Here is a 72,089-nt window from a genome sequence, read left to right on the forward strand (position 1 = left end):
TGCAACCAAGTGTTGACGAACACTGCTCAAGAACAAAGCAATGATTTAGAACCTTTTACGAAACTTTTTTTTTCTTATAATATTTTTTTATTATGTTATGTTAGTCACCATACAGTACATCCCCGGTTTTTGATGTTAAGTTCGATGATTCATTAGTTGCATATAACACCCAGTGCACCATGCAATACGTGCCCTCCTTACTACCCATCACCAGCCTATCCCATTCCCCCACCCCCCTCCCCTCTGAAGCCTCAGTTTGTTTCTCAGAGTCCATAGTCTCTCATGCTTCATTCCCCCTTCTGATTACCCCCCCTTTCTTTTTCCCTTTCTTCCCCTACCGATCTTCCTAGTTCTTATGTTCCATAGATGAGATAAACCATATGATAATTGTCTTTCTCTGCTTGACTTATTTCACTTAGCATTATCTCCTCCAGTGCCGTCCATGTTGCTGCAAATGTTGTGTAATCGTTCTTTCTGATAGCTGAGTAATATTCCATTGTATATGTGGACCACAACTTCTTAATCCAGTCATCTGTTATAGGACATCTCGGCTCCTTCCACGATTTAGCTATTGTGGACAATGCTGCTATGAACATTGGGGTGCATATGGCCCTTCTCTTCACTACGTCTGTATCTTTGGGGTAAATACCCAGTAGTGCAATGGCTCGATCATAGGGTAGCTCAATTTTTAACTTTTTAAGGGACCTCCACACTGTTTTCCAGAGTGGCTGTACCAACTTGCATTCCCACCAACAATGTAGGAGGGATCCGCTTTCTCCACATCCTCTCCAGCAATTGTTGTTTCTTGCCTTGTCAATTTTTGCCATTCTAACTGGTGTAAGGTGGTATCTTAGTGTGGTTTTGATTTGAATTTCCCTGATGGCTAATGATTTTGAACATTTTTTCATGTGTCAGCCATTTGTATGTCTTCATTGGAAGGAAAAGTGTCTGTTCATATCTTCTGCCCTTTTTATGATTTGTTTATTTGTTTCTCGTGTATTGAGTTTGAGAAGTTCTTTTGTAGATCTTGGATACCAGTCTTTTATTTGTAGTATCATTTGCAAATATAGTCTCCCATTCCCTGGGCTTCCTCTTATTTTTTTGACTGTTTCCTTGGCTGTGCAGAAGCTTTTTATCTTGATGAAGTCCCACAAGTTCATTTTATCTTTTGTTTCTCTTGCCTTTGGAGATGTGTCATGAAAAAGGTTGCTGTGGCCAATGTCGTAGAGGTTGCTGCCTATGTTTTCCTCTAGGATTTTGATGGATTCCTGTCTCACATCGAGGTCTTTCATCCTTTTAGAGTTTATCTTTGTGTACGCTGTGAGAAAGTGGTCAAGTTTCATTCTTTTGCATGTAGCTGTCCAATTTTCCCAGCACCATTTATTGAAGAGACTGTCTTTTTTCCACTGGATGTTTTTTCCTGCTTTGTCAAAGATTAGTTGCCCAAAGAGCCAAGGGTCCATTTCTGGGTTCTCTATTCTGTTCCATTGGTCTATGTGTCTGTTTTTGTGCCAGTACCATGCTGTCTCTGTGATCACAGCTTTGTAGTACAGCTTGAAATCCGGCAGTGTGATTCCCCCAGCTTTGTTTTTCCTTTTCAACACTTCCTTGGCGATTTGTGGCCTTTTCTGGTTCCACACAAATTGAAGGGCTGTTTGTTCCAGTTCTTTGAAAAATGTCATCGGTATTTTGATCGGGATAGCATTGAAAGTGTAGATTGCTCTGGGTAGCATGGACATTTTACCTATGTTAATTCTTCCGATTCATGAGCATGGAATATTTTTCCATCTTTTTGTGTCTTCTTCAATGTCTTTCAAGAGTGATTTGTAGTTTCTAGAATATAGATCCTTTACATCTCTGATTAAGTTAATTCCAAGATAACGTATGATTTTTGGTGCTATTGTAAATGGGATGGATTTCCTAAACACGACAAGGATGCCCACTCTCGCCATTATTATTCAACATAGTACTAGAAGTCCTTGCAACAGCAGTCAGACAGCAAAAAGGGATAAAACGTATCCAAATCAGCAAAGAAGAAGTCAAAATGTATCTCTTCGCAGATGACATGATACTCTATATGGAAAACCCAAAAGAATCCACTCCCAAATTACTAGAAGGTATAGAGCAATTCAGTAATGTGGCGGGATACAAAACCAATGCTCAGAAATCAGTTGCATTTCTATACACGAACAATGAGACTGAAGATAGAACCTTTTACAAAACTTCTGAGAAGTTCCGATGACTAAAATTGTAAAAGTTCATCTCCTTCAGGGTTCTTGAGGCCTGTAACTTATATAATTTTAATGGTTGCCATGCAAACAAGAATAACTCTGAAGTCCAACTATAGTCTTGAAATAAGAACACACTTTGGGAAAATAATACTTTTAATTGAGACAAATTGACCCTTAGGATCAAGTTGTTAATGGCTCATTGTCCCTTCTCTATTATTAGTAGACATTGGTGGGTGGATTAGTGTAAGAGTAGCAAATGAATACTTTGTGTGGTAATAACTGTACTAAATCTGAATATTTCTTGAAACCATTTGCACAACTTTAATGTACCTGTGATTTAGTCATCTCCTTGGAGTGCAATTTTAAACTGTTACTCCCTTGGTTTAGAAACCTGTATGTGGTTTATGACCCGGTTAGTTTAAATTGATTCTTTCCCCATGTACCCAATTAGCAATTACAGTTTTCAGAGCCCAAAGGGGGAAGATGTGTGTTGGTGGTAGGGAATCTAAGTCATTAAATACAAAAACACAAAGACAAACAAAAACAAAATAAAACCCAAACCAGCTTATTAGTTACCTCAGAAAACCTACCACACATATTGTTGGTTAAATTATTCTGTCTTTGTTTTTGTAGAGCAACTTCATCTGTTTACAACTTCTGTACTTGATGATGTCAGTTGGCAGTGAAATCCTTAATTCAGTCCTTAATCCAACTTTCTTTCCCTGTCCTATCTTTTAGCTAAGTGTTGATCCCTGTATTTCCTCCCTCTGGAAAACTGGAACTTCATCATGCTTTTTATGCCCTAAGCCCTATTTTCAGGTTAATTATAAAATTGTCACTTATAAACTATGCAATCTATAAAGTATGCCACTATAAAGTCGTTATACCTTCTCATATTATGTGAATCCAATACCTTTTAAAGTTAAGTCAAACAAGTGACTTTCAATGAGTATAAGATGAGGCATCATGAAAGACAATGGAAATCATCTGGCATAGAGTGAACTTTTAGCATTATTGATCTCATATTAATCCATACATTTCACTGAACCCTGCTGTGGTTCATAATACCAAACTAGGTTATTTGGGGGAAAACTGGCATACTACCAGTTCTGGCAAAACTCCCCACAATTCAGTTCCAGGTTTCCCCATTTTTCCCAACATAAAAACTCTGTCTCAGAGTAGCTCAAGCGGAGTCTAGAAAATGAGCACCAAGGGAAATGGGGAAACAAGGTGGTTTGCTGTGGCTTCCATAACCAAGTACCATGGACTGGCTGGCTTAAACGGACATGTATTGTCTCATGGTTCTGGAAGCTAAAGTCCAAGATCAAGGTATTGGCAGGGATGGTTCCTTCTGGGGGTTTCGAGAAAGTATCTGTTCCACGCCTCTTTCCTAGTTTCTAGTGCTTTGCCAGCAGTCATTCCTGTTCCTTGGCTTGTGGATACATTACCCAGATCTCTGTTATGATGTTCACATGGAGTTCTCCCTGTGTGTGTCTGTCTCTAATCTTCTTTTCCAAGAACGCCAGTCATTCTGGATTAGGGCCCACTCTAATGACCTCATTCTAACTTGATTACCTCTATAAAAATGCTGCTTTCAAATAAGGCCACATTCTGACATACTAGGGATTAGCACATTTCAACCCATGACACAAAGCAAACTATTTGAGGTCATCTATTCCTTGGCTAAAAATTCAGTATGACAGCCAAAGGAGACTGAGAATCACTGATTTTATTAGAACTGTAGATACCTGACTTCCACTAGCACCTTGGTCAAAAAGATAGACTATGAATTAACATTCATCAAACATTGACTGTATGGTGGGCCTTCTTCTATGTGCCCTCCATGGTCTGTTCCACACAGCTACGCGAGCAGTTCATTGTAAACAGGAGGAAACTCAGACACAGAGAAGTTAAGTTATTTGCCCAGGGTCACAGAGGAAGAGGCAGAATCAAAATTAAAATCCAGAATATCTAATCTTGGATGCCCAGATTCATAGCCACAACGGGAGACTGCCGGGCACTGATCTGCCTCCATAGGGAGGAGACTCTGTTGATTGAGCATTTAGTGATCTCAGAGGTTTCTGCTAGAGATCATGGCTCATTACTTTTGCTATGTTTAAAATAAAAATTTTCTGTGTAACAGAAACTAAATATTAAACACTAATGAAATCTTTTTAGTTTGATATACATGGTGTGGATTTTGCTTGATTTATTTAGGACCTTTAATTATAGGAATTAATTAAAGTGAAAGTAAAATGTGAAGAATTCTAGAGAAACCACTAAATTAAAAAGAAAAGTACTTAAAAGGGGGTCTTGTTGTGAATTCAGCAAAGGCATTAAAGTTGAGAAGAAAAATAAAGATATTTAATCCCTTTAGAGAACACAGGTAATTGTGAAATTAGTTAGAGGGGAATTTAAGCCACTTCCCTTTGCAGTGAGGGCAGTGGACTCAAGGCAAAAACAGAACACCTGGAAGGATCTTTGCTGGTTGTGAAGAGAATTACGCTGCGCTGACGTTTTTTTTTTTTTCTCTGCTCTCTGTAGTTCAGTTGGAATCAGTCACAGAGAGATCAGTTACAGGGGCCACTGTGCACATGGAGAAGAGTGATTTGAAGACATTTCTTCAGAGGCAGCAAAGCTCAAGACAGAATAACAGATGAGTTTCTAATGAAAGGGAGTTAGGAATTACCTAATTAGTGCCTTTCTAAAGAGGTGGGAAATGTGACGCTGGAGCCCTTTGGGAATCCAGGACAGCAAAGGAGGGAGAACATGCAGCTTCGAGTAGCAGGCCTAGTATGAAACATGAAAAACTAAAAGAGTACAAGTCGTAAAGTCATATAAGTATATGCATAGAGTAATGATAACTATTTTGTCCCAAGTCCCTCATTCTTTTTTCCTTCTCTTAAACAGCATTCACTATGAGCATTTGTGTTAATTTCTGTGTGGTGGTGGTGGTGGTGGTGGTGGTCTGTTTTTCATTTACTTGGGTCAGAGAACCTGCATTAGAACCTGCCTTTGTGGCATTCACAAATATTGGTGGGAAGAGGTTAAAAACAGTCTGGAAAAGGAAGAAAAACCTTTTAAATGGGTGAAGTATGGCAGTCAGGAAAGGAAACAGGTCAGTCTTAGGTGGATAAGCTGGTAACAAACTACACAGAGTAAAGCTCAGATTAGGCAGGAGGTCAGAAATCATGCAAGTGCGTAAGAACCATGTGTTTGAAAATTCTACAAGTAGCGAAAACAATTTTGTCAAGTATTCAGGCAAATAGGAAACTGAAGATCTGTCACCAGTAAAGGAGCCAGACAAAGCAGCAGGAGAAAACAAGAACTTATTAGCGGAGAAGGACCTTGATAAGTGAGGCAAAGGCCTGCTTTAGCCCAGAACTTGCCTCTGTTTCCTGTGGATTAGAAACTAATCTATAAGAATGGTGGGCCTAAGGCTTGTATGTGGAGAGAATTAAAGACATTACATTAGTAAGACACTTGGGGAAAAAAAAAACTGTTTGCAAATACTTTTAAACACTAAATAGAACATATTCCCTTTCATATAGTAGGCTCTCTTAAATATCCAAAAATATGGGTAGGGAAAAAAAAGACTACATAGTTTCAAAAGGCCATTTAATGGAAAGGCCATTATTTAGACATTTATTTTATTGTAACTATATCCTCAAGAATAAAATTGAAAACACTAATTTGAAAAGATATCTATCCCTATTTTTGTTGTAGCAATATTTACAATAGCCTCACAATTAAAGCAAGTGTCCATCAATAGACAAATATGTAAGGAAGGGTGTGTGTGTGTGTGTGTGTGTGTGTGTGATGGAATATTATGCATCCACAAAAAAGATGAAATCATGTCATTTGAGACAACATGGGTGGACCTAGAGGGCATTATGCTAAGTGGAATAAGTCAGACTGTGAAAGACAAATACCATATGATATCACTCATTAATGGAATCTAAAAAAAAATGAATAAACAAAAAGCAGAATCAGATCTATAGCTAGAACAGACTGCTGATTGCTAGAGGAGAAGGGGCTGGGGGTTGGGCACAATAGGTGAAGGGGGCAGGAAGAAAGCCTTCCAGTTATTGAATGAATAAGTCATGGAAATAAAAGGCACAGTATAAGGAATTTTGTCAATGATATTGTACCAGTGATATATTGGGACAGATGGTAGCCACACTCGTGGTGAACATAGCACAATGTATCAACTTGTCAAATCACTATGTACACCTGAAACCATCGATGTAACTTTATGTGTCAACTATACTCAGATAATTTTTTTTTTTATTATGAAGTAAGTCAGACTCCATCCGAAATTCCATCTTGGCTGTTTCCGCTGGTGGAACTTAGAAGCAGGATGCTACATTGGGTTGCTTTTCTCAGCCCAAACCGTACCATAGAATGCAATTTTCAGGTTTCGCCGGAACTACATTAATTTTTGTATATGCTGTCTTCAGTCAGCAAGATTTTGTCTCACTGAAGTGCAAAACAAATTCGTTGTAATAGGCTAATATTAGTGTGAATAAAAGCCTGATGGCAATTTTGTAAAGGCAAAATGCCAATGGATACTTATTCTAATAATAGAAAATTGTAAGGCGCTCAGAGGGTGGGAATATGGAGTTGAGGTTTTTCACAATCTGGTATCAACCTACCTCTCTGGTCTGATCATTGGTTATTCATTTTATTCAACAATAACCTGTGCTCTTGCAGAATCAAAACTGAGTCTTGCCCTGTTGCTATTAAGGGTGAGCATATAAATTATTTCCCACAGTTAGGAAGAAGTGGTGCTTTTTACCCTGAATTGAACAATAGCTACAACAAAATTCAGAGTCACCCTGTCTTATTCGCATTTCTCATTGGTTGCTGACTCCCTAATAAAACACATTTATCCCTGACTTTTCAAATGTTAATATCTGAAGAGAGAGAATGATCTTTGTGAATATAATAATAATGGGAGTAAATTCCTGTGTGATCAACATGAACTGAGAAGAAATGAACTGCAATATTGATGGTACTGTGTTTCTTGTCCTTTAAACAAGTACATTTTTTGAAACAAGTATATTTACAAAAAATATTTGGCAAGTCAGTTTCTTCCTGCTGGGCTCTCTTGCAATTTTTTTTTAATGAATGCTTTGTTGTTTCTCATACTGAGACATTCTTGAACATTACTCTGTTTCTCCTGGGTTCCCTGCCCATGATCTACAGTTTCTTACCTCTGCGTTTGGTTTACACTGTTAAATTTTCCTGGATTTTTTTCCTCTGCTTTTCCATGTAGAAAACTCCTTACTTCATGACCTAGAGTAAATGTTGCCACTTCTGTAAAAGTTTGTTTTTGCCTCATGCTAATTCCTCCTTCCAGTATGTTCCAGTACTATTTTGTTAGACCTACATTATCTTATTACTACTTAGGTATTATTTTTAAATATCTACTTCCCACGATTGTACCTGGAATGGCAAATCTTAGTAAATTTGATACAAACTTATCAGTGGCCATGTGAGAGAGACTTTGGAACACAATACCAAAGTTAACATTTAGATAATGATTTCTTCTGCCCCTATAAGTCTGATCTTTCTCAAATCTATATAATTCACATAAGATTATCTTTAAAGAAAAATGTACAGTTGTAAAATAGATATCTTAAATATATTAATATTGCCTTTGCTTAGCCTAAAAATATCATCTTTTAAAAATATAATATTCTAAATATCTTACCATCTTTTACTCAATTAGAGGGATCCCTGCTATTGGCTATATGCTTCAGTAATAAGAATAGTGGAGTTAAATTTGGATATAATCTGTTTTTTAAATTTTTTCACATATTTGTGGTTGTGAGAGAGAGTTGGACCAGTTTGTAGAACACTAAAAACCTGTGAAATAAATCATTTCTAATAAGAGACAAATTTGAAATAAATGTTTCATATTTATATAAAATTAAAACATTCATTCACATAAAATGAACATTTGACTAACATATATTCCATAATTTGCTTGGCGGTAAGCTCTGTGTTTCTATTTTTACAGATGAATAACACTATCCAACTCAGAATAAGAATTCAACAGTTGAATAATACTTTGTTTTGACTCAAGGAAGCTTTGAGTGGTTTAGTACAGAGTGCTAACATCAGATGTCCTGCCCAAATACCAACTTTGTTTCTTACACATTACATGACCTTAGTCAATGATTGATATTTGGTGTGCTTTACTTTTGCCATACTATTTTAGGAAGAACTTAGAGAATCATCTGACACAAAGAAAGTCCTCAGTGTTAGCTATAATTATTTCAGTCAAAAAAGAATCACATGTTCACAACAAAATGTTCACAGAAAAGTTCTGTTTTACTGATTTTGGTATTATTTATCTGTTTTCCACATTTTGAATCAAAAGCCAATGCAGAAATCTCCAGAATAGGTATGCTTTGGGACCAGATACTCCTATTTCTGAGTATTTGATTTACTGTAAATATTTCCCAGAGCTCCTTTTTACTTAGTGATTATTCAGTGCTCATGACTAAAGTTCCAATTTTGTTTCTTCTAGATAACTTTAATTTTAATTTTAATTAAAAATTTCTATAACATTAGGAAATTGAGTGATTTGGTGTCCTGAAATAGGAAATTGAATGATTTGGTGTCTGGATTTCACTGAGCAACTGTCAGTCCAGGCAACATTAGTGATTGCATCTGTAATTCAGTACAGAGAATCTCAGATTCAGTCTCCAGATCAATTGCTGTGCTCCATTTTAATCTTGGTTTAAAATACTCCTCTAATATCAGTTCACAAGGAGCTAATAAGTATGACCATTTACAATTTTTTAAACTTTATCATATAGAATATGAAATATGTTGATAACACATTATCTTCATTTGTATCTACACGGAATAGCACACACTCATCTAGAAAGTCATCAGTGACAACGCCTCAGGTTGTCAAATTCATCTTAGTTATTTGTTTTTCTTTTTTAAGAAGTTGGAAAAAAATCAGAAAAAACACAAAAATTCACACTAGTGAAATTGGTAGGAGTTTAGAACAGTAAAGTATAAGATCGTTCATTATATGGACCAAACTACCATGAAAACCAATAATGGGTAGTTTGTGCTTCTACTGATTCTGCATAGTCTTATCTAGAAACAGGACTTTGGTCATGTGTCTTAGTATCATAATTGTGAGTTGCCTGTGGCTGTATCTGTTGCCACAATGTTTCAACTGCAAAACAAACACTTGAGCACCCAAACATATACATGCACGTATGTGCGTGCGCACACACACACATTCCATAGGCAATTTCTATGGCTTCAGTTATTCTCCATACAAGATAATGGTCAAGTCATTGAACTTTTAATTTCTACTGATGGATTATAATGTCTCTTTACAAGGAAGGGTGCTATTTCCAGTTTAATTCAGTGTAGTGAAGTAGTGTTTATATGGATCTTTCTTAAGGAATATGACACCGTGGGATTCCAACTAATATGACAAGTTCAATTTACTAAATTTAAAGTGCAGTCATGGTCATTCCAGTCATGCCCAAAAGAATTTAGTGTAACAATATAAGTGTTACTTTCAAATCTGGGGTTATTCTGGGCCCAAGTACCACTTGGAGACAATCTGAAAATTTGTCTCTGGACCCAGAAAAGCAAAAGATCTTTTAAAAACATTGAAAAAATTTCCAGAGATACAAAGCTTAAAGAATAATTAATTTTAACAGAAAATGGAGTGGAAGCTAAGTCCACATTAGTGCTTTGGTATATGGAATGGGTTGGAACATTTGTTGGAATATAATATGGTCTAGGCAGTCAGTGAATTAGACTCTGGGAAAATAATGGTGATTATAAAGCATCTACTCAAGAAGCAAAACTAGACAAGAAGAGTAGTCTTTAACTTTCCTATGGTCTAAGAAAAGTATTTAGTTTGATGAGATTTTTCTTATTTTATTTATTCCCCTGTGAGCCTGCCCTTTTAGTTATTTCTACAAGCAGTGCTGGCTTAATGCAACATAGTCTAAAACTTATTTTTGAAAGTCTCAAATATGTATATTTTAAGCTGAAGTATAATCCTACTCTGGATGATATCCCCAATCTAGACAAGATTTTTCTAGAAAAAAAAATAATTTGAATACAATATTTCATTTCATGATATTGGAGTTTTATACCATGATATTGGTGTTTTAATAGTTTATTAAGATTATAAAAATCTACGCTAGAAAATGTAGAAAAACAAGGAAACAAGCATAAGATACATACAAAAAAGTTATGTCCCTCAAATACAACAAACTATGACTTAGCATGATTGTTAGCAACTGGTAAAATATTAAAAAGGAAAATAGTACAGGAATTATGATATTAGAACCCCAAATAAGTGAAGTCCTCTGTAGTGACATTTTTTAGAAGTCTTATTTTATGAAAATAGCATCATACATGTGTTTTCTGTTTCTTACAAATAAATGCATATTTAAAAATTCTTACATCGTGGTATTAAAGAAGACAAATTTTAAATTGCTAAAACTTCCACATTTTGATGTTCTGCAATATTTCATAATTTCATACATCCAACTATGTTTCTACACATGCAAATGTGTATACACATATACTTTCTCTCATACACACACACACACACACACACACCAGTACATATTGGTTCTTACTGTGGTCATCTTTTATCAATTTTTTCTTATCCTCCACCCATTTTCCCTGTCACCCTTTGCTCCAACAAGTAATCTATGTTGTGAATTTGTTATGGATCACTTTACCTTGTTTTCAATGATGATATGATTGTACATAAATTTTACATATATAGGATTTTTATTTGTCTTACAAATATAGGATCTGTAAAGTATATATTCTCTATTACCTGCTTTATCATGCTTTTTTGGTTGGAAGAGGGTTTGAAAATGAATTGTAGAAATCACTCCTTTTCAACTGACATACATTTTTTTAATTCTATCGTATAAATTCATTACTGTTTATTCAGGTTCTCTCGGTAGAAAACACCATGATTTTTCTCTCTGCTTTCTTCACATGTGAATGTTTCTGTAGGGATTTATTTACCTAATAGGAAGATCATCCCATTTAATTTCAATTTTAATAGCTATTGCTAGATTGAGTTTAAAAAAAATTTTAAACCACATTTTTATCAGCAGTATAATGAGAATATCCCTTTTCCCTGAATATCACCCAACAGTGGAGGATTTGTTTTGTTTTGTTTTCTTTTTGTAAAAAATACCTCATGTTTACTTTAAATTAACTAGGGTGAAATTAAGCATCTTTTCTTATGCTTTGGGCTGTTGTATTTCTGTTTCTTTAAATTGCCTAGTAGGCTTTTTCACTTTTTCTAATAAGTTCTTTGTCTTTTAATCTTTGAAGGAGATTTTTGAGTATTACAGATATCATTTTGATCTGTTTGCACCAAAAATGTTCTTTCTCAACTTGTCATTTTGGTGTTTTTTTTCTGTCTTTTATTTTTTCAATTAGTTTTTTATTTATATTTAATGTTTATCTTTGCCTCTATAGTTTTGGGTTTCCTCACTTGCTTTAAAACTCTCCCGGGGCGCCTGGGTGGCACAGCGGTTAAGCGTCTGCCTTCGGCTCAGGGCGTGATCCCGGCGTCATGGGATCGAGCCCCACATCAGGCTCCTCTGCTGTGAGCCTGCTTCTTCCTCTCCCACTCGCCCTGCTTGTGTTCCCTCTCTCGCTGGCTGTCTCTATCTCTGTTGAATAAATAAATAAAATCTTTAAAAAAAACAAAAAAAAACCTCTCCCAACAGCTAAGATATACTCTTTTATTATTCTTCTAAAGTATATTATTGTGTACATTTTATTGTATACATGTGTATGTATTTTATACATGTATACAAATTGTATTACTTATATATTCTAAAATGTGTAATGCATAAATGTATTGTTGTATTATTTGTTTATTCAGATGTAACTATAAATTTTCAATTTTATAATATTTAACAAAATATGAGTATCATTGACATAGATTAACTATTTATAAATATTAAGATATATTGCTAAATTCTATTTTAATCTACTGCCTACTTGCCTTTTCCTCAACCAGTATCATCTGCAGTGCATGCACACGCGTGCGCGCACACACACACACACACACACACACACACTTCTTCCTGGTACTGCATATGATTAAGGAAGCTGGCACAAGGTTGAAATACAGGCTGGGTAAATTACTACATGTGTGACATTTGATAAATCATGTAAACAAAATCTGTGCTTCGAATTCCTTATAAAGTACAATACCAACATATAATAATATATAGCATCAAACATACAATTGATTATAATAACAGTACATAGGCCTGTATGGGGATGACATGAGCTAATTTATGGACTTTATTCATTTAAAACTGTTTTTGTTCATCTGCATTTTTTCAACTTTCACTTTTTTTTTTTTTTTTTACCTTTGCCTACCTCGTAGATTTCTTATTCCCTTTTCTCTGTAGCTAGTGTAGTGGATGCTGAGCTGTTTCATGCAGGCGTTCCTGCTAGGACAGAAGCACTCGTTTCCCCACATGTTGGGCATGTTGGCATCAATGTTTCTCAGCTAAATCCCTTTGGGACTTGCCCTCAGCTGAAAAGTTACCTCACCCGAGGCCATGCTTCATCCAAGAGGCAATCTCCTTCCAGTGGCTCTTTGATGAGGAAATCTAAAACTTGGGCTTTCTTGCCCATTTCAGAATAAAAACTAAGGGTCATTCCAGTTCCACAGTTCCCCATAGAATCGGCTGAAGCCTTAAGTTCCACTTCCTCTCTTGCCCAATCCTGCTTCCTTCACTCCCTACAGTTGTCGGTATGGAACATATTCACTAATATACCTTCTGTGGGTAAATCTCCATCTCAAAACCTGCATCTCGGGGATCTCATCCTGGGATGGGTGGTGTCTCCATCATTTTACTCACATGGCTTGTGTTAGTGATAGATTCTGTCTTTCAGTATCTCAAAACATCCTTCTTCTGTCCTGACTAAAGAATGCTCTCTCTGCTACATAGCATATTTCTAATCTATAATTGTGTTTTGAGACTTTTTTTCCATTTCATTTCCAGGTTATCATTCTCTTTTTAGGTTCATGTATTAAACTTTAATTAGAAATCTCTATGTTTTCTGGAATATTTATCTTCAATTGAATCTCTCCTGTGTGCTGTCATTATTTTAAAAACTTTATTTTCTTCTGTCTACTCTGAATATTTTACTTCACTTAGAGCTGCCTGTTTTACTGGATTCCCTTAGGTAAAATTTTAGTTTTTTTCTTGTACTCATGTTTTTGGTCACTCTGGTAGTCTAAGTAGTAGAAAAACAATACCAGAGTGGTAGGAAACAGAAGTCCATTCTCCAAAAGTCAAGTGATGTTCCAGTAGTAACTGTTGAGATGCTAGAAGAAGCCTCCCTGCTCCCAGGACTTTTCTTTGTAGCCTTGGGTGTAGGGATGAACCTAGGAAATCTGTACACGTTCCCAAAGCATCTTGTAGCTCCCAGTTACCCACCGTGGCTTCTCAGATCACACACGTGGGGTTGTGGCAGAACAATGAACACCAGAAGCCAAGTGTTCCCTGAGGAGCATGTAACTTTCATCTTTACACAAGTGATCCCAGAGGCCTGTCCTGACTTTTGTCAGGATAAGAGCTTGCCAACGTCTTTGCCTCGTATCCTAGCAGAGCAGGTACCTCCACTGCGAGCTCTTCCAGGCGCCTCATCACCATCATGGCTGACTTTCTCAGAGCTCTTTTCATCAGAGGTGAGCTTGGATGGAACCTTAGAAATGCTTTCCTGGGCTGTTGTCTTGAGACCAGAAAAATATATATATATATATATATATAGTCATTTAACATGAATTCTGATATCTTATTTCCAAATTTAGGTCTAATGTATAAACAATGTACTAAAGAATGACTAAAGAGTTGCCTACCTTAGCAATATAAGAGTAGGGATTTAGCTTTCTTCCCTTTGTTTTTTTTTTAGTTGAAGTATAGTTGACATACAGTGTTATCTTAGTTTCAGGTATACAACGTAGTGATTCCACAACTCAATACATTACATTATGCTCACCATGATAAGTGTAGTATCCATTTGTCACCATGCAACGTTATTACAATATTATTGACTATAATCCCTATGCTGTAGTTTTTCATTCCTGTGATTTGTTTCTTTTGTAACTGGAAGTTTGTAGCTTTCTTTTCTAATGTGATATAGAAGGGAAGCATAGAGGTAGAGGAAATTCAGACATGTTAATTTTTTTTTAAAGATTTTATTTATTTATTTCACAGAGACAGACAGCCAGCGAGACAGGGAACACAAACAGGGGGAGCAGGAGAGGAAGAAGCAGGCTCCTAGCGGAGGAGCCTGATGTGGGGCTCGATCCCAGAACGCTGGGATCACTCCCTGAGCCGAAGGCAGACGCTTAAGGACTGCGCCACCCAGGCGCCCCATAGACATGTTAATTTTTTAATATCATAAAGCAGGAAGATTAAAGATACAGGAATAGTAGCCAGAATACAAAAAAGATATTTATGTACATTAATTCAAGTTTCGAGGACCATATATGGAAAAATTAATGACAGGACTGTTATCATTGAAAATGGAAAGTTGAGAAGAGGAGCAAGTGTACTATATTCTCATTTTCCTTAGCAAGAATTCTAAAGAGAACATCAAAAAATTTTCAAATGTCGAAATATCACGATAAATTATTATATAGTAGCAGAAGGTTTCCAAAAAAACATTAAAATTACAAGTTTTTACAAAATGGTGGCCTGTGCGTAGTGGCACAGGAGTATGGATTTGGGAACAGTTGCTTTTCTCCTTGACCCCCTCTGTACTCATTCATGTGTTAATTTGATAAAAAGAAAGTCTCATAAACATTAATGATAATTTTTAAACCAAAGAAATAAATCTCTGGAGTGGAATTTCAGAAAATGTGGCATCTACATGGTAGTGGTGGTATGCTTGTAGTAATAATTAGTTGCTGTATCTCAAATTTAATTTCAAAGTAGAAAATTCATTTGTGTAACTAAAAGAGTGATATCACCATAGGTGAGCGTGATGCTGAAGCCCTTAAAATGTACCATGTCCAAGGAAGCATTCCCATCTAATGGAGTTAGTCTCCCCTGATATGGTTATTAATATACAGGGCAGGGACTCCTGGGTGGCTCAGTTGGTTAAGCGTCTGCCTTAGGCTCAGGTCATGATTCCAGGGCCTGGGATTGAGTCTCTCATTGGTCTCCTTGCTCAGCGGGGAACCTGCTTCTCCCTCTGCCTGCAACTCCCTCTGCTTGTGCTCTCTCGCTCTCTCTTCTTTCTCTGACAAATAAATAAATGAATAAATAAATAAAATGTTTAATATGCAGGGCATTAAGTAGGCTGTGAATGGAAGCAGAGCCAGCAGAGGGAGAATCTGACCTGTGATATAGTCTCAGAGAAGGCCCCAATCCGCCTAACAATGGGCTCTGAAGCTTGGATATCTCTTTAGCATTGTATTGAGTTGAGATAAGAGACCCAGCCTTTTGTACTCATTTGTTGATTATTTATCAGATGTGGACTGCTCCCGGAAAGAGATGTGAGTTAGGCAAGGCTGATCTCTTCTGCTGTGGCTGTTCCTGAAGAGCACAGACAGCTGAGAGCACTGTTCTGAAAGGACTTCCAATGCCTAAGGCAATGTCATTATTCTTGAAGAGGGATCTGAGTGACACATCAACACAGTTTATGTCTTGTGTGGTTCATAATCCCTTGCTTCACATAGTTTATGCAATCAGCAAATTCAGGCTTCTGGTGAGCATCACTTGCAGAGAGAAATTTAAAAGAGGAAGGTTAGTGGATCCAACAACAGCTCCTACCACTAAAGCTGGTCTCAGGGATGCTAATAAAACTGTCTCTCGTATTCTTTCTAGGTTTTTCTTTCAGCTCAGTGTTACTTGGAGGCATTTCCCTGAGCCATTACCAGACCCTAATCAGGTCTGGGTTGCTGCCATTGTCTATATACTGTAGAATTTGGGAAAAGGAGTACCAGTGTGTTTCTATAGATCACCTGGGTGTTACACATATTCCTCCCAATCCCATGTGTAGTAATAGTCTTACCTCCTACTAATGATAGGGGCAGTTGCTCCTGCCAAGATAGCTTTTTTTTCTTCTTGCCTGCTGGTCTCTTGGAATGAGGGTTCTAAAATACCCCTCTGGATATTGTAGCTTCTGGTTTAATAGGACTCTTGCTGGGGCTCCTAGTGGAAGTGTTCCACTACAGGAACCAGGACCTCTAATCTGCAGGGCCGGAGTTGCAGGAACAGAAATATATATTCTCCAAGTAGGTCACTGATTGTGACGGTAAGCAGAGCCACTCTTGCTTCCACCATTTGATTCATGTTTTCTACTTACTGGAATACAGCACTAAATTAAATTCTTTAATGTGTATAGTACTGTGCCCTGAAGAATGGTGCCCCATCTTACTGACTCCTTTCAACACTTCATCAGACACTTATGGGTGATGCTATGTGTGATATAAAAGTGGATTTTATGTCTTACTCAGTGTTTTGTGGATCCCTATGGTAAACCTTCTTTAAGCCCTCTGAGGTTAGTGCTCTCTGGTGGGCATTAACTTGTGATTCAAAGATTTCACACTTTGTACCAATTCCCGTATGTCCACCCACATATAATTACCCCAGATTTTCTTACCTCAGATTTCACAATCCTTTTCCCTCCAGATTCCTGACCAAGGCAATTGCCTTGTCCATTACTGTGGTCTCTGTAGTCTAACTGTATAGACTAACTACTCAAGGTGGATCAGGATCACCTAGTAAAATGCCTCAAGTTCTACTTATGAGAAGAATTTTCCCTCACTATCCTCTTTCAAGGCCATCCCTGACTAAAGATGCAGGGCAGCTATCATCTATTTTTGGCTTATACCCACATACAGAGTCGACTGTTCTGTGAACCAGGCTGGGAGTTTCATTCTTCTCTCATCTGGTCGTATGTGATCTCCCACGAGTGGCCATAGTTGTGAGATGAGAGGAAGTCGCTGGTGCAATTGTGAAGAGAGGACATGGGGGCTGGGCTATGTGCTGACAGAACTAGCTTACTCTCTCTGATCCTCAGTCTATACAAAGACAAAAGGTCATTATTCTTTCAGGATTGGAACCAATCGACTGAGAAAGAGCTTTGTAGAGCCACTTACCTTTTAGCAAGTAAGATTCAGTTGTATTCAAAGCATTCCAAAAAATACAGCACATATGTCCTAGCTAGCATGGAGTAGACAGCAGAGAAGAGCTAGATCACAACATCGGGAACTGAGAAGTGTACAGGAAGCAAGCAAATGCTCAAATTGTTTCTCTCAGAGGCTATGTGGTCATTTGTGGATCTTATTGGAAATCTTGTCTCCTCTCATGTGTTTCCTATTCACTTAATGTTTTGTTTTAAGTTTCCTGCTCAATAACCCTCCTGCTATATAAGTCTGGATGATTTCTGGGACCAGGAGACTTTAATTTGTATTTCAGAGAAAACCTAAGCCCTTTCAAGTAGTGAAAGAGCATGAACAAACCTGTTACATGACACTTTGTTCTTCTGAGACCACTAAAGACAGATAAACAGAAGAGCACAGGTAAATTGTGTCATTATACTGATTTGCAAGAATCAGAAAAGACAGAAGAGTGTTACTGTGGAATATTCATCTCTGTTCTTTTAAAAATTTTTAGAGACGAGATACAACTTCTTTTCTTATCACAGAAAAACAGTGGGGCAATGTGACATTACTTTCCAGATTATAGAAATTGGTAAATTGTACAAGATGTTTTTGTTTATGAGAAATTAGATGAATACTGCATTGAAATGACAGTAACTATAATTTTATCATTTTAGAGATTCAGGACTGAGTGGGAAGTTGGGTATGAGTGGAGAAGTGTTGCAATTAGTTGAGAAAATTAATACAAATAATTCTTGCATTTCTAATTCAGGATGGGGCATGTTATACTAAATTTGGAAAACAGAGGAATGAAATTTGTACTAAGGGTCATTTATTGTATTGAAAGAGTCACATAGAAAACATTTAACATGTAAAGGGGTTTAAGAGTTACAAACTTCCAGTTATAAAATAAATAAGTCGTGGGATGTAATGTATGGCATAGGGAAATACAGTCAATAATATTGTAATAATTCTGTATGGTGGCAAATGTTAATTAGACCTATTGTAGTGATCATTTTGTAATGTATAAAAATATTGACTCATTCTCCTGTACACCTGGAAGTAATATAATCTATAAAAAAGTATGTCAATTCTAATTCAATAAAAAATAAGTAAAATGTTTAAAACTGAGTTTTTAATGATTAATTGACTTTACTCATATTAAGAAGAACCCTTTTTGTTATTAGAGTATAAACTTCTGAGGACCAGAATCATGTTTTTTTTTTTTACAGACTTCTGTTTCTTCTCCCTGTAATACAGTCTAACCCACAGTAATTGTTAAAAATATTGCTTCAATAAGTAAATATTAACTGTTAATAAATTAGTAAAGCTAACTGTCTTTAAATAAGGTTACAAAATTTTGAGTTAAACAAGATAAAATCAGTGTCATGACTACCATTTTTCACAGAACCCCTGTAATGCCAGTGTACGTTACATAATTCAAGGATATTTCTCATACTTGATCACATAACCTATGTCTTGCAGTGCATTTAAAGAAGAAAACAAAATTAACATTCATATTCATCAAGCTGTGTTATTGTTTGATCAATGGAAACGTTTATAATAATATTTTGTAGATATACACATTTTGTCTTTTTTGATAATTCCAAGGAGAGTAGGGCATTTTCGAGTGTGCATGTAGCATAGTTTATCTCAAAAGCGCTTACTAGTTAGACAGAGTTACAATAATCCTTAGATGCAAGGCTATCAGAGAGCTTTGTACTCACCAAGAGCCTTGCAAAATATTTTTAGAATTATCTGTGTCTTGCAGATGCTCTTAAGCCACAGAGAAAATTATTTAATGGGGAATTTATATCCCATAAAGGATTCTGCAGCTGAAAGACTGGATTGCATGACTGACCACTGATGGAGGTGAAATCCAACAAGCCAAACCACATCTGTGTGCGATCATCTGCCCGTCCCTGGAGAACAAGTGCATTTCATTCAATTCCCCATCTCTGTTGGCTGGGGTGTTCCATCTGATGGACTTATATGGGTCCCCTAAGGCTTGATCCTAAGGGGCCTGGCTGGAGGGAAAGATAAAGGAAAATGAATATTTAAGCTTTGAGAGGATTCTTGAATTGGATCTCTGGCATGTTGGATTAAATGGCTTAAGTATTGATAGAATAAAGTATTCTTCGGAAAGGTAATCCTTGTACTTTTCTCAGAGATTGCTCAAGTTATAGAAAAGAAAACAATGTAACTATTCTTATCAGGGTACATAAACAGACAACAGAAAATATTTTCCAAAACTCTACTAGATCAATGTTTTCCCAATTGTGGTCTGTAGTTATAATTAAGGAGTACAGAGTTATTCCACATGATTAAAAAATATGTTTTCATTAAAATAGTTAATATATATTTGAAGAATTAAAAACATAAAATAAACAACAAAACAAATCTTTGGTATATTTAGGTTAAGGTAATATTTGAAATTCAAACACTAGGAATTACTTTGATTTATTTTATGGTCCTGGGAAACAAGGCCACACAATGGGAGGGGAATAAAATGAAACAACACCTTAGTGTGTTTACTGTAAAATAACTTTCAAGGACTTGACAAGTTATAGTGTATGAACCATCATTTACTCATTAATTTTCCCTATAGTCATTGTTTTATGATTTTATGTAATTATCTAAAATGACGTTTTACCAGCCTTAAAGTTAACTCAAGCATAGATAAAAAATAAGCTATACAGCACATTCGAATGCTCTTATCTTTAGGCGTCAGAAACTTGTAGAAGCAAGGGGAAGGGAAGGTGAGGAATAATAGTATATAGCAAATATACAATGCAAATTGGACCTTAATCTTTGCCTAATAAATCAAATGAGCAAGACAATTTATTAAAGAGGAAAAGCTGATTTCCTTCATAAAGTGTGAACATGTTTCTGATTTTGTGCATCCCTTCTTAAACAGGTTTTGTTTCCATTTACTTCTTAGTTCCTTTGTCACACTATCTTATCTCAAATGTAAATATTTTTTGTTTCAACTTAACTTTCCATTCCATTTTCCATTAACTTGACTCGCTTATTTTCACTTATTACTAATAGTACAGATCAACTAACATTTTGTCAACATTTCTGCTACTATTCAGTACATTATTGTTGCCGGCAGAATTACGCAGTATTTCTTCCTACGCCTACCAGGGAAGATTGATCCCTGGATTAGTTCAAGTCCCAACAGAAAATAGCACACTTGAAATAGAATTATTAGATGAGAGCTTGTCAGCAAGGATCATTTACAAAGCTGTAACCTCAGATCTGAAGGGAGAGGAAGATGGTTCAGAGCAAGTAGCTTCTTGCCAGTCACTCCCCACTACGCCTGATAGGACAGAGAAGTTGGAAAGAGAAAGTGGAAAGAGAAAGACCTGTGTAGAGACGATGGATCAGATCATTCTGTTAAAGACAAGTCAACCCATAGCATCACCATGGAAAAGCAACAAGATAAATACCCTGACTTCACTCTCTCTTCAGTCTGTCTTCAGTCCTTCTTTATTTTTTTCAATTTCCTTCCTGGTCTTCCTCTTAACTTCTTAAGAAAAATTATCTAAAACTTAGAAATAAAGCAAGAGAAGACGGCAGGTCTTTTCAATGTCATACTGGGGTATTATTTAACAAGCCGTCTGAAAGTTATTTATTTCTCTAAGAGCATAGAGCAGTGTTTGACCTTGCTGTTTATTATTAATTACAGGCTAAGACTATATGAACTTGCATGTTAAGTTGCAGATTTTTGTCTGTAGAGATCAAATTTTTCTGTCTGGTAGAAAAGATAACCTATATTGTGTCACCCTGTAGGACATTCTTATTGGTTTTCACTTTAATTAATGAGTAGAAAAATATCATTGATACCTTTTCATTCTATTTTGTATGAGTTTCATTTTTAACTGAGCCTGGTTAGAAACCAGAGGACACAAGAGCCCTGTTAATGTAATCCATACAGGTCAGCCTTAGGTCAGAAAGTAAAGTGGAGAAGGATGGATCATAAATCTCAAGGAGCAAATGGAAGATATTCTACCCAATTACAATCTTTGATCTGATATAATATCTTTTTTCTTTCCCAATATGACTAGTCAGGTCATGAACACATTTTAAATTACTGTGAGTATATGGGCAGTATTTTTTTTTTAACCAATGAAGACACTTTTGTACAAATAAGTCATGGATAGAAACCACTAAAGCCATACAGGACTGATAAAAAAAAATAAGATTTATTGGGGGAAAATCTTACAAATAAATAGATCTATGTAGATATATAACATAGAGATAATAATATAATATATGCTATTAAAATATGTAATAGAATCCCTTAAACTCCCATTATCTTTGCTTAGGCTGGAAATGGACAGATGTATGCAACTTGGCTGATATTTCAGGAAAGAGGAGCCTTATCCCATAATGTTCTACATGTATATATAGGTTTAGTGGAAGGAGTGAGCCAGAAACATCTTTGTGACTACGCAAATATAAAAGTCCCTGATTAAAAGTAGAAGCTTCCAGAGTCCAATAGATGGTATCAGTCTGTTCTAATGAGCCAACTCTGACCTACTGAGCTGCATCCCTATTTAACTACTGAAAAGAAGGATGGTGATGGTAGTGAATGAACTTCCAAAGCCATCCACATTTCTCTTTTGTTAAACAAAAGTACCTCCATTATCTCTGATTGACTGCAGGTCTGGAAATGGGACATCAATAAGCTCCCACTCAATTAAGTCACTTAGAAAGACACATGTCCAATTGTGAGAAATATGCATTATGAGTCCCTTCCTAGAATACTTGCAAAAGTCTTCTTACAAAATGTCTGTCCATAACATAATACCCCTGGCCCCACCCACATCCTTGATTTGGATATGGGATCCAAATGTCTGGCTTACCTGACATAAATCAGTGTATCTCTCCTTTTCCAGCATGATGAGTTCCACAAGAATCCTATGATCACCATTTTGTAATTAGAAGCAATATCTATGGCAGAAAAGGGCAGACCTAGTGCCATCTGACATAGTCAGTATCTAAGTTCATGTCTCTTTCCATGTGTCCCCTTTCTGAACAATATGTTCATCCATCTGCTCAGGTCATATGAACTATCCATTAATAAACAGTAGTCAAAGCAGGCATTATATGAACTATTTACACATTCATGAGACCAAAGTAAGCAAGAAAAAAAGATAAATGAACTGTTACTCTTTGGAAAAAGGGGAAGATGAAAAAGTTTCTTCTTAAGTTTTTCCAACTCCGTGCCTCTTGAGTATCTAGAAGCTCACCAAGGCAGAGGTCAGTATGGCCCCGTATTTTTTTTTTTTTAATTGTTAGGTTAATAGTGGCTTCCATATGCATAAAACTAAGATTTTCATTGGTCAGCTTGATCCTTTATTGTGATGTTCTTACTATTTAGAGGCATTGAACATAGATATAGTAGGCTATAATAGAGATGATATCTGCATGGACTTGATTGGTTTTGTTAGTCTAGATGTTTTCTTTTAGATGTGCTTGCTTCAAATGAATGTATATATTAGCAACATAGCATTTAAGTTAGTGGGCCAGTTTTGTAATATTTTCCAAAGGGAAAATATGGATCCACATGGATGCATATTTATAATCCATCCATGGGTAGGTCAAAGGCCTACAGCTAGGGGTGCCTGGGTAGCGCAGTCATTGGGCGTCTGCCTTCGGCTCAGGGCGTGATCCCAGCGTTCCGGGACCGAGTCCTACATCGGGCTCCTCTGCTGGGAGCCTGCTTCTTCCTCTCCCACTCCCCCTGCTTGTGTTCCCTCTCTCGCTGGCTGTCTATCTCTGTGAAATAAATAAATAATCTTAAAAAAAAAAAAAGGCCTACAGCTAGGACATACATTTAGAACATAGTGCTAATTCATGAGTCTGTTTAAAGGTCTATTTCAAATCCTTTCCAAGCTTCAAGAAGGACCCCCATCGAGTATCCAAAGCTGTGTTTTATCAGTAACTTACAACCATCAAGATGAGTGAATATAGCATTCCACTGGATTTGTCCATCTTGGAGGCAAGCTGATTTATCAGTAAGCCATAGGTGTCAAGTTTTGTGGGTGAGGCCTCCATCATGCCACTAGTTTGGGTAAGGAAACAGATAAGGGGTGCCTGGGTGGCTCAGTCGTTAAGCATCTGCCTTCAGCTCAGGTCATGATCCCATGTAATATGTATCCTTTAAAAGTGGGAAATTCTAACGTATGCTACAACATAGATGAACCATGAGGACATTATGCTGAATGTAATAAGCCAGTCACAAAAAGAAAAATATTGTATCATTCCAATTTTATAAGGTAGTAGACAAAATCATAGGGGCAAAAAGTAAGAGGGTAGTTGCCAGGAGCTCAGGGAAATGGGGAGTTATTGATGGGCATAGAGTTGCAGTTTTAGAAAACAAAATGAGTTCTGGAGAAGAACATTTGTGATGGTAGCACATTATGAATACATTTAATACAACTGAACTGTACATTTGAAAATGGAATAGATGGTAATTTGTATTTGTGTATGTTATAATTTTTTAAAAATTGGAAAAAAATCTGGGGCGCCTGGGTGGCACAGCGGTTAATCGTCTGCCTTCGGCTCAGGACGTGATCCCGGCGTTACGGGATCGAGTCCCACATCAGGCTCTTCTGCTATGAGCCTGCTTCTTCCTCTCCCACTCCCCCTGCTTGTGTTCCCTCTCTCACTGGCTGTCTCTCTCTGTCGAATAAATAAATAAAATCTTTAAAAAAAAAAAAATTGGAAAAAAATCTTCTGAGATGAGACAAGTCCAAATCCCTGAAAAATTAAGATGGTACCTCCAATTAGTATTTCAACCCAGGTCCCCAATACAATACTTTAGCCACTCTCAAGTGTCCACCTATTAGGCAAAGAGGTAGTTTTCTCTGTTTCCTTTTTTTTTAAAGATTTTATTTATTTGACACAAAGAGAGACAGCTGGAGAGGGAACACAAACAGGGGGAGTGTGAGAGGGAGAAGCAGGCTTCCCACCAAGCAGGGAGCCCGATGCGGGGCTCAATCCCAGGATCCTGGGATCATGACCTGAGCTGACGGCAGATGCTTAACAGCTGAGCCACCCAGGCACCTCTTTCCACTTTTTTGACAGTAGCCATCCTAATGGGTGTGAGGTTGTAACTCACTGTATTTTTGATTTGTATTTTCGTAGTGATCAGTGATGAGCATCTTTTCATGTGTTTATTGGCCATTTATATATCTTCTTTGGAGAAAGTTCCATTCAAGTCCTTTGCCTTCTTCTTTAATTGAATTGTTTGTGTTTTTGTTGTTGAATTTTAGTTCTTTTCATGTTATGAATATTAACCCGGTATTAGACATACGACTTCTAAATATTTTCTTCCATTCTGTGTGTTGTCTTTTTACTCTGTTGATAATGTCTTTCAATGTACATTTTTAAAAAAAAATTTCATGAAGTCATTTGTCTGTTTTTTTGTTTTTGTTGTTGTTGCCTATTACCTTTGGCTTCATATGCAAAAAATCATCACAACATCCAAAGTTGTGAAGCTTTTGTCTTATGTTTTCTTGCAAGAGTTTTATAGTTTTAGGTCTTATATTTAAGTCTTTGATCCACTTTATGTTTTAAAATTTGTTTTATTTGATTTTTTTTATGTTCAATTAGCTAGCATATGAGTTAATTTTTATGTATGGTGTTAGGTAAGGATACAGTTTAATTCTTTTGCATATAGATAGCCACTGTTCCCAGTACCATTTGTTGAAAGGCTATCCTTTCTACCATTGAATGGTCTTAGTACCCTTATAGAGAATCATTTGACTATATATGTGAGGGTTTATTCCCAAGCTCTCTATTCCATTCCATTCCATCCCATCCCATCCCATCCCATCCCATTCTGTTCCATTGGTCTATACATCCATCATTATGCCAAAACCACACTGTTGTTAATTACTGCACTTTAGTAAGTTTTGAAATCAGGAAGTATTCGTCTTCTAGCCGTGATCTTTTTCAAGATTGTTTTGGCTGTTTGGGGTACCTTGAGATTCCATGTGAATTTTAGGAAGAGGTTTTATATTTCTGCAAAAAAAATCATTAGGATTTGGTAGAGATTTCATTGAACCCATAGACGACGTTTAGTTTACCATCAACTTCCAACAGAAGTCTTCAAGTGCAAAATTCCAGAGACCGATGATATTCTATGAAGTCTTTATCCACTGTTCCTGATCACCTGAGTCATGCCGTATACATCTGTAATTTCTTGGGCCATGAAGGAGAAAGAGTAGAGTTAGTACAAAGCTTGATTTACTATATCTGCACTACTTTGAATTCTTTTTTGCTACAAGGTCTTTCCTGTCCACTTTGGTCATCTCCAATATCAGTTGATTATAATGGCTATTGCAAAGTTCTCAGTGTATGTTCTGTTTAAAATAACCAAAAAGGCCCAATAAAATGTTGAGACTCATTTTGTGAGGTGGGTTTTTTTTTTTTTTTCTTGTGCCTCTAGGACCAGCAATCTGTTTCTGAAATTCTTCAGCTTATGGCCCAGTTTGTCAGAAAATCGTTACTTGAATGTCAGGGAAAATGTTTTTGTTTCTTTTTCTTTCATTCAGTGCTCATCTGTTCTTAGTCAGGTGTACTTGGTGGCATGCAATCAACATGAGCCATTGTAAAACAGTTATCCTTGTAACAAAATGCCTGCCTATCTACCACTCCCTCACACTGTGCTAGTTTATTGCTGGTCCAAACAATCGATAATATGTTGGTGTCATGACTTGCCAGGTGAGGGCAAATCGGTTTTGTGTTTCTTCTCAGAATTATTATAAAATCTAAAACATTAGTAATATCCAAGTCTGTAACCCAAATGCAACTATTGACAGCACTTTTAGTAATTGCTACAAAATCAGGTACTCAGAAAAAAGGCAGCTACTACATTGTTAACCTAAGCCTTCATTATCCACCCTATGATTCTAAACAATAGTGCCTTCTGTGGGGCACACAAGCTGTTCTAACTCTGTGGGAGAAAACTCAACACTTTTTATTTTCCTGATGGGAAAATTATGTCATTTACACAATTGTGATAAGTTTTGTTTGTATATAGATCCTTCCCGATCATGTTTTATGCTGACTTGCTCTAAATCACAGTGGACACTGTGATTGCATTTAATAAAAACATGATAAAAATATCTGAGACTTAGTCCTTTTGCCTGTTTATTCCATCTCCATGTTTTTCTGAAGTCCAGTCAGTCTTTTCATTGGCTTTTTCATCATCTTCGCTACCATTTTGAGCAGCTTCTACAGGTCACAAAATAGCCAACTCATTTTATCCCTTTAACTTATCAGTCCACCAGTTTTGTGGGGTTTTTTGTGAACACCCAAGAGCATGACCTCCTTTGTTTTCACTATGAGGAGTCTCACCTTTCCAGGGTCTTACATTTGTAGTTAATCTACTCTCCTAATTGTCTGTCTGTTTTAGAGAGTAGCTGGCAACTTTCCTCTTTTTCAATGACTTAATTATTTTTGTTTCTCGTGGCTGATAGACTCATAATCTGTAACCCAACTTATTCTAGGGTCGCAGGAAAAATTTTTGAAATTTTAAAATCTGTCCTCTTGGTCTTAGTTGCTCCTCATAGGCATGAGCTTGGAAGAGACACCTCAAGAATTCCTTTGTAACAGGACCCTGAGCTAGTAGACACCAAAGCCACATTGTTACTGTTTTTGTTTACGAACACTTGGCTACTGTCTTACTCATGTTCTGCTACTACCCTTAGAGTGAAGTTTCTTATTCCCATGGTAGACTAAGTAACATTGTCACTGTAGTAAAATAAAACAAAATAAAACAAGACAGCATCTTTAGCTTTATTGAAACTAATTTTCATATAATGGGTAAAGGCAAACTAACAGTGCCACATAATGAAATATAAATGAGGAATTATTAAGAGAAAACCTTATAAACAAAAAGTAGTAAAGCCCACTCATCCCCTTCTGATGTCTCTTAACTGCAGAACTTAGGCTACCAGGAGCTCTGGAAGCAAAAAAGAACAAAATGGGTAAAAATTCTAGAAAGAAAGATTACTTCACTTTTTTATTTCAGAAGGTCAACAAAATCTAAACAGGACTGATAAAAAGAAAACTACACCTAGTCACTAATAATCACACTATTGAAAACCAAAGACAAAGAAAAAAATCTTAAAACTTCTTCAAAAGGGTAAACATAAGATGATGGCTGAATTTTCAATGGTTTCTATGGAAGGCAGGAGTGAATTGCATGGCATTTTAATACAAAACTATAATTTTAAAACCACATTACATAATATTTCAACCCAATGGAAGTCACCATCAACAATGAAGATGAATAAAGAAGACTGCATAAAAGCAGAAGCTGATGGGGCGCCTGGTTGGCTCAGTCGTTAAGCGTCTGCCTTCGGCTCAGGGCATGATCCTGGCCTTCTGGGATTGAGCCCCACATCAGGCTCCTCTGCTGGAAGCCTGCTTCTTCCTCTCCCACTCCCCCTGCTTGTGTTCCATCTCTCGCTGGCTGTCTCTCTCTCTGTCAAATAAATAAATAAAATTAAAAAAAAAAGCAGAAGCTGAGAAAATTAATTTTCAATAAGCAGGCACTGTAGGAAACACTATACGGGATTTTTTTTTTTTCAGACTAAATGAAAATGCTACCAGATAGAAGCATGGAGCTACAAGAAGGAAAGGACGTTAGAATGGTTAGGAAGTGGGGAGATACAAAAGACTGTTCATTGTTTAAAAGAACATTAAAAAACATCTTGAGGGATCTAAAAATCTATGTGGAAATACCATTTTTTTTCTTTGTCCCACTGTTTTCCATTCCTTTGTTCCCCTTTCCTTTAATCTATTGATTATCAGAAATACTTTAGTATTCTAATTCATGTATTTGCTATATATATATATATATATATATATATATATATATATATATATATATCCCATACACCTCTTTTCATTATTTTTAAATTCTTACTTTAAAATTTCTGTATTCATCTTTATAATTACTCTGTGCCATTTTATCTAAAACATGGAAATCTTTCATTTACCGCTCCCATTCTTTATCCTACAGGTGTTATATGTCATCATTTTTGCTTTAAACAGTCCTGGGAATTTTAAAGAAATTAAGAGAAAAAAATAGATTTTATTTTAAACTTTACCTAGATATTTACCATTTCTGAAGCTGTTCATTCCTCTAAACATCTGAGCTTGAATCTGTTATCATTTCACTTCAGTGTGAAGGAATTCTGTTAGAATATCTTGTAACGTAGGTTTGCTGACAACAAATTATGTTAGATCATTTATTGGAAAATGGTTTGTTTTCACCTTTATTTTTGAAGGATACTTTCATAGAATAAAGGATTCTTGAGGTGCCTCGGTGGCTCAGTCGGTTAAGCATCTGAATTTGGCTCAGGTCATGACCTCAGGGTCCTGGGATGGAGAGCCCTGCCTAATGCTCCCTGCTCAGTGGGGAGTCTCCTTCTCCCTCTCCCTCTGCCCCTCTCCCCATTCATGCTCTCTCTCTCTCTCAAATAAATAAATGAAATCTTAAAAAAAAGATAAGTATTCTTTATTATTATTATTTTTCTTTCAGCATTTTAAAGATGTTATTCCACTGTCTTCCAGCCTTCATAGTTTCTGATGGGAATTCTCTAGTAATTTTAATTATTGTTCCCTTGTGTGTAAAAATTTTTCTCAGGTAACTTTTAAGTTTTTCTTTATCTTGGTTTGTAGCAAAACCAAGATTACCTTTGCAAAGTTTGCTTCACATTTACCCTGTTTGGGTCTCTGTGACCAATACAATTTTTAATTTTATATATTTCACTTTATTTGGGAAATTATCTGCCATTATCTTTTCAATTGTTTTTTCTGCCTCATTCTCTCACTTCCTTCTGGAATTTTAACTAATAATATGTGAAGCCTTTTATTATCGGGCCACATGTCACTGAATCCTGTATTTTTTTTTAATCTTTTCTCTCTCTTCAAATTGAATGGTACAGATCTATGTTCTAGATTAATTAAAAATTGACTGACTCTTTTCTCTGTCATTTATATTCTGCTACTAAACCCATTGAATAATTGCTTTGTTTCAGAAATCCTTTTTACTTTCTATTACTCTGCTAAAATTTCTTAAATAATATGTATTCATTATGAAAATGTCTTTTTTTATCTCACTGAGAGTAATTATAATAATAATTTAACATTCTTACCTAATAATCCAGCATTAAAGTCATATTGATGTTGATCTGTGTTGATTATCATGTTCTATTATTTGGATGTTGAGTCATTTGAATGTCAAGTGTCCTGCACACTGTAAATGTTATATTTGGGAAGTGAAACTGTGGATTCTGTTATATGGTTTTGAAGAGTTTTCATATATTTGTTCGGCAGGCAATTAACTTTGTTAGAATCAAATTTCAAACTCTGTTTTTTCTATGGTAGGTGGTGGCTTAAGTCCCATTTCCATTCTTTTAACCCAAAGTTCAGGCTGTTTTGAGTCTACCTCACACATGCATGGCTGAGGAGTCAGCCAGAGACTTGGAAAGACTTTTATTCAGAATTGGAGGCAGTGTTTCTCTGGGTCTCTTCTTTTTGGTATTTGCCTCTCTTTTTATCAGTGCCTATTGATGCCCAGGGCTCTGATTTTTCAAAAAGATGGTAGAGTTTATATATGAGTTTTAACTGTTCCAGGGCTAGTTATACCTATGGCTTGTTTTCAGTGTAAATTCATAGAGTATTATTCTTCTTCCCTTTTGAAGGTTATACATTCTAATTTCCGTTATCTGGGACTAACAACTAACAACTAGGTTCTGTCCATAAATACATTTCGCTTGTATTTATTTTCCTTAGTTATTTTCTTATTATTTAATGACATTTAAAAATAATCTGATTGAACAAAACAGATACGTGACAAGATCAAGACAAACACTTCATCATTATTTTATCCCCTCATCCATTTGACCTCTGTTGCCAATCTCTCCAGCTGTCACCCCCCCCCCCCATCCCAACTTTCACCAGGGATACGTCAGCTTTCTATTTCTGTAGAATTTTTTTTTCTTAGAATCTTTTCTTCTTTCCTTCCTTCCTTCCTTCCTTCCTTTCCTCTCTTTTTCTTCTTTCTTTCTTTCTTTCTTTCTTTCTTTCTTTCTTTCTTTCTTTCTTCTCTTTCATGCAAAGTATCTGGATATTGCTTTTATAAGACCACCGTATTTTTTATGAGTTAATTTATACATATTTTTATGTGTCACTCAGTTATCCTGGTTTTTTTTTTCTATTATAAGGTATTTCCTTATTTGAACTATTATTCAAAGATGGTCTTTGGTAAAGATTTTGAGTTCATGCGTGTCTTTGTACTCATTTTTTATGGACCCTTATGCAATAATTTAGGTATAAAATTCTAGGTCTAAAGCTTTTCTACTTAAGAATTTTGTCATGTTATTTATTTTATTTTTCTATTGTAGTGTCATTGATTTAAGGTCAGATTCTTAATTTTTGTAGATGGCACACAATCTCTCTCACAAAAAAATTTTTTTTAAATTTTCTTTTAGTCTTTTATCTTCTATATAAAAGGCACTATAAACTCTATAGCCCTAGAATTTTATTTTGCTACACAGTTTGTAATTCTGTTACCCTTTTAATCTGAAATCAGTCATTATTCTATTAATTACTTGTTCCTACCACTTGTCTTTTAATTTTCTCTGTTATCTAGTTATAATTTTATATTTTTACTTCTTTTTTTTTTTGTATTTCTTAATTTTTCTCTTGTATTTTTTATCACCTCATTAATTTGTAGTGGCTGTGTTCCCTAGTGAGGAAGCTGGGGTAAGCAGTTGATTGGTCCTACCTTCTGACCCTCCTCTCTGTCCCAAATTAGAAATGACTATTTTTAGCATGTGTGTCCCCTCCCAGTCATTCCTGTGGAACTCCTGATACCTTGTTATGCTAATTATGAATAAGCTCTACTCATCTCTAAGATCCAAGTGAACTATATTTTTCTTCTGATGCATCACTGAAGTGAATTAGAGCTCTAGCTTACTATCTATTCTTTAATAGTTCTTTCATTTCATTTTGACATGTATGAATGAATTCATTGGTATAGGCCATTAATTATAATATTTTCAAAATATTATATAGCACACTTATAGCCTAAAAGTAGATGGCCTCTGGGTTGTTCATAGAGGCTGAGAGACCTGTACAGTAGTGTGTCTGAGGAAGGACTCCCATTTTCCTATACATTGCAGATTTTTTCTCATAAGAAATTTGGGATAGGCACAAATTTATTTGGGTTTGTATTCCACACAAGTTGGTTTGTTTCTTCAAGTTTATTGTTAATTCTACTTTGACAGTTTACACTACTTGCTCATGTGGGTAGTATTTTGAGTCTGTTCTGCTTTCCAGACCTGTGGCCCAAGTCAGGCAGTAAAAGGAGCATGTCTTTTACTCTCGATGTATACAAGTGTCTCAAACTTCAGAATAGCATGCATCTTAAAATTTTGTTATAACCTTTGCACACAGACACACATTTACCCATCCTGAACAACTGATTAAACATTATAATATGAATAATATATTTGAATAAAATTAACCTAATAGTTCTAGATGTTTATAAATTATTTTAAGATTACAGATTTTAGTTTTATTTTGGTTTTTTTTCAGACCAAACTAGTTTTATTCAAAATAACTCCAAAGGTTTTTAGCAGTCTTTATTTTGTTACAATTAGATGTGACTTGTTATTGACCTACATGAACCACTATCTGTGGTGCCCTGGTACCTTTTTAAAATCAAGGACAATTAAAGACTATTATGTGAGCTTTACGCTGACATAGCACAATACACTATTAATCTTACACAGTGCACATGCATTGTAATCCAGTGTATTGTTAAAGGCAGTTTACTTTTTTTTTTTATGTTTTTTTATTGTATTACGTTAGTCACCATACAGTACATCCCTGGTTTCTGATGTAAATTTCGATGAATCATTAGTTGCGTATAACACCCAGTGCACCATGGAATATGTGCCCTCCTTACTACCCATCACCGGTCTGTCCCATTCCCCCACCCTCCTCCCCTCTGAAGCCCTCAGTTTGTTTCTCAGAGTCCATAGTCTCTCATGCTTCATTCCCCCTTCTGATTACCCTCCGTTTCTTTATCCCTTTCTTCCCCTACCAATCTTCCTAGTTTTTATGTTCCATAGATGAGAGAAATCATATGATAATTGTCTTTCTATGCTTGACTTATTTCACTTAGCATTATCTCTTCCAGTGCCATCCATGTTGCAGCAAATGTTGAGAAATCGTTCTTTCTGATAGCTGAGTAATATTCCATTGTATATATGGACCACAACTTCTTAATCCAGTCATCTGTTGAAGGGCATCTCGGCTCCTTCCACGATTTAGCTATTGTGGACAATGCTGCTATGAACATTGGGGTGCATATGGCCCTTCTCTTCACTACGTCTGTATCGTTGCGGTAAATACCCAGTAGTGCAATGGCTCAAGCATAGGGTAGTTCAATTTTTAACTTTTAAGGGACCTCCACACTGTTTTCCAGAGTGGCTGTACCAGCTTGCATTCCTACCAACAATGTAGGAGGGTTCCCCTTTCTCCACATCCTCTCCAACGTTTGTTGTTTCCTGCCTTGTCAATTTTTGCCTTTCTAACTGGCGTAAGGTGGTATCTTAATGTGGTTTTGATTTGAATTTCCCTGATGGCTAATGATATTGAACATTTTTTCATGTGTCTGTTAGCCATTTGTATGTCTTCATTGGAAAAGTGTCTGTTCATATCTTCTGCCCTTTTTATGATTTGTTTATTTGTTTCTCGCGTATCGAGTTTGAGAAGTTCTTTGTAGATCTTGGATACCAGTCTTTTATCTGTAGCAATATTTGCAAATATATTCTCCCATTCCATGGGCTGCCTCTTAGTTTTTTTGACTGTTTCCTTGGCTGTGCAGAAGCTTTTTATCTTGATGAAGTCCCACAAGTTCATTTTATCTTTTGTTTCTCTTGCCTTTGGTGGTGTGTCATGAAAAAGGTTGCTTTGGCCGATGTCGTAGAGGTTGCTGCCTATGTTCTCTTCTAGGATTTTGATGGATTCCTGTCTCACATCGAGGTCTTTCATCCACTTGGAGTTTATCTTTGTGTATGGTGTGAGAGAGTAGTCAAGTTTCATTCTTTTGCATGTAGCTGTCCAATTTTCCCAGCACCATTTATTGAAGAGACTGTCTTTTTTCCACCGGATGTTTTTTCCTGCTTTATCAAAGATTAGTTGCCCAAAGAGCCAAGGGTTCATTTCTGTTCTGTTCCATTGGTCTATGTGTCTGTTTTTGTGCCAGTACCATGCTGTCTTTGTGATCACAGCTTTGTAGTACAGCTTGAAATCCGGCATTGTGATTCCCCCAGCTTTGTTTTTCCTTTTCAATACTTCCTTGGCAATTTGTGGCCGTTTCTGGTTCCATACAAATTTAAGGACTATTTGTTCCAGTTCTTTGAAAAAATGTCATCGGTATTTTGATCGGGATAGCATTGAAAGCGTAGATTGCTCTGAGTAGCATGGACATTTTACCTATGTTAATTCTTCCGATCCATGAGCATGGAATATTTTTCCATCTTTTTATGTCTTCCTCAATGTCTTTCAAGAGTGATTTATAGTTTCTAGAATATAGGTCCTTTACGTCTCTGGTTAAGTTAATTCCAAGGTAACGCATGGTTTTTGGTGCTATTGTAAATGGGATGGATTCCCTAATTTCTCTTTCTTCAGTCTCATTATTCGTGTATAGAAATGCAACTGATTTCTGAGCATTGATTTTGTATCCTGCCACATTACTGAATTGCTTTATAACTTCTAATAGTTTGGGAGTGGATTCTTTTGGGTTTTCCATATAGAGTATCATGTCATCTGCGAAGAGAGACATTTTGACTTCTTCTTTGCCAATTTGGATACCTTTTATCCCTTTTTGTTGTCTGATTGCTGTTGCAAGGACTTCTAGTACTGTGTTGAATAATAGTGGCGAGAGTGGGCATACTTGTCGTGTTCCTGATCTTAAGGGAAAGGCTTCCAGCTTTTCCCCATTGAGAATGATATTTGCTGTAGGCTTTTCATAGATGGTTTTTATGAGGTTGAGGAAGGTACCTTCTATTCCTACACTCTGAAGGGTTTTAATCAGGAAAGGATGCTGTATTTTGTCAAATGCTTTTTCTGCATCTATTGAGAGAATCATATGATTTTTGAATTTTTCTTTCTGGATAAAATCTAAGACACCAATCGATTTGCGAATGTTGAACCACCATTGCATCCCAGGGATGAATCCCACTTGGTCTTAATGGATAATCCTTTTAATGTACTGTTGGATTCTAATAGCCAGGATCTTGTTGAGGATTTTGGCGTCCATATTCGTTAGGGAAATCGGTCTGTAATTCTCCTTTTTGATGGGGTCTTTGCCTGGTTTGGGGATCAAGGTAATATTGGCCTCATAGAATGAGTTTGGTAGCTTTCCTTCTGTTTCTATTTTTTTGAAATAGCTTTAGGAGAATAGGTATTATTTCTTCTTTGAATGTTTGGTAGAATTCCCCAGGAAAACCATCCGGGCCTGGAGTTTTGTTTTTTGGAAGGTTGTTTATCACTGACTCAATCTCTTCATAATTAATTAGCCTGTTTAAAAAATCAATTTCTTCCTGTTTCAGTCTTGGTAGTTTATAGGTTTCGAGGAAGGCCTCCGTCTCTTCCAGATTGCTTAATTTATTGGCATAAAGCTGTTGATAAAAGTTTCTAATAATCCTTCCAATTTCATTGGTGTTGGTCATGACCTCTCCTTTTTCATTCATAATTTTATTAATTTGGGTCCTGTCTCTATTCTTTTGGATAAGTCTTGCCAGTGGTCTGTCAATTTTATTGATTCTCTCAAAGAACCAGCTTCCAGTTCTGTTGATCTGCTCTACTGTACTCCTTGTTTCTAATTTGTTGATTTCTGCTCTAATCTTGATCAACTGCTTCCTCGTGCGTGGATTAGGTTTGTCCCTCTGTTGCTGTTCCAGCTTCCTGAGGTGAGAATATAAAAACTGCATTTTAGATTTTTCTATTCTTTTGAGTGAGGCTTGGATGGCTATGTATTTTCCCCTTAGGACTGCCTTTTCAGTGTCCCATAGGTTTTGGACCATTGTGTTTTCATTCTTGTTGGTCTCCATAAATTGTTTAAATTGATTTTTGATTTCCTGGTTTATTGAATCATTCCTGAGCAGGATGGCTCTTAGTCTCCAAGTGTTTGAGTTTCTTCCAAAGTTTTCCTTGTGGTTGAGTTCCAATTTCAAAGTGTGGTGGTCTGAGAATATGCAGGGAATAATTTCAGACTTTTGGTATTGGTTGAGACGTGTTTTGTGTCCCAGAACATGGTCTATTCTTGAGAATGTTCCATGGGCATAAGAATAGAATGAGTATTCTTTGGTTCTGGGATGTAGTGTTCTATATATATCTATGAGGTCCAACTCGTCGAGTATGGCATTCAAAGCCCTTGATTCTTTGTCGATTTTTTGCATGGGTGTTCTGTCTATTTCTGATAGTGGAATGTTGAGGTCCCCTACTATTAACGTATTTTTATCTATATGTCTTTTTATTCTGGTTAAGAGTTGGCTTGTGTGTCTTGCTGCTCGCCTGTTGGGGGCATATATATTTATAATCGTCATATCCACTTGTTGGATACACCCTTTAAGATTAATATAGTGCCCTTCTGTGCCTCTAACTATAGTCTTTAGCTTAAAATACAATCTGTCTGACATAAGAATTGCTACCCCAGCTTTCTTTTGAGGTCCATTGGCGTGAAAGATGGTATTCCATCCCTTTACTTTCAGTCTGAATGTATCCTTAGGTTCAAAATGAGTCTCTTGTAGACAGCAAATGGATGGGTCATGTCTTTTTATCCAATCTGCAACCCTTTGGCATTTATGGGAGCATTTAGGCCATTTACATTGAGACTGATTATTGAGAGATATGATTTTAGTGATGCCATGTTGCCAGTAAAGTCTTTGTTTCTATCGATTGTGACTTTCTGTTCTGTATCACTGTTGGGGCCTTTTTACCTTTGTAAAACCCCCCTTAATATCTCCTGTAGGGCTGGTTTTGTGGTTACAACATTGGTCAATTATTGGCGATTCTGGAAGGTCTTTATCTCTCCATCAATTCTGAATGACAGCCTTACTGAATAAAGGATCCTTGGCTGCATGTTTTTCTCTGAAAGAGCTTTAAAAATGCCGCCCCCCAACCATTTCTCTCATTCCAGGTCTGTGTAGACAGGTCTGACATAATTCTGATAACTTTGCCTTGGTACATGAGAAATTTCTTTGCCCTGGCCACTTTCAATACTGTATCCTTGGATCTAATATTCGCAAATTGCACTATGACGTGACATGGTGTAGGTTTGTCATGGTTGAGCTTGGGAGGGGTCCTCTCTTCCTCTTGGACACGAATGTTTGTTTCCCTTGCTTGGTTAGGGAAGTTTTCAGCTACAATTTGCTCAAATATCTCTTCTATACCTCTGTTTTTCTCCACCCACTCGGGGATGCCGATGATTCTGATATTGGAACGTTTCATTGAGTCAGTAATCTCCCGTAACCTACATTCTTGAGCATGGATTTTTTTAAGTCCAGATTCTATTTTAGCTTTGTCTTCTACTAACCCATCCTCCAATTCGCTGATACGTTCTTCTGCCTCATTCACCCTGGCCATCAGAGCCTCTAGTTTTGACTGCATTTGGCTCATAGAATTTTTAATTTCTGCCGGATTCACTCTCATTTACGCCCTTAGAGATTCTATATTCTCATTAACATTTTCATTAATACTTTTTTCAAGTCTACACATCATCTTGACCATTGTTACTCTGAATTCCATTTCTGATAATTTGGTTATATTCATATCCATCAGTTCTGTGGCAGAGGCCACAGACTCATTGTCTTTTCTTTGCTGGGGGGGATTTCTTCTTCTCGTCATTCTGATGAGTAGAGGTTGCGGGGTTGTCCAGAGCCCAAATTATTGACCAGGACCCAGGCCGTGCACCCTTGTTTTATAGGCATCTTAGGGTTGTGGGCTTCTTGATTTCTCAGCCTGCCTTCTGGGGGAGGGGCCTGCCGCGCCAATACTCAGGCAACCCTGTTTGGGTAGAGTCTCCGTGTCCCCTGCAAGGGGGGTGGGCACACTGTGAGGCAGTATTTCCAGGCTTTTGTTCTCTGGTGGCTTTCCCTGGCGGTTTGCTGTGCCTCTTCTGAGAGTCAGAGCAGCAGTGGCCAAATCTCAGCCTCTGTCTCAGAACAGAGGGATCGCAGACCGTTCTCCACTGATGTTCTGGCCACTTTTACTCTGTTTGTGTTGGTGCTGCTCAACCCTGCAGCATCCTGGGATGTGCGCCCCACACCCAGCATCCCAGCCCTCACTTCCAGGGCCGGTGTGTCTCTGTCCTTTGTGTTTCTAACACCGCCAGCCGCCCTGCGTGCGCTCCGGAAGCTCCCGGTCTCAGTCTGGATCCAGTGAGCACACCAGAGCTCCTGTTTTCAGTCTGGTTGCCTGTTCCCCGGCTCACAGTCTCAGTCTGCTCCCTTGTGGCTGCCGTCCGCGAGTCTGCCCGCTCCCCCGTGCGGGTGGCTACCGCTTCCCGGTGCCCGAATGCAGTGGCGCCCTCCCCATTCTGTTTATCTTCCGATATCTGTGCGCGGATTCATGGCTTCCCGCTTCGTACCTCAATACTCATCGCTGGAGATGTTCATTTGTAGAGATCCAGATGTATATTCTTGCATCTCAGGCTGATTCCGTGGATGTTCAGGCTGGTCTGGTACCTATCCAACTCGACTCAGGGGACCAGCTGAAAAAGGGGTCCCCTACTCCTCCACCATCTTAACTCCCTCTCCAGGGCAGTTTACTTTTAACATACTTTACACATTTGTCTAAAATACTTTGCATAAATTATATTCTATAATCAATGCCATGGGGATATTGAAAAAATAAAAGAGCCGAGACTTTAATATATTTCACATGTAAGCACTTTACTTCCATAGTTCTCTTACATTTGAAACTTTATTACATTGTACATGTAAGCATTTTACTTCCAATGGCCTTCTGTTATTTTGTGTGTACTATTTAATAATGGAGTGTAAGTATCATGCTCATCTGCATTTTGCATAGAAATACTTCTCTTCACTGCAAACATTTCATAACATTCTAAGAGTAATTACATTTTTCAATTTACCGTATGTCCAAAAACCAGTACACAGCATGTACCTCAGTTTACAAAATCTACTTCTCTTCACAGGCTGAACCTTCCTTACCCAGATTTTATAATGCATGAATTTTAGGTTACCTAACAGCCTATCATAGGATATTGGCAAATAGTTGGTACTATGGGCCCAAAACTATCTAAATATTTGGCAAGTAGGAAGGAGGTCAAAACCAGTAAGTGGTCATGCCATAAGTGATGAAGATTGTTAAGTGGCTAATAATGGCACATGTTAATTATTGATGTATATTGTAGATAAGTTTCATAGGTGACATATACTGAGATTTCCATTGTTTATAACTGAATACTGACAGGAGTAATATGTGGCTTATATAAGAAACTCTAATAAACAATACCAAAAAGAGAACAACAGACAAAGGATATAAGCATGTAGTTTATAAAAGAAGGAATACTAAATGCAAGAAAATGAATAGGTATTCATAATAATACTTAGTTATCAAAAGTGCTAAATAAAACATAAGTGTCACCTGACTGATATTAAATTATAAAATAGATTGACTAATTTCAAGTCCTGGTGGATAAGAGGTAAGATTTTAAAGATTGGAAATACTATTAAAGGTGAATTAATTTTGAAGACAACCTTAGCTAACTAGGATAGTGTTGAGGAAAAATATAATGGATATACATGAAATATTTTCCTGTACTTAGAAGTAATGGAATGAAGGTACACATAGTGATATAGGTGGATATTTAAGTATCATGTTTTATGATAGCATTAAAATGCACCAAAACTTAGGAATCTAATAAGATATGTATAAAAGCTCTACAAAGGGAACAAAAATCATTGCAGTGACTTAAATATCAGGATTAATATTCAGGTATAATCCGTATTTATGGGTTGGAAATAGAAATGAAAATTAATCTATATGTTAATTGCAATCTCCTTCAGAGTCCAGAAGTTTTAAGTTATTGTTTGTGTGTGTGTGTGTGTGTGTGTGTGTGTGTGTGTGTGTGAAAATTTATAAGCTGATTCCAAAAAGTGTGTGGAAATAAAAAGGACCAACAATAGATAAGATAATGTGTAATTATAAGCATAATTTTGAAGACATACTGTACTAGATGCAGGGTTTTAATAAAAAGTTAATAGTCTCAAAATGGACTTGTATGTATATGATATCTTTAATGTATGGTAAATTTGGCACTGCAGTATTGTGGAGAGATTTTTTTCAATACCCTTTGCTAGATCAGTTGAATAGTCATAGAATATATTAATAAATTTAACTTCCATCCTCATAACCTCACACCAAATGCAAATCATAATTCCTAAATGTGAAACGCACATATGTGTGTCCATGCACACATGCAAACAGGTGCACACATATTTTTTTTACCCCAGAAGAAAATGTAGTAATCTACCATCTGAACTTTGGTAAGAGAAAAACTTCTTAAATAGGACAGAAAATTTGCTAACCATAAAGGAGCAAATTTACATTTAATACTACACTAAAATTAAGAACACCTGCTACTCTAAAGACATAGTTAAGTCTTAGAAAAATTCAAGTCATAGAAATTGGAGAAAAATAAAATAACTGTAATTCAAACAAGAGAGATGCCTTTTGTGAATGGTAATGATGGACCATGAATGAAGAGATTGATTGACGAAACCTTCTGCACTTGAACATAAAAGAGGAAAGGAGGAGTTAGTGATATCCCTATTAAGTTCAAAGGGACCTTGGAATAAAAACTACATTAAATTATACAAATATAAGTCATCATAATCTTCACTAACAGACCTTTTTTATATGGTAAGGATTAGGATTACAGAGACACTTAATTGTTCCTGCCTCTGAAACATTTATACCAAAGAAAACTGAACAGAAGAATACTTGAGTTGTATTTAAAGAGCTGATTTGAAATAATTGAGTGATTAGTGATTTAATCTAAGAGATGGAAAGCTCTCTATTCTAGCTCCCATGACTTCAGTTTGGATATTAAAAAAATTGTGTGTGTGTGTGTGTGTGTGTGTAGGACTAATTTGAATAAAGATAAAGTAATAAAAATAAAATTCCCAGAGCTATATTCATTTATTTTTTCAGTTTTTCAGCCAACATTTATTGAACTTTTACTATAAAAACTGGGTCTTTTTGCTTTTTTAAATATTTTACATTTTCTAATTTAAATCAAATTAAATCTGAAAATATATGTTTAACATATGCTATGTAACCAGAAGTTTGGTTTGCATGGTGAATTATAAGAAGTTGAAAGACAGTCTTACAGTGAAGGAGTTTATCATATTTTTGAGAAGACTATAGGTTCGTGAAAAAAAAATAGAGAGATGATGCATATATAGAGAAAAAAAATTAGAGAGATGATGTACATAGAGAGAATTGACAAATATATATTTCTTTTTAATTGTCAGTTTGTAGAGGTTTTTTTTTTTTTTCTTTTTGAATGGGGAGAGAGGTGTTGATATATAAATGAACTGGGGGGTGTCACTCTTCATTTTCATCTGGAGACAGTACCTTGTGTGACATTGTTTTTAATGGCTCTTTTATAAACATTCAGAATTTTGCCTCTAAAAATAAAACAGTAGAATATATTACCTTCAGAAAGTGCATTATATAGGTACCTCATGCATTGTCAAGTGAATGGCACTTAACTGGCAATTTAGGTTAGAAGGAGAAAAGCAAAGCAAAATATAGGAAAGAAAAGAAGCACCAAATCCATTTACTTGAGAAGAGTGGTGTGACTGTACAGAAATAAAATAAACGCGTGTGGAGGGAGGTGGGTTGAAATTTAATGCTGTGTCATTTCAAAACTAAAATTTCAGGGATTTGTTATTTCTTTTATTCAAATAGAAGTAAATAGATATTCATGACTATAACTGTATTTTATTTGGAAGGACTGTAATTATATATATATATATATATATAGACACACATATAAATAATATGCCTGAGTATTAAATGATTGGTACAGTGAAAAAAAATAGTTGTTGGATTCTATCCCTTTAAATAGTGGTATAAGCGCAAAAAATGTTTCTACTTAATCAACAGTAAAATTAGTTTCCACCCAGAAGGTATTAAGCAAAGATGCAGCAAGCTGTTTGTCTGAGATTAAAACTCTGGTGAGCCAAATCGAGTAAATGTGAATGTAAACAGCTCACCCTTCCTTGCTAGTCCTCAAAATTCTGTCTGGTTGTTTGCTGTGCCTTTAAGACCTGCTCAGTTGCTTCTCGCTCACCCTCTTCCCACTAATGGCAATTCCACATTGTTTTTTCTTTGATTTCTGTGCTTAATTGTTGGTGCGGGTGGGGTTTATAAAATATCCACTATACACTGTAATTCAGAATTAGTTTCGATAATCACACTTTATTATTTTTTTAAAAGATTTTATTTATTTATTTGACAGAGAGGGCGAGAGAGCACAAGGAGGGGGAACAGCAGAGGGAGAGAGAGAAGCAGGCTCCCTGCCAAGCAGGGAGCCCGACACGGGGCTCGATCCCAGGACCCTGGGATCATGACCTGAGCTGAAGGCAGATGCTTAACCATCTGAGCCACCCAGGCACCCCTCAATAATCACACTTTAAGAAACAGTTTTGAACAAGCACCAAGTCATCATTCACTCCTTGATGAAGTAAATTGTTCTATACTTTAAGGTGGTGATTGGAGAGTGTCCATAGGAATAACTTCAGATTTTCTTTTTTAGTTTCTCAGGGTACACATGCTGGAGGGTTAACTGGAATTTCTGCTTTCAGGTGTGCCAAATTTTTACTGCCAAAATAACAGTGTACTTTCTCCTTTTCTTCAAGTGCTCTCATGATAATAGATCACATGACAAATGACAGTTACTTTTAAAATTACTTTCAAGCATGATATGAAAGGAAGTATATTACATTATTGTCCTACTTTTAAAAATTCGTACTTTTTAACATCTTTTTATATATATTTTTTACAGGTTCTTCTATTCCTATACTCTTTCTGACCATTCTTCTCCATTTTTTTCTGTGACTCTTTCTCAAGATTTTATTCTTACCAAATTTTTGCTTTATACTTTAGCATAAAGTATAGGCACCTTTAGTTACTGTCTCAATGGACTTATATCTCCTGTTTTTCTTCAGTACTTCTCCCCCCTGTTTTCCACCATTCTAGAGGAAATTTCTACTTCCATGCCTTGCACTCAGCCCAAGATGACCATATTCCAAAATGAAATCAATATTTCCTGTCCAAATTGTTTTTGTTCTTCAGTTATCTCCACTTAATTCATGGGAGCACACTTCTTTCTTCTTCATTATTAAAAACCACAAATCTTGGGGCGCCTGGGTGGCTCAGCCATTAAGTGTCTGCCTTCGGCTCAGGGCATGATCCCAGCGTTATGGGATCGAGCCCCACATCAGGCTCCTCCGCTGGGAGCCTGCTTCTTCCTTTCCCACTCCCCCTGCTTGTGTTCCCTCTCTCGCTGGCTGTCTCTCTCTCTGTCAAATAAATAAATAAAATCTTAAAAAAAAAATAAAATAAAAAATAAAAACCACAAATCTTGGCATTCTTTCTTCCTTTCTTTCCTTTCATCCCTCCCACATAATCTTTTGGGGGAAAGTGAAATAATGTTTTACTTTCAGCTTCTCTTGGAACTGCACCTTCCTGTCCATTCTTTCTCTTCGCCATCCTAGTTTTCATTTTCATAATTCCATCGTATTGTTAGTCTACAAGCTCCCTGATAGAAAATTCTTCGGCCAGTTTCTCTAAAACCACTTTTTTCTTAATAGCATTACCTTATCACTTCCTTTCTGAAAATATATAAACCCTGTTGTCTGACATTTATGACTCCCCAGAAATTTATTTATTGGTATTAATTAACTTTTATTCTATACTGTTTTGGAACTTCCTTATTTGAGGAGATAACTGAGCAAAACACCTCTTTTTCTCAATTCTTTCTCTGCATTCATGGGCTAGTTCCCTTTTTTTTAGGTTTAGAAGTTTTCTTTCCTTGGTAGAAACTGTTCATTCTCTAAATCCCAGATTAATCTTTAACTTCTTTATGCAATACTTCTTGCACACACTGTTCTTTTACCTTTTTGCAACCCTTAATTGCAGTAACAGTCAGTACTAAACTGTATTTCTTCATTGTTCCCCACTTCACAATATTTCATCAGATTGATGGCTACATCAAAATAGAAATGACATAATTTCTTCTTTTGGTTCCCCTATAGCGTATATTATGTGCTGTATGTAGAGACTTCTAAATGATTTTTTAGCAGATTAGTAATCTAATTATTGATCTAGACCCCACTAATTACATTAGCAATCCACGACCTGTAATGGCATCTTGGAAATTTCGGCACAGAAAGCAGTCAGCAGATATGTCAAGAGGAAAAGTTATCTTTGGTAGATTACAAGTTATGTTCTTGTTTATATAGTACATTCTCAGAAGAAATGTGTCCTTACAAGAGGAAAAATTATGGTGACTATGAGAGATCAAAATGAACGTCGATGTTCATATTTCTCTCTACCTCCTTTCAACATATTACGTCTTTAAATTATTGTAGCATTTTTGTTAAAGTAAGGATCTCCAACGAGCAACTGAGTCTTCCTAATTGTCCTCCTTGGTGTCCGTTGTATTCCGGAAGGTCAAGGATAGGGTATTTATCAGTAATCTTCAAAGGTTATGAAGAATAACAATGAGTGATTGCTTTAGAAGTGATAAATTCAGTGTATTTTTTTCCCCAAATCTTCAGTCTAGTTATTGAAAGTGGAAGGCAACCAGGTAATGGGATATATATAAGGAGAGGAAGATTTCTACCTTAACTTTCCAGGCACAAACATAATTTTGATTTAAAAATAGTCATATTTCTCAATATCACACTTTCTTCAGATAACATCCATTAATTAGTACATGGGTACAAGCAAGGCTTGAGTCACTGTAGTGGATATTCACAGGTTAATAGACATATTGGACAAAGCTGTATGCAAATAAAATTCTCCATTGGCTATTGGCACCTGACAAATTTGATGTAGTTTTTACCACATCATTTGAATTTATGAGCAGTTGTGGTAAGTTATTCTCAAATCCTCCTAAGTCTTACAGACACTACCAAGAAGACATTTTAGAAGGGAATTGTCCGTCACATCTTATTATGTGTGAACTGGTGATAGAGTTTTTGGGGTGTGTGTGTGTGTGTGTGTGTGTGTGTGTGTGTGTGTGTGAATTCTAAAGAATGCTTCTCCTTAGGCAGGTAAAAATTGAAATTCTAACAACTCAAGCAAAATTATACAAGAGGTCTTTCAGCAAAGACCTAGATCCTAGAATATCATTGCCATCCTCTCCAACCCTCCAGGCATCTTAGAAGCCACTGAATATTGTTAGGCTACAGGAGTAGTAGCTCTGTGTACTATGGACATGGCCAAAAATAGTGCTTAGGATGGAACTGCATGGCTTTCCTTACCTGCATTGCTTTAGTGTTGTGCATCCGGCACATAAGTTTGTATAAATAGAGCTATAGGATAACAAAAATATATGTATATTTTTCCTGTCTTGTTATTTTCAATGTATTTGGAAATGGAAATACATGTACACAGCTAGAAACATGATTAAATGCCATATATATGTATGTGTATATATATATATATATATATATATATATCTAGATATCTGTATCTATATCTATAGATACAGGTATAGATATCTTTAAAATATGATATTTATGACTGTCACTAAAAAGAGAACCAATGCTATTACCTTTTCTGGAAAGGAATCTTTTCATAACCAGAACTCAACAATCTGCTTAGGCAGCAACATAAACAAGCAGAGACACCTAGACTTGATAGTATTCTCAAATATAAAGCAAGAACTTCAGTGACCATATCAGACACCACTTATGTCCTAACTCACATTCCCTCAACTCACCCTTTTACTCCAGGAAGGGCTATGGAAAGCAGCTATATGCAAATAGAACCTAATTGCAACCTGCTTAGCTGAATCATGTATCTCTAGCTTTCTGCTCTGGGATTCTTGTCCACTGCCACATGGGATGCCCAAAGGAACCTGCAAGCAGCTCTGACGTATATGCAAATCTAGAATGGAGTAAGTGTTGATAGTGCATGGTAAAACCCTTGACTAATAGGTGTGGGCATCTGAAAGATTCTCCCTTCTTTTGTCCCTGTGGCAGACAATTCTGAGATGATTGTGTTCCCAATGGGAACAAACGCGATTTTCCTACAATGATGGCCAACTTGAACACATACCTTTGGGTAGTCTTTTTCTTCTTCCCGTTTCAACCTTCCCAGTCACCCACTCAAACCACCCAGTCACCCATTTCCTCAAAATCACTTTTTGAAATAGCATAGCTGCATCTAGCTCTTGCCTCCGGCTCAGTTTTTAGAGGGAAGAAAAGATATACATTACTAATAAAATGGCCCCACTGTGAAGCTACAAATGGATTTAAAATTTCATTTTAGAGAAGACAAATCTATGACTGTTTCTGGTTGTTACCTTGTGTGATAGATCATGAGAAACATTTTTTTTTTCCTTTAATGACTAAAACTAATCTCCTAAGTAGCTACCTCTAGAGAAGGAATAAATGTTTAGAACAAATTATTGATTTTCAAAAGTATATTGACCATTTTAAAATAAGAAAACCTATGCTCTTACTACACTGTGATGATGTATTTTAATGGTACAAATAATGACTGATATCATTCTTATTCCAAGGTTGATGGCTCATTCAGTTCATAATGAACTAAATGTCACTAAATTTGATCTCCTGGGCTCTAGCTCAGGAAACAGCATGTAGCAAACACTTGTTGAATCAATCAGTTACTATAAATAAACTCCAGATTATATATCAATTATAGTTAGGTTAGCCATAACAACAATAGCAGTACCAACACCTTTGGTCATCCATCTACTGAACCTGGTAATTTGGTATTCCCAAGAAAAAGAGTAGTACTGTCATTTTTTTTTTTTTTAATAAAGGAAATTTGCCATTCATTTACCAAGGGTTCTCCAGAATCCTGGTGGGAACTCCAAGAATTAATTTACCTGTTTTAGAAAAGTATGAATTATATTTGGGCTTTCAACTATCAGCTACCAAGTTTTAAAGATGCAAGTTCAAACTCAGGAGGAACACAATAATTTATTATCAGGAGGATGCAAAAGAGACCTTGAAAGACTGCCATTTCACTCTTCTAAGCAGCATAGACATGGTTAGAAGAGTTTTTTTTTTTTTTAATTAATTTTGCTGTACTTTAACAGCTTATGTTGGAAGTCACACATATGTTTGTAAATCACACATATATTTTTGAAAGTAACATTTTCCTTCATTTATTCAACAACATTTGTTTAGTGCCTAATTGTACACTGTCACTGTACCAGAAACTGTGACATAGAAATGAGTAAAATATAGTACTTGCCTTCTAGAAGCCCATTATCTAGAGAGGGATACTGTAAGTATATTTACAATAAAAGTGAAGAATTAATTTTGAATATAGTTGACACACAATTTTATGTTACTTTCAGGCGTACAACACAGTGATTCGACAAAGCTATGTTATAATATGCCTACCACAAGTGTAGCTTTGTCACCTTATAACACTATCACAGTTACCACTGGCTATATTCTCCATGCTGTACCTTGTATAAAAATGATGAATTAGTTGTATGAAGTGTACTGTTGGAGTACGGAAGAGGGATAAACATCTTGCATATAATTCTTCTTATCTTTTTCTTATTAACTTGTTATATTTAATTGACATTTGTTTTACTGTTACTATTTGGAACAGAGCTAGAATATATCCTATGAAAAATGAAATGCCGAATTAAAACCTATATATATTGTTAGCCTATTTCTTAATTTATTTGCCCTGCCCTTTACATAAATGTTTATTCTAGTTTACTTATCATCATCATCATCATTATATTTAGAATCCACTATTTTTGCTGCATGTGGTAAGCATACTGGGTTTTGTAAACTCCCAAATATAAGCATGTTATAGTAGAAAGGGCAGTATTAGAACTCAGGGAGCTCTACACTTGTGGCGAGCATAGAACAATGCATAGAGAAGCTGAATCACTATGTTATACACCTGAAAGCAATGCAACATTGTATGTCAACTATATGCAAACAAAACAAAAGAATTCAGGAAGCTCAATTTCTATTAATGATTGTGCAGCGAACCCTCAAGTCACAATCCCTCTGGGTCTAAATTTTTTTCCTCTTAAAAAAAAAAGTTTAGATTTCAATGGATTTGTCAAGATTAAAGTACAGTATTATAGAGAAATTTGACAGAGCTTGGCAAGCAGAATTTTGGCTAATTTTATTACAACATTGATAGAAATATAAAGACTTCCTTGTTCTTTGTGAAAACATTCATCTGGGTCTAAGAATAGCTTATGAGTTACGCATTTTTTTTTAATCTATAGCATAACAGTGACTGTAAACACTCATTGCTTCATTTGGGACTCTAATTCAGTCTTTCAGTAGCTTTTATATTTGCCTTTAACTTTCTTTCTGATTATACTATTTGTCTTATTTTCCTTTTGTCTTTTTTGTTCAGAGTATCTAAATATCTAAACAGAATGTGTAGATAAGGAATCAGCTATGATGTCCTTTTCACTAAAATCTTTAAGTGGATTTATTTAATAAAGTGGTATAATATCCTTAAAATAAGAATAAAAAGAACAAGAAGAGTATTGATTGGTTATGTTTCAGTTCTGTCCACTTCTGTTCAGAATATGAACCAGAATGATTCTTTTATTTTTTTTTAATATGCTTCGCAAATAACATAAAATAAGAAATTATATACTGAGAATTGTAAAGACTTCCTTTAGGATTAATACAAATTTGTTTCAATTTTCACAAGAATAATTAATTTAAAAAAATGTTATACAATATTATATCTTATTAAGTATGCAGTAAAAAAGGTAACAATTTTAGCCTTAATTTGAATTCAGACATATCTGGACGTTTGGAAAATGTGTCCTTTAAAATAAATATATGTCATTTAGGCCTATTTAGCACGCAAAATCCATTTAGATAAAAATATACCTTGTGTATTTATGATTATAATAGTAATCATATGTTCGGAATCAATTCTTATATTTTCATGAGGGAAACAATTTATAAGCTGGTTATCGTTACTTAAACACTTTGAAGATATGAGTATGTTTAATCAAATATGAAATTTAGGTGAAACACTAAGTTTAGAGAACAGAAAAAGTAATGAATTAATTTAAAAGAAACAGATTAACATAGAATGACAATAGATTCGGTGCTGTTTTGTGAAACATTTGTTTATCTATGAAATATATACACGTGTAAGTAGAGAATTATGTTTACATTAAGGAAAGTCAGGTTAATACCATATTCTAAGGTTTAGAGTAAGCAGAATAAACTGGAAAATAGTGGAAGAGGAGAGTATGTATATGCCCTGCATGGCTTACAACTACAGTGTTTTTCTGTGTCACAGATGAACCCCAAGTACCTGGAATAGTGTCTAGCACGCATGAGAAGAGGGATAATTATTTGTTTAAGAAATGAATGAAGGCAGAGTGTTGGAGGGCTTTTGGGTACATTCCAGATGATTGCGTATAGAGCTAATTGACTGCTTTGACCAGTTTACTTGTATTGATACACAACTGACATGCGTAACTCATCCCTTTAGCTGAATTATGACAGATCTCACACTGTGCTGTTAGCATCATTTTCAGCTGGGCCTGAACAAAGGCTTGGCATTTTGTGCTTTGATGATACTCCCTGAATTAAGCCCAGGTAAGCCAGGGTTCATCTTGCCTTCCAGAGGTAGATCAGGGGCTCCAGTTTTCTCGAGCCATGTTAGTGAGCTTTAATATGTATAGGTTCTGAAGAACAATGTCACCTTTACCTAATCAGACTCTTCCAATGCCTAGACTCTGGAGAAATATTAGAAATTTTGATTGTGGCTCACCATCAAGCCCAGATAGTACCAGAGTTGCTGTTTCATTTCTCTCAATCTTGCATCTTCCTTTAATTGGTTTCAAATTCAGGTTTAGATAATTATCACCATCTAAAGACAAGCAGAATGTAAATTGATTCAGTGAAATGAAAACATAAGACAGGTTTTCAATTAAAGAATCAATACTGATTATGCAACTTAATAGTTACGCTTTATATATCAACTCACAAAGTATGTTCACTTACATCTTATTTGAATCTTAAAATAAGTATGTGGTTAGATATAAATACATTTGTTATTTTAGAATTATATAGACAGGAATCCCTGTGGGATAAAACAAGGAAATGAATTTGTGAATAAATATATTCCAGAAGAGTGCAATGCGTTTTTAGTAGACAAAGAGTAAAGACATTCGTTCACTGACTGGAAAGACTTAAACTGGAATTGGACAGAGCTATTTTTAATTTTGGCTTTATATTTCACAGTTGTGTGACATGGATAATCTTCAACTTCAATCATCAACTTCATCTTCAAAGTAGGAATAAATATTTATCCCATAGGTTTTTGATTAGGATTAACTGATAAGACATATGAGATATGAAGTGCATAGCTCGTAGTAAATGTTCCACAAATAATAGTTAAAGCTGGGGCATCTGGGTGGCTCAGTTAGTTAAGCATCTGCCTTCAGCTCAGGTCATGGTCTCAGGGTCCTGGGATCAAGTCCCGCATCAGGCTCCATGCTCAGTGGGGACTCTGCTTCTCCTTCTCCCTCTGCTGCTCCCCCTGCTTGTGCTGTCTCAAATGAATAAATAAAATATTTAAAAAAATAATAGCTAACGCAATAACAAAGTAGTTTAAACTACTAGAGATCTTGGGCAAAACTGGGAAAGAAAACTCCTCTGAATCATCACAAAACTCATATATGAAATATATTTATTGTATATACAGGTATACTTTTATTTTTCATCAAAATAATTACTACACTGTAAAAAATGTTGGAAATCTAATTTGCATGTCCTTCATACCTTAATTACCTCAATATTTTATTCACTATAGCATTGAAAGTTATGCTTAACACAATCTCTTTTCTGATCCCTTCTTGTGCATAAACTTCTTTGCTGATCCTTTGAGACGCATAAGTACATTCTAAGGTCCCTTTTGTACACCTTAAAACAAGAATCTAACATAGGTTTCATTTATTTGCGTATTTCTTCATTTTCAACTCTGTATACTTTCACAGGAAGAATAACATTTTCAGTATAAAAAGTATCTTCCATAATTTTAATTATTCCAAGTGTATTTAATTTTTGAGTTTATGTGCAGAAAGCTCAGAAAACAATATCTTTGGTGCTAAGTTAACAAATTTGAGCATTTTTCTGAACCCAAAAATGAATGCTTATGGTTTTCTTGATATGGTTTTATATTCACTGAATAGAATGCTTAGTTCCTTTTTATAGCAGTAGTAAAGTTGCCTCAGCCAGTCTTTTAGAAAAAATTAAGATAATACATGAAACTAAACGATACTTTCATGTTGCTTCTAATGTAGGGGTTACTTAATGTGCCATCACTCTGACTTTGTTTATGAGAACGGATATTTCATTGGCTGAAACCAAAAGATTACTTCTTGCTATGATTATTATTTGCCTAGATTTGCCTTCCTTAACCCAAATATTTATAGATTAAAAATACAATTGAATTTTAATATAAAAACATAGCACTACATGAAAGTTAGGAGCACCATCTGATAGTTCAGGAATAGTATCCTGTGTATGCCGTTTCTTAGCTCGTCGGCATTGTATAAGATGTTTTAAATCCTTCTAATGATCATTTTCCTCAGCTTTAAAACTAGGATGATAACGATGTCTGCACCAAAATTTATATTAAAAGAACAATGCACATAATATTTTGTATACAATTATTTACTTAAAGTAAGCATACATTAGTTATATTCATATATAATATATAATGACATTTTTGGAATTCAAAACCTGGAGTTTAAATTTGGAGTATTAGAATTATTAGAAATGTCAAATCTAAGACATCTTGTAACCTGCCTCTGGAGATGAGGTGTAAAAGTGAGGCTCTAACATATTATACTTTTGTGTGAATAAAGTTTGGCATTTTGCCATACATTCTGACCAGTTCCGCATGATTCCTTGGACCTCTCCAGCACACTCCTGCACCATGGAGCTGGCAAATCTAAAAATGGACCTTTAACATTTTTCTTGTGCTTACTCATGAAACCACTTGCCTGAACTTCTTTTATACTGTTCATCCTTAATTGTTCTCCAAATTCTGAGCTTTTGTCTCTTTCATTTTTTTTTTATGTCAGTTTTGCCAACCTCACAGTCCTGACATTTAGGTTCATTTTACCACACATGACCTACTTTCCTCATGGTCTACAATTTAGAATTTTCTCTCAGTTCCCCTGACTTCAACTAGCCTGAGGATAATTTCCCCAGTCTTTGGAAGGATATACTACATTTTACCCCCATAACAGGAGATACTTCTGCTGAGCTCCCCTTAGAATTATGAACAAACCTTAGATATACTCTAATTAGCATTCAAAACCTAAAAATTAGTTTGACTCCTAAGTAGCAATCAGTAAACTACAATGACAGACAATACACTAGCAAATACTCAACTTCCAGTCTGCATGACTATACCTGGAAGGCATGACCATTTGCCCCTAATTATGTTCCCACCCATACTCTAAGCATGGTTCTAGAATCCATGAAGAGATTATATAATGATCTTTTGCTTCTAGAAATGCTGACCTAGGGGGGCGCCTGGGTAGCGCAGTCGTTAACTGTCTGCCTTCGGCTCAGGGCGTGATCCCGGCGTTCTGGGATCGAGTCCCACATCGGGCTCCTCAGCTGGGAGCCTGCTTCTTCCTCTCCCTCTCCCCTGCTATGTTCCCTCTCTTGTTGGCTGTCTCTCTGTCATATAAATAAACAAAATCTTAAAAAAAAAAAAAAAGAAAAGAAAAAAAGAAATGCTGACCTAGTTACAAAAATCATTCTTACTTCTGTTTCCTGTGCTGGATATCTGGATGTGTGAGATGAGTTTCTCACTACCCAGCCCCTCCTCTTTTCCTGGTTCCTTAATTCACTTTGTTCATTTCCTCTATATAGATCTTCTTTAGAGAAAATACAGAAATACAATAAGCATTCATTATATGTAATATATATTCAATAGGATACTTTCTTAAACATATATAGATATTTTATATATCTGAAATTTGTTGATCCTCAATTTTAATGTATACTTACTAATAAAAAGATGACACTATTTTTTAATGAAGAAAAAGGCAGTGGTAAAAAGGCCTTCAGAATAATCTTTTAAAAATTTATATATCTATAGATATTTTATATATATACATATACAAAATATGTAATGAGTGCCTATCATATTTCTATGTTACCCTAGAGTTAAAGGAAGAACGCTGAATTCCCAAAACTTGTAATCAAATCTCTCTTCTTGGATACTTGCTTCTCTCTGTTACTGGATACAAGCCATGAATTATATCTTCTACCATCGTCTCTTCATCCCTGATCTTCTGCACTTCCACCTAGCATGCTTACAAGGAAAGCCACTATCTGCTTGATCTTTCAAGTTTATACTGCTACCCTCGATACTTACTTGATCTGAGTACTTAAAATGGGTCTATTTGTGTGACTGCACCTAACTCACCCAACTCCTTGACTTCAGACACAGTCTTTCCATTTGGATTAGTGTCATTCCAGCATAGTTCTCGTCTGTCAAAGTATCACACACTGTCCATATCATCAGTTGTTTGTAGGTATTTTTGCTTCATCAGATTATTCAGCTAGATTCTTCCCATGTTGCTTGATCCTGTTAACATTAATTATCAGATTCATGAATTCAAATAGTAATTTACAATATTAAAAAACTGGGTTGAAATATTTACCATCAGAACATACCATTTTTTTCTATTGACTAAAAATAATGAATTATATATAAATACAAATATAGGTATGTTAAAAGAATCATATTTAAAACTCAACTTTTTCAATTAGTGATGTTGATAGGTAATTTTATATTTCACAATCTGGTTTCATTTCTCTGGCTTTGAGGCTAAGTAGAGTTTTATTTCTCTCAATGTAATTATGATTAAATAAGCTTTAGACCTGGCATGATAGAATTGGTATTGTTTTACAAAGTGGGAAGATTATTCTGAAGGCCTTTTTACCACTGCCTTTTTCTTCATTAAAAAATAGTGTCATCTTTTTATTAGTAAGTATACATTAAAATTGAGGATCAACAAATTTCAGTTTTATCTAAATTATCTGCATGTCTCTTTAAAGTCTTCTTAGCTGGAAAGTAGCAGAAATATTCCCCACCACACATTATTAAATAACTTTCAAATTGTATTTGCACATTTTTCTGTATTAGTCAAAGCCATTTTCTGCAGCAGCCTTTAATCAAAGCTTAACATACTTAGAAAGAAAGCTATAACCACATTATTTCTCTTAAAGCAGGCCTGACTATTGTAAAGAAAAATCTGGCCTGCAGAATTTAATAGAGAGACTTTGCATTTGATTGCACATTGGTAAAATAATGAAATCATCCTCCTACAACCACTAACTTCAGAAAAAGATAAATTGCCAGGTAGATTTTATACAATATGACAACTTTTGAAAAAATAGGACTTGGTAATTCAAAATATATAATATTATGTCATGCCATTTTTCATTGTTGGCTGTTACAGCTTTTTCTTATTGCCAAAGATGAAATGAAGGAAAACCAGAATCCTGTATATACATTTTCCTTGAATTTTGCAGATAAGTATCTTTTTTTTTTTTTAAGAGAGGGGTGGGGCAGAGGGAGAGAAAGAGAGAGAACCCTAAGCAGGCTCCACACCCAGCACGGAGCCCAATGCAGGGCTTGATATCACGACCCTGAGATCATGACCTGAGCCCAAATCAACTCAGATGCTTGACCGACTGAGCCACCCAGGTGTCCTAGTGGATGAGTATCTTATATTTATATACTGAAACAGTGAAATTGTACATTGATACAACGAAGCAAAGTGTATTCTTAAGCAATGGACAAAGAAGTTTTTCTGGAAGTAGTTTATACAGTCATTTTTAAACTTCGTAATTGTATGACATTAGTTTCATGTAAAGAAAAACAAATCTTACTGTATTCATTTATTCATGTATTTTATGGGAGATGCCAAATAATCATTTGACACATTGCTTAGTAATTCATCCTCTCTTTCATATTGTTTAGGTTGCAATTCATGTCTACAACAATATAGATTTACATGTAACACACTGGGAATAATTCAGAGAAATTTAATTCTATTTGATAGTATTTCAAGCAATTAAAAATATGGATGCTAACCATTTTGGTGAGATAGATACTGAAAACTCAAAAAATTTTAAAAACGAACAGTTTTGAAGCATTAGTAGATGTGTAGATATCTGAAAGTAATCACTCCATATTTTTAATCCCCAAATTTTAACATAACACACACACACACACACACACACACACACACACACACACACACTCTCTAATAACCTGATGAATCAAACAGAACCAAGGACACTATCTCCTGCATGAACAAGGAGCACCAACTTGACAGAGTCTTAGTAGTGTCTTAACAGAAATTTACAGTGAGAAATTTATGGAGATTTGGGATCTAGCCTTGTGTGGCTTAAGGTGGGTGTTTCACTGTGATAAATCTGAACTTGACTGGGCAAATTGTATACGTTTCCAGTCAGAAGATCTTGCTGCAAATTTCAATAAGTAAAGAGTTGTTTAATAAGCAAATGTTTTGTTTAGTTGAGGGAACTAGTGCCATGAAAAGTAGGCTGATTTGAGCTGTCAGTTTTGGAAAATTCAATTTAAGAAAGTTGCTGACACAAACAATGAAATTATTAACTGGTTTACAGAAGTATCTGAGTGAAAGTTTTTTGGAATAAATAGTAATCATGTTGATGTAGGTGGTCTTGGTTCTCAGTTCTGATAATTAAGCCAGAAGTTTAATGCAGGAAATTTTATTTCATATTCACACCTTTGGGGCATTATTCAGGCTGAACTGGAAGATATACTGTGATATCCAGAGACTGTCAAAGCACTGTGAAAGGCCTGGCGTATTACCACATTGGCAATCTAACAAGTTAGCCTACTACTGTTTCACAGATAGTGGTAGAAAGCACAGACTTCTGGGTCAGAGACAAAGGACTCTATTACTCATGGGGGAAAAAAAAACAAAACCAGTAACTAAAGTGGTTCTCTGAGTTCCCTTGGTTTCCTTCCAATGTCTACAGAGAGAGGACTGGGCAGGGTGACATAGGTATGCTGGGATACATTCCCATGTGGTGAATTGCATTGCAAGAGAGGAACACTGAGCTTGGGGAATATTACTGCTTTTACAGCAAGTGAAAGAAAGCTTTCTCCTTGTCTCATAATAATCCATCATTCATCCTGACATGTGTTTGGCAAAACTCAAATTTTTATGAATATGTAACCTTGGTGATTGTTCTGATTAATCTCACCAGGAAAGTCTAGGACCAAAACCATTTACTTTTTCTCACAAACTATTTCTTTAAAGAAAATAGCAATAGAATTATAAGCAGCAGCATCAGGCCAAACTGCAGTATTGACCTCAGCACGCCCCCAGGGCCCCAGACTCAGTCAAGTATGAGTAAGTTCCAGGGGGAAACTACTAGGTCTCATTTCAGAAAACAAGGTGAAGTCTAAGCAGAGGCTATCATCCAGTAAACACTTGCTCAGTCTTCTTTAATCCAATGGATTAAGGAGGATGATTAAGACTTTTCCATCCAGTATAAATACAACTTCATTTTTCCATTCAAATTGGTATCTTAATACATGTTTTGTGAACTTCTATAGAAAGAGAGAAAAAAAAAACGCTGATTTTGTGAGATCTATTACAAATACGAGTCAAGTTTAGAAATATACATCTGATATAATTAACTTATTTATTTTATAGGTTATGAAAAGAAAATAATGCTTCTCATAATTTATAATTAATATAATGAGTAGCTAAAGCTATTATTTTTTGTAATTAGGGGTATGATAGGAGACAGAGTATTCTTTGATAAACCTGTGTGTATCTCACTATGGTGTGATTTTTACTGATAACTGACTAACTAAAAAAAAATCTATATACCATAAATAATTTGATTAAACATTATAAGTGAAATACTCTTCTTAATTTGATGAAAAATGTATAACACAAATTAACTGGTCCAGAATTAACTATAATTAAACATTTTAAAAACATGAACTTATATAACAATTGACTATTGTTGGAATAAGTATTTTATAACTTAATTTGATTAACTAGATTTGTCTACATGTTTTATTCATTATGTCTTGAAATATGTAATATTCCAAAAAATATTCCAATTACATTTTAATATCATCTGTTAACCAATACTGTTTTAGGAAATATTTTTTAAAAAACTTTAAAAAAAATTTTATTATGTTATGTTAGTCACCATACAGTACATCATTAGTTTTTGATGTAGTGTTCCATGATTCATTATTTGCATATAGCACCAGTGCTCCATGCAATTTGTGCCCTCCTTAACACCCATCACCGGCCTGGCCCAATCACCCACTCCCCTCCCCTCTGAAACCCTCAGTTTGTTTCCCAGAGTCCATGGTCTCTCGTGGTTCATTCCCCCTTCTGTTTACCCCCCCTTCATTCTTCCCTTCCTTCTCCTACCAATCTCCCTGCTATTCCTTATGTTCCATAAATGAATGAAACCGTATGATAATTGTCTTTCTCTGCTTCACTTACCTCACTTAGCATAATCTCCTCCAGTCTCGTGCATGTTGCTACAAATGTTGTGTAATCGTTCTTTCTGATGGCTGAGTAATATTCCATTGTATATATGGACAACATCTTCTTTATCCATTCATCTGTTGAAGGGTATCTCGGCTCCTTCCACAGTTTAGCTATTGTGGACAATGCTGCTATGAACATTGGGATGCATATGGCCCTTCTCTTCACTATGTCTGTATCTTTGGGGTAAATACCCAGTAGTGCAATTACTGGGTCATAGGGTAGCTCTATTTTTAACTTTTTGAGGAACCTCCACACTGTTTTCCAGAGTGGCTGCACCAACTTGAATTCCTACCAAAAGTGTAAGAGGGTTCCCCTTTCTCCACATCCTCTCCAACATTTGTTGTTTCTTGCCTTGTCAATTTTTGCCTTTCTAACTGGCATAAGGTGGCATCTTAGTGTGGTTTTGATTTGAATTTCCCTGATGGCTAATGATTTTGAACATTTTTTCATGTGTCTGTTAGCCATTTGTATGTCTTCATTGGAAAAGTGTCTGTTCATATCTTCTGCCCATTTTTTGATTTGAATATTTGTTTCTCGTGTATTGAATTTGAGAAGTTCTTTATAGATCTTGGATACCAGCCTTTTATCTGTAGTGTCATTTGCAAATATCTTCTCCCATTCTGTTGGTTGCCTCTTTGTTTTGATGACTGTTTCTTTTGCTGTGAAGAAACTTTTTATCTTGATGAAGTCCCAAAAGTTTGTTTTTTCTTTTGTTTCTCTTGCCTTTGGAGACGTGTCATGAAAGAAGTTGCTGTGGCTGATGTTGAAGAGGTTACAACCTATGTTCTCCTCTATGATTTTGATGGATTCCTGTCTCACATCGAGGTCTTTCATCCATTTGGAGTTTATCTTTGTGTATTGTGTGAGAGACTGGTCAAGTTTCATTGTGTATATAGCTGTCCAATTTTCCCAGCACCATTTATTGAAGAGACTGTCTTTTTTCCACTGGATGTTTTTTTCCTGCTTTGTCAAAGATTAGTTGACCATAGAGCTGAGGGTCCATTTCCAGAGTCTCTTCTGTTCCATTGGTCTATGTGTCTGTTTTTTTGCCAGTACCGTGCTGTCTTGGTGATCACAGCTTTGTAGTATAGCTTGAAATCAGGCAATGTGATGCCCCCAGCTTTGTTTTTCTTGTTCAACATTTCCTTAGCAATTTGGGGTCTTTTCTGGTTCCACACAAATTTTAAGATTGTTGGCTCCAGCTCTTTGAAAAATGTCATTGGTATTTTGATCGGGACGCCGTGGAAAGTGTAGATTGCTCTGGATAGCATAGACATTTTAATTATGTTTATTCTTCCGATCCATGTGCATAGAACGTTTTTCCATTTTTTTGTGTGTGTCCTCTTCAATTTCTTTCATCAGTGTTCTGTAGTTTCTAGAGTATAGATCCTTTATATCTCTTGTTAAGTTTATTCTGAGATATCTTATGATTTTTGGTGTATTGTAAATGGAATCGATTCCCTAATTTCTCTTTCTTCAGTCTCATTGTTCATGTATAGAAATGCAACTGATTTCTGAGCATTTATTTTGTATCCTGCTACATTACTGAATTGTTCTATGAGTTCTAGTAATTTGGGGGTGGAGTCTTTTGGGTTTTCCATATAAAGTATAATGTCATCTGTGAAGAGGGAGAGTTTTTGACTTCTTCTTTGCCAATTTGAATACCTTTTATTCCTTTTTGTTGTCTGATTGCTGTTGCTAGGACTTCTTGTACTATGTTGATAAATATTGGCGAGAGTGGGTATCCTTGCCATGTTCCTGATCTTAAGGCTCTCAGCTTTTCCCAATTGAGAATGATATTCGCTGTAGGCTTTTCATAGATGGTTTTTATGAAATTGAGGAATGTACCCTCTATCCCTACACTCTGAAGAGTTTTAGTCAGGAAAGGATGCTGTATTTTGCCAAAAGCTTTTTGTGCTTCAATTAAAGGATCATATGGTTCTTGTCTCTTCTCTTATTAATGTGATCTATCACACTGATCGATTTGCAAATGTTGAACCCCCTTGCATCCCAGGGATGAATCCCACTTGGTCGTGATGGATAATGCTTTTAATGTACATTTGGATCCTATTAGCTAGGATCGTGTTGAGAATTTTGGCATCCATATTCATCAGGGATATCGGTCTGTAATTCTCCTTTTTGATGGGGTCTTTGCCTGGTTTTGGGATCTAGGTAATACTGGCCTCATAGAATGAGTTTGGTAATTTTCCTTCTGTTTCTACTTTTTTGAAACAACTTTAGGAGAATAGGTATTATTTCTTCTTTGAATGTTTGGTAGAATTCCCTAGGGAACCCATCAGGCCCTGGACTCTTGTTTTTTGGGAGGTTTTTGATCACTGCTTCAATTTTTTTACTGGATATTGGCCTATTTAAGTTGTCAATCTTTTCCTGTTTCAGTCTTGGTAGTTTATATGTTTCCAGGAAGGCATCCATTTCTTCCAGGTTGTTTAATTTATTGGCATGTAGTTGTTGATAATAGTTTCTAATGATTGTTTCTATTTCCTTGGTGTTGGTCGTGATCTCTCCCCTTTCATTCATAATTTTATAAATTTGGGTCCTTTCTCTATTCTTTTGAATAACTCTGGGCAGTGGCTTATCGATCTTATTTATTCTTTCAAGAACCAGCTTCTAGTTTTGTTGATCTGCTCTACTGTGTTCCTGGTTTCTAGTCCACTGATCTCAGCTCTAATCTTGATGAATTGCCTTCTCATGCATGGTTGAGGCCTGTTCTTCTGTTCCAACTCCAGCTTCTTAAGGTGAGAATATAAGGACTGCAATTTAGATTGTTCTATTCTTTTGAGTGAGGCTTGGATGGCTATGTATTTTCCCCTTAGGACTGCCTTTGCAGTGTCCCATAGGTTTTGGACCAATGTGTTTTCATTCTCATTGGTTTCCATAAATTGCATAAGTTCTTCTTTAATTCCCTGGTTTACCCAATCATTCTTAAGCACGATGGTTCTTAGTTTCCAAGTGTTTGAGTTTCTTCCAAATTTTTCCTATGATTGAGTTCCAATTTCAAAGCATTGTGGTCTGAGAATATGCAGGGAATAATCGCAGTCTTTTGGTATCAGTTAAGACCTGTTTTGTGACCTGGAAATGGTATATTCTGGAGAAAGTTCCATGTGTATTCGAAAAGAATGAGTATTCTGTTGTTCTAGGCTGGAGGGTTCTGTATATATCTATAAGGTCCATCTGGTCCAGTATGTCATTCAAAGCTCTTGTTTCTTTGTTGATTTTCTGCTTAGATGGTCTGTCTATTGCTGAGAGCAGAGTGTTCAGGTCCCCTACTATTAACGTATTATTATCTATATGTCTCTTTACTCTGGTTAAGAGTTGGCTTGTGTGTAGCTGCTCCCCTGTTGGGGGCATAGATATTTATAATTGTTAGATCCTCTTGTTGGATACACCCTTTAAGAATAATATATTGTCCTTCTGTATCTCTAACTACAGTCTTTAGCTTAAAATCTAATCTGTCTGATACAAGAATTGCTACCCCAGCTTTCTTTTGTGGTCCGTTGGCATGAAAAATGGTTCTACATCCCTTCACTTTCAGTCTGGATGTATCTTTAGGTTCAAAATGAGTCTCTTGTGGAGAGCATATGGATGGGTCATGTCTTTTTATCCAGTCTGCAACCTTGTGGCATTTTATGGGAGCATTTAGGCCATTCACATTGAGAGTGATTATTGAGATATGATTTTAATGATGTCATGCTGCCTGTGAAGTCTTTGTTCTTATAGATTGTAAATTTCTGTTCTGTATTACTCTTTGGGTCTTTTTACTTTTATAGAACCCCTCTTAATATTTATTATAGGATTGGCTTGGTGGTCACATATTCTTTTAGTTTCTGCCAGTCTCAGAAGCTCCTTGTCTCTCCATCCATTCTGAATGACAGCCTTGCTGGATGAAGAATCCTTGGCTGCATGTTCTTCTCACTTAGTGCTCTGAATATGTCTTGCCAGCTTTTTCTGGCTTGTCCAGGTCTCTGTAGACAGGTCTGACATTATTCTGATGTTCTTCCCTCTGCACATGAGGATTCTCTTCCTCCTGGCCACTTTCAAGATTTTTTCCTTGGATCTAAGATTTCCGAATTGTACTATTATGTGACGTGGTGTTCGTCTGTTCTCATTGATCTTGGGAGGGGTCCTCTCTGTGTCTTGCACACGAATGCTTGTTTCCTTGCCAGATTAGGGAAGTTCTCAGCTACGATTTGTTCAAATATCTCTTCTAGACCTCTCTCTCTCTCCACCTCCTCGGGGATGCCGATGATTCTGACATTGGAACATTTCATTGAGTCAGTAATCTCCCATATTCTTATTTCTTGAAATTGGAGTTTTTAAAGCCATGTTCCCTCTTTTACCTTCTCTTCTATCATCTCATCTTCCAACTCACTAATTTGTTCTTCTGCCTCATTTACTTTGGCCATCAGAGCATCCAGTTTAGACTGCATTTGATTCATAGCATACTTAATTTCTGCCAGATTCACTCTCATTTCCGCCCTTAGAGATTCTATATTCTCGTTAATATTTTCATTAATATTTTTTTCATTCCGATACATCATCTTGACCATTGTTACTCTGAACTCCATTTCTGACAATTTGGTTATATCCATATCCATCAGTTCTGTGGTAGCGGCCACAGTTTCTGTTTCTTTTCTTTTGGGGTGGTTCCTCCTCCTTGTCATTCTGATGAGTTGCGGTTGTGGGGATGTACAGAGCCCAAATTATTGTCCAGGACCAAAGTAAGGTGCACTTGATTTATAGGGACCTTAGGGATGTGGGCTTCTTGTTTTTTCAGCCTGCCTTCTGGGGTAGAGTTGCCCTGTCCCCTGGGGTGGGGGGGGGTGGGGGGATGGGCACAGTGCAAACGGGTTTTTCCTGGCTTTTGTTCTCTGGCAGCTTTCCCTGGCGGTTTTCTGTGGCTCTTCTGAGAGTCAGAGCAGCAGTTGCCATATCCAAGCCTTTGTCTCAGAATAGAGAGATTGCAGTCTGCTCTTCACTGACCTCTCTTGGCCACTTTAACTCTTTTTCTGTTGGTGCTGCTAAAAACCCCCGCAGCATCCCAGGTTGTGCGCCCCACAGCTGCTCTCCTAGCCCTCGCTTCTAGGGCCAGCACATCTCTATCCTTTGTGTTTCTAACACTGCCAGCCGCCCCAGGTTCCCGCAGGGGCTTCCGAGCTTCCAGTTTCAGTCTGGTTTCCCAGTGGCTACAGGTTCTCGAGTCTGGTCCACTCCCCAGTGCAAGTGGCTACTGCTTCCCGGCGCCCGAGCGTGGCGGCTCCCTCCCCCTTCCGTTTATCTTCTGATATCTGTGCGCAGATTCATGGCTCCCCGCTTCATATCTCCTTTGTAGAGATCCAGATGTATCTTTCTATGTATCAGGCTGATTTTTGTGGGTGTTCAGGATGGTCTGGTAGATATCCAGCTCGATTCAGGGGACCAGCTGAGAAAGGGTTCCCTACTCCTCCACCATCTTCCCCCCTAAATTTTTTTTTAAAAAAATATTTTAAAAATTAAGAAAAAACATATTTTTTTAAAAGTCAGTTTTAGGATTTATTCTCTATTTCGGTGAGAGAGGAAGTATGAAACTTGGCACAACATAGTGTGGCCAAAATAGTTACAAGACAGAAAAGAACAGATCGATGAGTCCCATGCTGTTTTATGGAATTTTGAATAATCCTAATAAGCCAATAAACCTAACACATAATTTCACCCAAAATATGTGCAATGTTGATAACGTTCTTCTCATTCAGTTCTTTCTTCTGATAATCTGAAAACACTCAAAAGACTCAGATATACAATAAATATCGTTATACTAAATGGGTGAAAAATTGAGTAGATTGTTGAAAATTGGCCCTGCCATGAAGATTTTTCACAAGCACATTTCATGTGGTGAGTTGTAACAAATAATACAATAACTCAGGAGTCTAGTCCCAAACTAGCAGTTGTAGCTGCTCCCAAGTTCTTGTCAAACAGTTAATCCTAAATTACATTATATGAAATTATTATTTTATTTCTTGATCATAGCTCATACTGTAGAATAGATAAAATGTTTAACATATATACATTTCAATAATGTTTTTAATTGAATATGCTACTAATAGCTCTGCATTTTGAGGTAGTAAAAACATAAATTGGTCAATTTCATACTCTTAAACTTGCATTTGGTTTTAATTACTTATTACCCTGAATTTTGAAAATAAGATCAAACTAATGACCCAAACAAGATAGGATCAATGTCATTTCTGTGTACCCTCCAGCATTTCTTTACTGGGTTTCTCCTCACTAACAAAACTTCCAATTTCTTTTAAATATTTTCTCTGGAATTTCTGCTTTTGAGTTTAGCATTCTACTGATGAATGTTCTAATCACAAAAAGGCATAAAATCACTTACCTTAGGAAGAAACTTTCTCCTGTGGACCTCTAGTATAGACAAATGGAAGTAGAGCAAAAGTTAGTTTTCTAACAACTCTAGTAACCTAGAAGGTAAATTTATACCGTGGCAGGAAGTTCAAAATAGGCAATATACCTTTTGTTCCAATATGAGATCCCTAACTGTATCGCCAAGTTTTGAGTCAGATGACTGTCTTTTTATGCTTTACATAGCACTGAATGCATTTTCTATAGGTCTTTCTTTTTGCTTCATGTACCGTAAGAATTGGTATTGCTCCTAGCTCTGATTACTTTTCTGTTTTACACTCAAGCTATAAAATGTTAAATAATAGGTAGGAAGTACTTCTCTCTCATGTGAAAGGAGGAATAGTGTGGTAACCTTCATTTGTTCTCTGCCAAACTATTTGTCCTCTCAACTGCAGAATAGCAGTCCTAGTGCCAGAGAGCTCACCCAAACACACTCACTTTAATTGCCCCAGTAGACATTGTTACCTCTTGTATCTACACCTAAATCACTGGTTATTTATTTCCTCTCAGCTTTTTCTGAATCTGACTGAACACTCTGTCTGCAGTTTCTTAGTGTATATTAGTGTTATGGACAAAGTCATCATTGATGTTTTTGTAAACACTCTACTTTTAAATATTTTGTTGTTTTGTTTCAGTAACAGCTTCTGATTTCCTTGTAAAACTTTTTTTCTCCCCCCCCCCTTTTTTTTAGAGAGATTGAGAGAGAGAGAGAGAAGTAAGTGGAGGTGGGGGGGGCAGAGGGAGAGGAAGAGAGAGAATCCCAAGCAGGCTCCACACCCAGTATGGGGATTGACTAAGGGCTTGATCTCACGATGGAGATCATGACTTGAACTGAAATCAAGAGTTGGTGCTTAACCAACTAAGACACCCAGGTGCCCCATCTTTGTAAAACTTTTAAGGAACACACTTAAATGGCTCTATACCTCTGTATTTTTTTGTAAGAAGAACTATAGCTATAAATAATTTTATGTCAAATGTTCAAATTTGTCTTTGATTTTCATTACTTATTTTTATTACTTTTTTTATAAGGCATTTTTTCAGGTGACTAATTGGTTTAATTATTATTTTTTGGGTCAGGAATTAGCATAGATAATAGATAATTAACATTGATAATCTTCCTATCCTTAGGTCTCTAAAGGAATCAACTTATTCATTTACTTTTTTATTCATTTATCCAAAAGTCATTCATTTACATTTTGTATCATTCCATGGTAATAGAAATTAGTGGATGAAAAAGAAATATAAGAGTATACCAAACATACCAAGATTGGGAAAAAATCTGATACAATGATATTTCCACTTTCAAATTAGTTTAGTTTCATTTTTATGATGAAAACCAGGGATGAGAACAAGAAAATTGTGACATATATGTGAATTTCAGAGAGTTGAATGAGCAACAAAAGAAATTAGTCTGATTTTAGAAAAGATAAAGAATGTGTAATTCTTTAGAATATCAGATGGAATAGGGAGAAATCAGAGAAGAAGACGAACCATGAGAGACTCTTTTTTTTTTTTTTTTTTAAATGAGAGACTCTTAACTGTGGGAAAAAACTGAGGATTACTGGAAGGGTGGTGGGTGGGGGGGTGGGGTACATGGTTGTTGGGCATTAAAGAGGGCACATGTTGTGATGAACACTGGGTGTTATATGCAACTGATGAATTACTGACCTCTGTCTGAAACTAATTCAATATGTTGGCTAATTGAATTTAAATTAAAAAAAGAAAAAAAAGAATTTCGTCAAAACCATAATGAATATTTCTCAAAGTAATTTATAATTTAAAAGAATCACCAAGTAAGGAACTAGTATGAACTATCAGATTTGACTGTTTTAACTCTAGAGTCTAGTTCAACACTTCCAGTGTACAGGGGAGTGCTTGATTAAAAAAAGAGGCAGGCAAATTTTAACATTTCACATAGCATCTATAGTGTCCTGCTCCTGACCCAAGACAGGTAGCTGTAGAGATGGTGGCCCATATTCCCAGTACGATTTGCTGATGCCAGGTAGGCAATAAGGACCCGCTCCTTCAAAAATTGAGTTGTATATTTTAATGTGACTGGCAGGCATGGATCAGCGTAGAGGGTGGCTATTGCTACAACCTCATCAGGTTGAAACAGCTTCCTGGGAAGATTCTGTTGAAAGAATTTAGAGACAAAATGTCTCCTTTCCGCCTTTCCTTATTGGATGAAACAGACTGAATGCAGACATAATAAAGCATATGGCAGAGAATATAGTCCTTACAAAATAGCTTGGAAAAGTCACTAAACAAATGGATAATTACTGTCCTCCTCAACAGCAATCTCTGGGGAGGAGGAAGAACCTTATTATTAGAATTACTGCATTACAATATTAAAAATATAAAGTTCTCAACAAAAATTACAAAGCATACAGAGGAACAGGAAGATATGATCCATGTATAAGAAAAAAATTAAATCAAAAGAAACCATCCCTGAAGTCAAGCAATTGGAGATACTAGGCAGACTTCAAGTTAGCTGCCTTAAATGTGCTCAAAGCTCTGAAGAACAAAAAGCTAAATCAGGAGAATGATGTTGAACACATAGGGAATATCAATAAAGAGATACAAAATTATAAAATTTTGCTGAAATGGACACAAGCTATCAGAGCTTTCTTAAAAAGAAATAAATTACCTGAATAATCTATATTTATTTTAAAAATGAATCTGTATTAAAATATTTCCCATAAAAACACTCTAGGCAAAGTGTTTTTTTCTAATACATTCTACCAAATGTTTAAAGAATAAGAAATAAGAATACACAATATCCTTCTGAAAAAAGATGAGAGAATACTTCACAAATAGTTTTATGAGACCACTGTTATCAAAACCAAAGACATAAAAATATAAAAGTGCTTTGTAATACACCCATGACATAAACCCAAAATTTCTTTACACAAGGTCAGAAAAACCAAGTGGTTTTTATTCAGTGAGTTTAAGGTTGGTAAATATTTGAAGATCAGTCATTGCAAAGCACCATGTTTCCATTTTAAAAGAATAACACACAATCATCTCAGAGATACAGATAAAATGTTTCAAAAATATCTCAAGCATTTATAATAAAAACACTCAGCACTCTAAGAATGGTAGAGATGCTCCTTCATCTGATAAAAAGACATTTATAAAAATCCTATGGTGAAATTATATTTTTTTAATGAAATACTGAATTATTTCCACCAAAAGTTGCAAAAAAGGCAAGAATGTTCACTCTCATTACTCCTACTCAACAAAGCAACTCAGTGATTGGGTGTTATGGTGTGTGTTTGTTTTATCTGGGAGTTTAGAATATGAGAGCAAGGTTCTTGTTGACGGTAATGAGGTATTCATACATGTTACTATGATTTGAGGAGTTTAAATATTAGTTTTGTGATTTCCAAATGTTTTGATTTTATCATGTCGACTAATAATAATAGTCTTGTCTAATTATTGTCATTATACTATGAAACTTACTACTTCATAGCCTAGGTCCAGCTGCCAGTTGTTAAGACCAGTCTTAATTTTCCTTTAAGACAATGATAAGAATATATGAATACCTTCATAGTGTTCTTTTTTTATGAAACAATAAGTATATTGTTCAAGTTAAATGATTACTTTGACAGAAAACTGTCAGTTTTTATTTATAATATTTAGAATACACAATATTCATTGCTAGTAACTCACGAAAAGCATAAGCTAGTAACTCACAGATTTATGAACATCTTTTCTGGCCAATCCCTTGTATAAAATCATGAAGACTTAATTTAAAATAACATTTAGGAGCATGACATGTGGCTAACACACCATATATGATGTGGACCATTTAATGTGCCATTCTTGGGTTCCTTCCATAATGGACAAAAATGGCATTTTTCTGTGTATCAGGTGGAATATTCTGAAATCATTATGCTTCTTCACAAATGGTCAACAATAATCATACCATAGAGGAACACTTTGTGAGTCTATATTTGTTTTAAAGACTCATAAAATTAATTATCTTTTTTTGAAAAGGATGGTAAGTTTAAGTTACTCCGTTTTAATAAGATGCAAATTTGGGAGCACAGTAATTTTTTTCAAGAATGTAATGGCATGAAATCCATGCTCCTTGTAATCAAAAATTATTTTATGCATATCAAGAAATAGAACTCAGGAGAATATACATACATAATTGTTAATTTTTAATGATTAGTGCCAAAATTTGAATCCCATATACCTAGTCTTTAAAGAAATTTAGACAATCAGGAGACAGTAAAATATTTAAGCAATGAGTAATTTGGTTAGATTTGTAATCTGAAAATATAATGATTATAATAGTAGTAGTAATAATAATAAAAACAACCTGATTCTGATAGCAGTGGATGATGAATTAGTCATGGCCAAGATATTATTGGATGATTATCAGGAGGCTATTTCATTGAGTCAGTAAAAAAAGATGCAGAGAATTTAATCAAAGCATAAGTTGAGGGTATGAAGAGGAAAGAAATTTGGGAAATATGTAGGCAATAGAGAGAACTTCACAAAGACTGAACCTTAAGGACATTATGCTAAATGAAATAATCCAGTCAGAAAAGTACAAATACTGTATGCTTCCACTATTAGGTTCTTAAAATAGGCAAATTCACAGGGGCAGAAAATAGAATGATGGTTACCAGGGGTCAGGAGGAGAAGGGAATGAGGAGATAGTGTTTAAGGGTATAGAGTTTCCATTTTGCAAAATGAAAAGATTTCTGGATATGGAGTGAGGTGATGGTTGTACAACAGTATGAATGTATTTAATATCAAAACTATACATTTAAAAATGGTTAAGATGTTAATTTTTGAGTATTTTATGACTAATTTTTTTAATATAGATGAACAGATAGAAGTACTTTATATGAGATAGCGTGTTTTGAAAAATCATTTATCCAATTAAATATTTACTGACTACCAAGTAGTTTAGTTTCAGAGGACAACAGTACATTTTTTCCTGAGACCATACATACAAATGAGAAGGCATATATAGAGATAAGGAAATGCAGATTAAAAAGCTACCTCATGTATATGGTTTGATCTCTTTGAACTAAAAGGTGAAATTATGTCTTAGACCTGGGGCAGGAGAAATGCAGGTTTCAGAATACAGTTGACTCTTGAACAACAGGTTTGAACTGCATTTATATATGGATTTTTGTCGATAAATAGAGTATACAGAACTGTAAATGTTTTTTCTTATGATTTTCGTCATAACACTTTCTTTTCTCTAGCTTACTTTATGGTAAGAATGCAGTATATAATACATATAATAGACAAAATATGTTAATTGACTGTTTATGTTATTGGTCAGGCTTCTGAGCAACAGAAGGCTATTAATAGTTATGTTTTAGGGGAACAAAAGTTACACACAAATTTTTGACTGCATGAGAGGTCATTGCCCCCTAACTCCTGCATTGTTTAAGGGTCAACCTTGTACAAGGAAAAGAGGGACTTAAGCATAGAAAATTCTATAAATGCAACTACTTACTATAGGAAGGAATCATGCATTTTATCAATAAAATAATGAGATGACCAGACTAAAAAAAGTTAAGGTCATGAGTGGACAAACTGCACTATATCTCTTTTTCAGGGGAAAACAAACATTTAAAATAGGAGATTCTGGACATCTGCCTAGAAGAGTCTTACCAGAAAGATGTAGATAAGAAAAGTTTTATGATTCCTCCCATTTGTGAGAGCTAGAAAGAAAGAATATAAAGAAAAATAGTTACAGAAGAGGATAGTAAGTAAGAGATAAACAGATCCTTAAAATGTTAGTGGAACACAGAATGAGTTATATGAACCTAAGTCCATCTCAGAATCAGTAACTGGAGAAGACTACAAACAGGGAAAGGAACAGCAATTTCTCTCTTCCAGTGGCACTTGCTGATAGTGGTGTAATAAGGAAACCCATACCAGCTGTGCAGAGCTTTTGACACGGAGTTTAACAAGCTCTGCCAAGATATTTGTGATGTCTGTCACTCAAGTATGAGGAAAGAGAAGGAAGATTAAGCTTGAGGACGGTGATTTTAAAAGGAGTAAAATGTGGTAGAAAGGATAGATGTTTTAGAGACATTGATAGTTAATTTTATGTGTCAGCTTGGCTGGGCTATGGTACCCGATTTCTGGTCAGACATCGTGTACATGTGTTGCTATGTTGATATTTTTTTAGATGGGATTAACATTTTAATTGTTTAGCTTTGAATATAGCAAATTACCTTTCTAATATGGGTTGGCCTTATCCAGTCAGTCAAAGGCCTTAAGAAGAAAGACTAAGGTCCCCTGATGAAGAAGGAATTAGCCTCTAGACAGACTCTAGACTAGACACTGCAGCACTGACTCGTCCCTAGGTCTCTAGCCTACTGGCCTACCCTGCAAACTTTAGACTTGTCAGTCCTTACAGTCTTGTAAACAATTCCTTAAAATATATCTCAATCTCTCCCTCCCTCCCTCTCTCTCTCTCTCTTTCTTTAGTGTGTGCCTGCGTGCACACACACATATATCCTATTGGTTCTGTTTCTCTAGAGAATCTTGACAATACAAGGACCAAAGATTAAATATTGTTTGAGTCAATGAAGAGGATAAACACTGGTCCTAGCAATGAAATGCCATTAATTAACTTACATTACATAGGGCAGTATTTGCCATTAGTAGTCCCATAAGACATTCCTCAAACACATAAACAAAAGAAAAAAAAAGACAGAAAAGGTAGAGAAAAAAAAAGCATTATGGTCTAGTAAATTGAAAGATGTCGCATTGAATACCCTCACTTAAGATTCATAATTCACATTAGAATACTATAGGCGTGGGAAACCATGCAGTAAAGACAATTGTTTGATCCTATTTAATGTTGGTAAATCTGGTAGGAAGCATTCACTGGGACAAAGAGGAAAAGAGTATATTAGTCGACTAGGGCTGCCATAACAGAATACCACAGACTGGGTGGCTTAAACAACAGAAATTTATTTTCTCACAGTTCTGGAGACTAGAAGTCCAAGATCAAGGTGCCAGTAAGGTTGGTTTCCCCTGAGGCCTCTCTTCTTGGCTTATAGATGCCTCCTTCTGTAACTGAACTTGAAAGATCCACCACTTGGGGGTGCATCAAATAGAAAACAACCCAAGGAAGTATTGAAAGTGAAGGACTTCTTATTTCTTATTACAAGGAAGTAGACAGGGAGATAGCTGTCAAAGCACTGTCTTTCAGGAGGTTAGTAGAGGAAGCTCTTATTCAGTGTATTAGGGGGCAGGGGAAAGGAGCTTGTCTATGCATTAAGGAATTTATACATATTCTGTTATTTGGGCACTTTGATTCGATTGTGCCTAGCATATCAACATGCTAGTGCATATATCATATGTTCAAAAATAGTAGGAAACCCCGTCATGGGGGAGCTTTTAGTATTATGAGCTAAAGGAAACTTCAGGTCAACTTTGGGGGGGGAGGTTCCAGCACAGGTCCCCAGCTCCAATTTGGCTCAAACTGGCTCACGTAAGGGCCTGTCAGAGAGACACACCTAGCCCATTGTCTCCTTGGCTGACACTGCATTCCTTCCCTGCTTTGTCCCTTTCTCTGCTTCCCTTCGATCGGTTTTAGCCCTCTGATTTGAGTAACTTTCTGTTGCATCCTGGCTAAATTTCTCATTTCCCTGCATTGCCTTTTCCTCTGGTGCACACTCCTGGCGCCTCCCTCTTACGAAGACACCAGACAGATTGGATTAGAACCTTACCCTTATGTTCTCATTTAACCCTCATTATCTTCCTACAGGTCCTATCTTCAAACACAGAAACCTTGGGGGTTAGAGCTTTAAACTATAGATTTTGAGGGGACACGATTCAGTCCGTAATAAAGAGTGATTTTTCTTTGGTCTGATTTGGTTGTTTATTATTGACTAGACTAAATTTTAGCTGATCAGGTTGTAAGCATCAGTTTGGAAGGACAAATTCCACTTATATAATGTATCTTCAGCAATCAAACTCATAGGGAACAGAGAGCAGGCTGCTGGTTTCCAGGGGCTGGGAGGAGGGGAAAATGAGGAGTTGTTGTTCAATGGGTATAAAGTTACAGTCACCCAAGATGAGAAAGTTCTAGATCTGCTATACAATATTGTACTTATAGTTAACAAAACTGTACCATACACTTAAAAATTTGTTGAGAGGGTAGATCTCGTGTTTTTACCACAATAAAAAAAATATCTTACTGCATGTGGTGAAAACTATAAGATTTCTTATTTATTTATTGTTATTATTTTTCCTTTTTGTGATGAAAGAATTTGTCATGAGTAAACGTGCACTATTAAATATTTTAAAATGCTCT

Source organism: Ursus arctos, unplaced genomic scaffold (genome assembly GCF_023065955.2).
Source record: "Ursus arctos isolate Adak ecotype North America unplaced genomic scaffold, UrsArc2.0 scaffold_1, whole genome shotgun sequence".
NCBI lineage: Eukaryota > Metazoa > Chordata > Mammalia > Carnivora > Ursidae > Ursus > Ursus arctos.